At 48.0% G+C, this 68776-nt stretch overlaps 5 protein-coding genes across 19 annotated transcripts in view; 2 read left to right on the forward strand and 3 right to left on the reverse strand.

The window, feature by feature from the left end:
* Positions 1–10005: 10005 nt before the first annotated feature.
* Positions 10006–32437, reverse strand: NLGN3 (neuroligin 3). 3 transcript variants are annotated; one of them, XM_081278024.1, is made up of 8 exons: positions 32313–32437; positions 29135–29791; positions 28439–28498; positions 24531–24590; positions 22784–22933; positions 16221–16406; positions 13023–13812; positions 10006–12102 (listed from the first exon to the last, which is right to left on the reverse strand). In XM_081278024.1, exons 2-8 carry the CDS (start codon positions 29589–29591, stop codon positions 11259–11261), a joined length of 2547 nt encoding a protein of 848 aa, XP_081134150.1. In that variant the 5' UTR covers positions 29592–29791; positions 32313–32437; the 3' UTR covers positions 10006–11258. The 3 variants fall into 3 exon arrangements, with proteins under 3 accessions (XP_081134150.1, XP_081134151.1, XP_081134152.1); XM_081278025.1 differs by lacking the exon at positions 28439–28498 and having other exon boundaries at positions 10007–12102; XM_081278026.1 differs by lacking the exons at positions 24531–24590; positions 28439–28498 and having other exon boundaries at positions 10007–12102.
* Positions 32438–34305: 1868 nt separating this feature from the next.
* On the reverse strand, positions 34306–57571 carry MED12 (mediator complex subunit 12). 12 transcript variants are annotated; one of them, XM_081277342.1, is made up of 46 exons: positions 57297–57571; positions 56689–56793; positions 56293–56484; positions 56002–56158; positions 55013–55194; positions 54713–54823; positions 54336–54590; positions 53836–53982; positions 53588–53687; positions 53313–53449; positions 52017–52148; positions 51311–51437; positions 50792–51021; positions 50326–50406; positions 50032–50202; positions 49685–49829; positions 49468–49518; positions 49037–49155; positions 48704–48847; positions 48098–48261; positions 47740–47871; positions 47132–47401; positions 46813–46957; positions 46523–46643; positions 45951–46052; positions 45739–45864; positions 45318–45493; positions 44957–45136; positions 43677–43748; positions 43086–43219; positions 42755–42916; positions 42225–42336; positions 41970–42059; positions 40988–41097; positions 40606–40741; positions 40086–40247; positions 38734–39108; positions 38362–38512; positions 38018–38223; positions 37785–37862; positions 37641–37695; positions 37478–37565; positions 35587–35824; positions 35075–35224; positions 34789–34870; positions 34306–34578 (listed from the first exon to the last, which is right to left on the reverse strand). In XM_081277342.1, the coding sequence occupies exons 1-46, from the start codon at positions 57393–57395 to the stop codon at positions 34535–34537; spliced, it is 6546 nt and encodes a 2181-aa protein (XP_081133468.1). In that variant the 5' UTR covers positions 57396–57571; the 3' UTR covers positions 34306–34534. The 12 variants fall into 12 exon arrangements, with proteins under 12 accessions (XP_081133468.1, XP_081133472.1, XP_081133471.1 ...); XM_081277346.1 differs by having other exon boundaries at positions 37478–37695; positions 38027–38223; XM_081277345.1 differs by having other exon boundaries at positions 37478–37695; positions 37785–37859.
* A 4252-nt stretch (positions 57572–61823) lies between these two features.
* Positions 61824–65399, forward strand: IL2RG (interleukin 2 receptor subunit gamma). The gene is made up of 8 exons (XM_081277627.1): positions 61824–61989; positions 62186–62339; positions 62559–62743; positions 62958–63097; positions 63558–63720; positions 64197–64293; positions 64532–64601; positions 64952–65399. Exons 1-8 carry the CDS (start codon positions 61854–61856, stop codon positions 65144–65146), a joined length of 1140 nt encoding a protein of 379 aa, XP_081133753.1. The 5' UTR covers positions 61824–61853; the 3' UTR covers positions 65147–65399.
* Positions 65400–65967: 568 nt separating this feature from the next.
* Positions 65968–67884, forward strand: LOC308639642 (uncharacterized protein CXorf65 homolog; the record flags this gene model as incomplete). Its single annotated transcript, XM_081277917.1, has 6 exons — positions 65968–65992; positions 66107–66193; positions 66396–66530; positions 66875–66943; positions 67454–67560; positions 67780–67884. 6 exons carry the CDS (start codon positions 65968–65970, stop codon positions 67882–67884), a joined length of 528 nt encoding a protein of 175 aa, XP_081134043.1.
* Positions 67885–68358: 474 nt separating this feature from the next.
* The window catches only part of FOXO4 (forkhead box O4), a 7395-nt gene continuing 6977 nt past the window's right edge, over positions 68359–68776 (reverse strand). For both annotated transcript variants that reach the window (XM_081276590.1, XM_081276591.1), the window contains one exon: positions 68359–68776. This exon is cut by the window's right edge and continues 1109 nt beyond it. The gene's annotated coding sequence lies outside the window, so the exon portion shown is untranslated.

Here is a 68776-nt window from a genome sequence, read left to right on the forward strand (position 1 = left end):
CTACTATTTTTTAGTGCCTTCTTTATTTCCCCAAGCTGCATAACTACTCTCCTTTTCCAGAGACATAATCAATAACAAGGTGCAAAATTTTCCTCATAATAAATGCCTGAGTCTGAGAACACTCTGCAGATTGGTGACCCCTGACTGATATGGTGGCCTTTGATATGATACTCAGACTTGGAGAAATTTATTGAGCACCCTCTATGCACTAAAGCCATATACAAGGCAGTATTAAACCTAGGTCAAATTGGAAGCCTTCTATGACTTTCTTTAGCTGAGACATAAAAGACACAGGTTAGTGATGACTGTGTGAGCATAAAAGAACAACAGAGAGTACAAGAAGCAGGCCAAAGAGGGCAAATTTAGCCAACTCCTTGCTGATTTCCTATCATGAATCTTTTTGCTTTACTTGATCCAATCCAGAAAAACATGCTGTGAGGACATTCAAGAGGCTATGGTTCCTTGCCCAGGTGAAAGTTCATTCTTTCACCTATTTAAGTGGTCTGGATCAAAGACAGCTTCAAAGTTGTCTCAACTCTCCACTTTACTTGCACCCTTCCTCAGCCCCCAAATTAAGACTGAAGGCACTTTCCTCTTTAGAGCTGTAGTCTCCGGGCAAAACTGTGATATGTGTATGTGTGTATGAAGCAGATGCCCAAGAGACCCTGGGAAATGTTTGTAAACTTCCAACCCTAACTCTACCTCCCTGGGCTCCTCGCTCAGTGAGGCAGGCTGTTGCAGCAGAACAGCGTGACCTTTGCTAGGAACTCAGAGCTGCCTTCAGTTCAGAGTTGAACTGGAAACAAGAATCAGAAGTCCCGCTGCCGTTTTGGTCTCACCCACCCCCACCATGTGTAAGGGAAAGCTCAAACAGCGAGGGGTTAAGCTCCTTATAAGGAAAAGAACCTCCTCTTTCCTGTGCGGAAATTGTGCTTTTTTTTTTTTTCTTCTTCTTCTTCTGTACGTTTAAAGTACCTCGTAAAATCTATACCGGATAGGATTCACAAAAATACATTCCCCTAAGGCGGGGGCCGGGGGCAACTAGGAGCGCTGGGAAAAAGGACAGGCGGGGCGAGGCGGGGCGGGACTAAGAAAGGCGACCGTGTGAAGAATTTGAGGGATGAGTCATCAAAAAGAAGCTGGGAAAGGGAGCGGAACTAGTAATCTGAGCTGGGAAAGAGACGGGCATTCATTAGACACAGATCTTGTCAATCAACGTCTGCTCGGCAAATGACCTGAGAGCCTCCCAGACCTCTCAGACCGGAAAAAGGGTCTTGGGAGGCGGTCTAAAGTCTTTGAAATCGGAAAAGACAGAGCGCGAGCGAGCCGTCAGAGGAATCTGAGGCAGCTCAGGCAGGCCTGGGAGGAAGATGGCGTTTGCCATCAAGGTCACATGGCTACTTTAGGGGACTAAAACGAAATACTAGCTGAGAACAATAGGGATGGCCACAAGGAACCAGATTTTCAAAATCTTTGCTAGGAACACTCGCTGTCTCAATATCCAATTTTTATTTTTTTCTAATTAGACTCTAAGCACATTTGTGATTTGTCAGAATTCTTGTCCTACACACATGTCATCAGACTGTGGGAAGGGGTGGAGTTTCTCTGGAGCTCTGCTCCTTCAGGGAGCCTGAAAGGGGTGGGGGAAGCCCAGGGGCCAGGGTGACTGTAGAACCATAAAGCAGCAGGTGCCAGGAAAGAAATCACCCACTAGGGTCTCAGCACCCAAAAGCAACAAGGAAAGTTGATTTCTTCCAGGCATTGTGCATTTCAGAAGATCTGTCAGGCTCACTTCTGTTCAGGGTGGTCTAATGTTTGACCTCTCACCTGTTTGGAAAGTTTGATCCTGGCAAAAAAGGACATGATTAGGTGCCCTCTTACACTGTACCAGATAATCAACTTTGGTTGATTCAGGATAAGAAATGTGAGCTTCATAAACTCTTTTGTTCATATGTTATTTTGTTAATATTTTATCCATTGGTGTCCTTGCAAATGGTACTTTTGAAATAATTTCTTGTATTAACTAAAGGATGAAAAGGGATTTATTCACTCCTTGGCAGTACTGTTAGGGAACATCCACTCATGCAGCTGTGTATTATAGGGACCAGGGGCGAGCTGGGACTTATAAAAGTACTGATCCATGAACTGAAACAGCCTAATGTAGTTGATAATTTCTTTCTTTTGCACTTAGACCATTTTCATGCCCTCCCTTCCTGGTGCAAGCAGCACTCCAAACTGAGAGCTGTCTCAATTCACAAACACCCAGAAGAGCCTGAAAAGACTGACTGGGAGGATGGGGCACAATAGAAACTCAGACTTCAAGGGTACCTGGGAATGGAGGCAGTGGCAGAGAGATTAACCTTTTCACTAGCTCAATCTTGTCTTACTCAGCTCTGGCCATCCCAGTTTAAGCTGACTCCTCAATCTACTATGTAGTAATACCCCATTATGAAGCATCATCAGGCCACTGCAGTTTTAGTTTTGTTTTTTGTTTTTGTTTGTTTGTGTGTGTTTTGAGACAGGGACACTCGCTAAATTGCCCAGGCTGGTCTGGAATTTACAATCCTCCTGCCTTGGCTTCCTGGGTAGCCTGGGTTGTAGGCATACATCACTATGCCCAGCTTCTCTAGTTTTAGCTTTATTGATCATTTTGAATTGATTCAGGAATGGGGTTTGAAGGAAAAGGGGATGCCTATCTGTTCTATTCTCTGAGGCACACTACTATAGCCTCACAGGAATAGGCTTTTCATGGAGGAGTCACTCTAGCTCAGCCATTATTCTAGAACAGTGTGAACTCATGCAGGAGAAAATAATGCTAAACCTGAGCTCGTGGGGGAACCAGACCCTTTAACTATTAGTCCCTTGGCCACAATTTAGAGGCTCACAAATTCTCTGGTCAAATCTGAGAGAAAGATCTTGTATCATCTGTTACAGGTAGTCAAGCCATAGTAAGAGAGTATGTATGAGTGGAGAGTGGATGGAGGGAGGGGGATGTGACAACCCTAATCCTATAATACCTGGAGAAAAAAACACTTTCCCAGAGCGTACCCTGCAGAAAACGGAAAATTTAGCAACCCAGAAAAGGATGGCCTAGAGTCCTGGAGTAGCGCTTTTCTTTTCTCCCTTTTCGTTTCCATTACACAGAACCCAGAAGGTCTCTGAGTTACTGATTCTACCCTATTGGAAGGCAGCTACTCCCCTCCCTAAGTGCAGGGATGCAGTATGGTGTTCCAAATTTAGGAAGGATGGGAAGGAGGCTGCTATATTCTGTCGCGGTCACCAGGTGGCACCAAATCATAACCATAGCTCCAAAGAAGCCATCTAGAAATGGACCTTGAGAGCCCTTGAACTATTTTCCAACCCCTCCCTGCTCCCTGCACGGAACTGAAGAATAAGGAGCCTTTCAGATATGGTGGATAACCCTCCTTCAGTGAAAACGCTTGAATCTTTAAACTAGAGCCTCTTCCAGCTGAAGATTGCTAGGATTTAAATATGGCCTTCATCCCTGCCCTTCCCAGAGACCTATTTCTTAGCTTCAGATAAGAAAAAAGGTATTTTCCTGGAGTCTTTCCAGATGCCTTCACCCACCATAAGAGTTGTTTTCCTTCAAAGAGGTCAGTTGAATAAACCCAGATATGAGACCTAGGAGGTTCTGCCCAAATTCATAGGCATGCTAAGAATGACCTTGTCTAAAAGTGGTGTGGCTGACCAGCCTCATTGCCTCTTCCAGTCAAACATGACTGCTTCTGGTGGCTCAGACATGCTTCATAAATCCCCTTTGCTAGACTCTTCCACCTGGAATGCTATGTTCTCGCAGCCATTTCTTTCTTCAGATCTGTCCCATTTTGGGGGGGGGGCATAGATAAAATGCCGGGAAGCCATTTTTAGCATCCTCCAATCTGAGGAACCACCCTGCTCTTCTAAATGACCATTACAATGTGTGCCATTCATCCTGTTCTTCTACTTTATATTATGGTTATTTGTGAATCTATCTTCCCTACAAAAGTGTGAGCCCAAGGGAGGGCAAGGACTGTGCCTTATTTATCTTTTTATATCCTATTCAATGAACACAGTAGGTGCCCAATAAATCATCATCATAATACCTTACATTTGCATAGCACTTAATAATTTGCAAAGCACATTCTCATACTTTTTCTCATTTAATCCTCACAGCAACCCTATTAGCTGGGTTTTATATCTCTGTTTTACAGATGAACAGACTGACAAGTTAAGCAACTTGTCAGGCTCCTATAGCTAGGAAGAGGCAGAGAAGGATCCGAATGCAGGTTTTTCTGTCCCTAAATCCATTTCTTTCAACTTTCTGTACCTGAGCTGTTGTTTGGATGTTCCTTCTTGAAGATGCAAGCCAGGAAGGCTCATCCTGGTACTGGGAAGGAGGGAGGAGAAGATCTAAAGACCAAACTCCCCTCCTTTCATTCCTGTTCCCTTCTTCTCCTCACTGCTGTTTCCAAAGAGGATTTCAGAACACAATCTTATTTTTTTTTAAGTATGTCTGGTGTGAGATGTCCTTGTGGATAAGAGAAGAAAATATGGGGTAAAGACAGGACAGTGAGGTGTATTCACAGCTGGTAACTAATGGATCTTTGTCAGCCTGGAGGGTGGTCACTGGCCTGTCCAATAATGTAATTATTGACTTGGACTAGGACATTGATGGCATGCTGATCAAATTTGTAAAGGATATGAGCCTGGTCTCAGAAAGATCCCAAGAAGCCATAATGTACCAGGAAGATGAAATGTAAAGTTTCAGAGCCAAGTTCGTAGAAACCAAATGCTTAACTTCCTAACAATCTGTATGAAAAGGTTTCAGGTGTTTGAGGTGACTACGAGCTCATTAGTTTTGACAGCAGCTGCACCAAATGCTAATATGTTCGGGTCTAGAATGGAGGGAAATTACAGTTCTGCTTTATGCTCTGCTCATTAGACCACAGCAGAAGATTGTCTTTAGCCTTTGATACTAGACACAAACAGAGACATTAGCAGCCTGGAGCAAGTACTGAAGAGAGAGACCAGGAGTGTGACAGGACTTAAAAATTGTGAACGAACTCTTGGAGCTGTTTAACCTGGTGAAGGAATCACCAGGTTGATGGTGGTGGTTCAGGATTCAGTTTTCAGACATATAGAAGAGGGATTTCCTTTGTTTTGCTTTAGTGATTAGGTGCAAAGGGTGGGCGCTACGGGGAAATGGACTTTGACAGAACCTAAGGAAGAACTTCATAATAGTTTGAGATGATCCAGCATGGAATGGTCTACCCTGAAAAGATGAGAGTTTCCCGTCATTGGAGTTATTTAAGCAGAAACAAGATAACTACTTGGCAAAGAGGTTGCATAAGGCAATCAAGCTTTGGAACATAAGGGTAGGGAACTAGGCAACCAGTAAAGCTGCTTTGGATACCATAATTTTGAAATTCAGGTGGTAAGGGGCCTGGAGGTGAAATAGTTGGAGCCCTCAGAGCGGGTGCCTCTTAACTAGTTACTATCTCTACTTCCAATCTCCCCTCCTCCAGTCCTCCTTACACCTATGCCCCAGAAATATTTTCCTGAATACTTTACCATGAGACCTTCCAGCTCAAATGTCATAGAACCTCAGTAATCCTAAAGGTCATCTGGTTCAGTTTTTTATCGGACACTTCTATCACCTTTGCATCATCTACCTGGAGTGGTTGTCCAGTCACTGCTTGACTATCTCTGGTGATAGGCATCTGCTTACCATTTGGGTCATTTCACTCTAATTTCAAAGTACTACTAATCTTTAGAAAGTCCCTTCTAAACCCAACAAGTGGTTTTATGTTAGGGTTGGGGTAAGGACATTTTTGTTGTTTTCTGCAGTGCTGGGGATGGAACTCAGGGTCTCACACATTCCAGGCAAGCAAGCACTCCATCACTGAGCTGCACCCCGCCATAGGACATTTTTTCTTCTGCTTTTGAAACTGTTGGTAATAAATTTTAAAGGACTTCAAGAGGCTGGAATCATGAGTTGAAACTTTTATTACAATTTCTCATTATAAAAAAGAAAAGAAAAAAGAGCAACTTATGTTGATCCAAATCTGCTTTCCTATAACTTCCATCTATTAGATCTCAGAGCCTTTGGAGTCACACAGAACAAAACTACAGCTTCCTCTTCCCCATGAACCCAGAAATGATTTGCCAATAGTAGACAAATTTTCCCTGGGATTCTCCAGCCCCCTCACTATCATCACCACTATTCTGAGTATATTTTTGGTAATATCCCCCATGAAGTCTGGTGCTCATAACTGAATGAACAGGGGGCATCAGGGGTGGCCTGACCAGTACAGAGTAGCACAGGTGATCACCTCCTTTATCCTGACTTATTAATATAGTCCAAGGTCACAATACTTTTTGTAGCAACCAAACCATCCATTTGACTCAACTCATGATGAGCTTTCATTTTCTCTAAAAATCCTTTAGGCCACATCCTATACTCGTACTGTTACATTTTGAAATTCAAATAAGGGACTTTACCAGTTTTGTGTAATTTATAAGTCTGATCTGGTGACATTAAAACAGAACCTTTTGTTTCATTTTGTTTTGTGTGGTGCTGGGGATTGAACCCAGGGCCTTGTACATGCAAGGCAGGCACTCTACAAACTGAGCTATATCCCTAGCCCCAAACAGAATTCTTTTGCATGTAGTCACTTAACCAGTTAAAAGTCCACCAATTTTTACTTCTACCCACCCTGCATTTTGTCTATATTGTCCCAAGAGTATTGAGAGAATGTTTTGTTGAATTCCAAATACATTGTGGGTATAGCTTTCCACTCCTCTACCTGTCCAATCTCCCTATCAAAGGAAATGAATTGAGTGGGAATTTTTTCCCCTAAGTCCAGGAGCTGAGTGATCTTCACTTTCTTTTCTAAGTGCTCACCAACCTTCTTTTAATCATTTGTCTGAGAATCTTGCCCTTGATTAATATCACACTTACTGATCTATAAATTTGTGGAATTTACCTTTTCCTACCTGCAAAATGGTGGGGGCGATGTTTGCTCAACTCTAGGCAGTAGCATGCATCATTTCCATTCTCCCTGGGGTTTGTAAAGCCACCACCATTTGTCCTGCAGTTGAGCTGTGAGTCCTCAAAATGGTCAGGGCAGTTATTGACCTAGACTCTGAGCTGGAGTTTCTCAGGGCAGCTCATGGCACCCTGGGATGAGACTGTCTTCAGGAGCTTGTCTCTGGTGTTCATCTTGTCCTTTCTATTCTGAAAATCCTTCTCCTTGGAGAACAGAAAGAGCAAAGTGGGGCTGAGAAGGCTGTATTTTCTCATTAGCAAAAGCATCCAGTCAGGGCATCCCATTTTTTATTCAGTAACACCCAAACTCTCTTCTGTTATGAAGACTTCCACAACATGACTTGCCAATCTGATTCCTATCATTAAACTCAAACCCTCTGCTTTGGTCAGGCCAGTCCCCTCACTGTTCCTCAAGTATGCCCAGACCATCTCATCTCCATGCTCTGGTTGAGGTTTTATTTCTCAATTTGGAATGCCCGCTACTCTACCCACTTATATCCGACCATAGCATTTTGTACAATTTCTCCAGTCCTTTTAATCTTTACTGTACAATTGAAGTCACATACTAAATTATACATTTCATTCATTTTATCATGGCTCAGCTTTGTCTTCCTAATAGTATGCACCTCACAGTGGGTATCTTCCATGCCTCACAGTATATATAAACCAGTACAGGGCCAGGCCTACAGTCCTGGTTACCATACTTCTGTGGAGATTTCCACAGTGACCAACTTCTGATCCTTCACATACACCACTAATTCATATCCCAAGATAGCTGTGTCCAGTTCCCTAAAGGACTAAAATAGAAATCAGATAAACCTAGAGATGTGGGCTGGATCTAATCTAGGCACTAATGATCTTTGCAATGTGGAATAAAATCCAAGTATATCCTAATCTTCTCTTCAAAGATCTGTGTTTTTTTGGTTGGGCAATGCCGTTGGTCAGCAATGGGGCCAAGAATCTCAAGCTACATGAGCACAGAACTGACTGTCAATGAGCTTGAAATCTCCTGCCTGTCCTGAAGTTTACCTCCTTTATTCAGGCCTTTCAAAGGTGTGAAGACCAACTACAATCTCTTGCTGACAGGTCCCTAATAGAATTGGAGCTGGGTTTGCTATGGCACCTTGAGGTGGTGAGAAGAGAAGCAATGTCTAAATCACCCCAAAATATATAGCCTCCTACTTGGAGGCACTTGTGCACGTGCATGTGTGTGTGTGTGCGCACATGCGCGCGCACACACACACACACACCAAAATGGGAGGCCCTATTTGGAAGTATCTGAAATGGAGCAAAAAATAAATACTCTGAATTTATCTCAAAAGGTGATGTACTCCAGCCCTATGCTCTCAGAAAGATGAAGGATATCAGTACTTTCCTCAGTAGCCATTCATTCCATTTGTCAACTGTTATTGGGAATTTACTGGGTGCCCATAATTACTTCCTATGCATAGCAAAGTCTTTCCTTGGGTTTACTTAATCTAATTTTCTTCTCTATCACTCTCAGAAGAAATGGGGAACACAGGTCATGAGAGAACACATCTCTATCCTGTCATTGAAGATGACCATAGTACACGTGTCACTTAGTAGTCTAGTTGTGCTCGTTGGATGTTACCTTTCTTTTTTTTCTAGCTTAAAAAAGAAAAAAAAAAGTTCTTTGGCACATTGCTTTTGTTCTCCAAATCCTCTCTACTTTTCCACATATGTTAAAAATGTACTCACCAAGGGCAGATCCATTAATGCTTTGGAAGATATAACCAATGGCTGGTAGAAAGGAACAAGTGGAGCAGGACTGTAGGGAGGGTCATCTGTTATTGGGTTGCCTTCCAGCTCTGTTTCTACCACTAACTAAGATGGGTTTTTTGGGGACCCATTTGCCCAATTATAAAATAGGTGGATTGGACTAGATAACTCTGGGGTTACTTCTAGTTCTGACACACTTTGATTACCTTCCAGCTCCTTCATGCTCTATTTTTGTTACTATATACTAGTATTCCCCATTAGTTTTGGAAAAAAAGAAAGGAAAGAAGGGAGGGAAGAAGGGGTGAAAAAGGGAGAAAACCAGTTCTACAACTGTGGACTCATTCAACTTGTACACCCTCTTTCCCATTGTTCTTTTTTTAAAAACTATACATCTGTCAAGTTAATCATTGCCAATCTCTCTTGTACTATGTGCCATATTAGTATATTAGTTCTGGGTTTTGGTCTGTGTGCATGCTAACTTGTGTTCATCCCCTCTGAACATCATTCTGGCTGTGATGGTTCATCTCCCTCATTTTGTCAGGGTCAATTTTAAGAATTCTATTCCTGATTTCTGAGCTATTGGCAACCCTGCCCAATGTCAAACTTGATGAGCAGACTCCCCATTCAGTTCTTCAAGTCACTGAGAATCATGTGAAATCCCATAATGCTAACCCTGTGGCGCCTCACTGAATCTGTCCCCTGGAGTTGTCAGGGGGCTCACTGATCACAATCCTGTAGAGAAATCATTCTCAGGACCCCAGTAACTTCTCTAATTCTACTTCACAGAACAAGAAACAAGTATCCCTAGGGAAGGAGAAGGGACCTGCTCTGACGTCACCCAAGGCCAGGGAGTCCACATAGCTGATGCCGCACTGGATTTGGATACAAGAAAACTTTAGCATGTTAGAGGTCAAACCTCCTCCTAGCCCCCAGTCCAAGATGAGGGCAGGGTGGTAGCGTTGGTGGTGATGGCAGCAGAGAAGGAGGCGGAAGGAGAGGAGGAGGAGGCGGTGGTAGCAGCAGCAGCAGTGGTGGTAGCACAGAGAAGGAAGGAAGTATTATTTTTTGCTGTTTCATTAGGAGGCCGAAGGTGCTGAGAGGAGGCTTCAGCTGCAAGAACCCAGAGTGCTGGGGGGCAGGGGAATGGGGACAGCAACCTGATTAAGATCAGAGAGGTCTTTGTGCAGGGGGCCAGCAGAGTGCAGCCCAGACTTGTATCAGCTTAAGGTAGGGGAGGCTGATGGAGGCTGCCTAATTGCCTGATTTCTAGCCCGCAGGGGCACCCTGCTCCGAGGTCTGTTGGGGCAAGGCCTGTGCAAGGGAGGCAGGTTGGGAGTGCTAACTGGATTTTTTATTTTTATATCAAGACACTGTGTTTAAAATTTTTACAAAGGACAAACTCCATGGTTTTCCGTTAGTGTTTTAAGAACTTTTCTTTAAAAAAAAAAAGCCAACAACAACAAAAAACACCGCCTTTTTGAAAGAGAAATGACAGACACAAAAGACTGTAAAGAAAATGGGGTGAATTTCTGATAGCATTTCCCCAAGGGCAGAGGCAGAACCCAGATTATATACCCGGGGGGTGGGGTGGGGAGGGGGTAATAATGACATGGCCTCCACAGTACCTTGTTTGCCAAACCTAGGGTCCCCTGGTCTAGCCAGGTCAATGCTGTTTGCCTTCAGGGGAAACAGGTCACCCTGCAGGATCTGCATCCCTCCACAGGGACACAGAAAAGGTTGGAAATCTCTCTTCAATGGCCCTCCAGCCCCATCCATCATTAGCCCCTTCCTCCATTCACCCCATGGTTGTGCTCAAATCTGTTCCTTTCTTGGGAGTCCTGTTCCTTGGTCTGATTGTGTGAGCACTGGGGGTTCCAAAACCAGAAAGATCTGAGCCTGGAACCCTCCCTTCCAGAGCCTCTTAGCACTCATGGGTTGGAAAAGCATTTGTTCCAAAAATTTAAAAAAAATCAACAAAAACAAGACCCAGAAAAAAGACCAAGTCTGGGGAGGAAGAGCTACTCTGCTCTTTAAAGCTCCCAAGTCTGGAGTTGGTCGTTGGTGCAGTTCCAAGAGAGGCCAAAGGCGAGCACCAAGGGGGTGTCCAGCTGTTGCTTTCAGGCCCCCCAGGAGTGTCTGTGGTCAGGCTCAGGGAGCTGGCTTCAGCTGCTGTTTCATGGATCCTTGGTTTACCAAGGACTCATTTGTGTCCCCATTTGCAGGGTTTGTCCAGGTTTACTTCAGTATTTGTGTTTTTGTACATGCGGGTGCATGTCCACATCTGTCTATGTTTGTGCAGATGGGTCTGCTGTAGGGTGTGGGTGCGTGCGTATACATATGTATATATGTGTGTGTGTGTGTGTGTGTGTGTGTGTGTGTATGTGTGTGTGCGTGCGCACATGCACATGTGCATGTGTTTGTGGATCTGGAAGGGAGGGAGCTGGGAGATGAGCTGTGCTCTGGGTTGGAGCTATACCCGGGTAGTGGAATGTGAGTGGGGCAGCCCGGTACTGTTAAACCCTGCAGCAAAGGTGTTATAGGGGTGCAATGTCTGCAGCCCTACCAGGGAGTTGGGAATCATAGTGATGGTGTTGGGGGTCATGAGTGGGATGTCATCGGGGGAGCGCCGCAGGGTCAGGGTATAGTCGGGCAATGCAGTGAGGCGCAGTGTGTCATGGGGGGGACCAGCCTCACACTCATGGTGAGTGGGTCCGAGCTGTAATGCTGCCAGCTCCTCCTCAGGAGCAGCTCCCAATTCAGGGGCTCCAGCTCCCCTCTGGGGGCTAGGCTGCCTCAGAGGCTCCTGGCGCCGTTTGTCCTTCCGGTAGTAGAGGGCAGCAAAAGCCAAAACATTGAGGAACAGGAGGGAGGCCCCCACAGCGATGGTCACACTTAATTCAGTGGAGTAGTCTCGAGGGTTCTCCACCAGGAGAGGCCCGGCATCCTGGTCCCCGTTCCAGGACCCTTGGGCATTCTCATTGCTGTAGGCAGGAGAGATGGCTGGCCGCTTGGTGCTCCAGGTCTTGCCGTTGGGCCTGCGGGTGATGTGGGAGCTGTGGGTGGTATCCGGGGGCGGCACTTTGGTGGTTGTGGATGTATAGTGGAACATGTCATGCAGGTTGTACAGGTGGGGCACCAGGTGTTTCCAAAAGGCAACCTTAGTGGCTCGGTAATGATCACGGACCCTTGGTTTCAGCCCGATGTGAAGGTAGAGCTGGTCTCGGGGATTGTATTTGGACCAGGCCACTTCCTCAAATCGGTTGGCCTTGGTGTGAATGAACTTGGTGTCCTGGGGGACCGGCTTGTTGGGATCCCTGAAACACCACATGGAAATCTGGGGTCACCACTCTACCTGGATAAGGAAGGGTCCAGTTTCCTTCTTCTCACACCTACCCCTAAACCTCTTCCCCAGTCCAAAATTTATCACCATTTCCATCTTTTTCAGGGTCCCTCCCTCTGTCCACTCCCCCTTTGCCCCAGGGCTTGAACTCCTTGTGCCTAAAATGGGCTTCAGAGAAACTGTCTCACTCTTCCCTGTACTTATCTGCTAAGATCAGGCTGTAGATATTTTGTCTTCTCTCATACTATTGAGCATTTATTAATCTTTTCAGCTACCCACTTTTGTGAAGAGCCCTCTACAGGCTGTTAATTCTCTCTCGCATTCCCTCTCTCTCCCCTCCACGTCTCTCTTGAGACAGAGACTCACTAAGTTGCCAAGGCTGGCCTCAAACTTTGTGATTCTCCTGCTTCAGCCTCCTGAGTACCTGGGATTACTGGCACATGCCACTGTGCCTGGCTTTTACAGGTTCTTTATGAATGTATAAAAAGTAAAAAAAAAAAAAAATTATGGTCATTTCACACAGCCTCTGACTGGTTAACCTTGATTCCCACAATTCTGCCAGTAAGTTGCACTTCTGCTCAGTTGTGATGCTAACAGAGTTGTGAGTCTCAATACAATTTTTCCTTTATTGGTTCTGGGGATTGAACCCAGGGCCTTGGACATGTGAAGCTGGTGCTCTATCACTGAGCTACACCCCTGATCCCTTCAATAAAATTTTTGAAGGAAGGAAAATGGCTACAAAATCTCAAAAAGGGAGGAGGGAAGGGGAAGTGAAAGGGTTAACAAGCAAGACTTTGGGAATACTGAAGGAAGGGAGATGATGAAAGAAGTTAGATAGTGGAGCAGAAGGGAGTGCATGCTGAGATTCCAAAGGGAAAAAATTTTTCTCCTTACCCAGTCTTGGCAAAGTTGGTCCAATAGGTCATGACGACAGCACTGAGCATAACGTCATTCTTGGAGAAGTTGCAGGGGAAAAGGTCAGTGGGGCCTACCATAGGGACACCAAAAACGTAGGGTACTTCATCCCCATGTGCTGCATCTGACCAAGCAGGCTTCATGAGGCTCTGGCAGTGATGGTAGAAGGCGTAGAAATAGGTAGGTGAGCCATATCGGGCATGCAGATCAGCTGTCACCACAGAGGGCTCCACCCACTGGTGGTCAGTGAAGAGTGCCACCAGTGTTTTACGACGGGTCTCAGGGTTGTCACGGTCTGCCCAGTCTGTGTACATGAACTTGATGGTCTCCCGCAGGGTGTCCTTACCCTCAGGGTAACCATACAAATTGTCCACAAAGTTGGAGACAGAATAGTCAAAGTCAGTGCCAGAGACACCATCCTCAGGGTCCACCACCCCTTCTACAAACTTGAGACCCTCACCCTGATTGACACCTAGCATGATGTCATAGTTGAGGAACTCGCCCTGTTCCATGAGGATTTCAGGGTCATCAGGAATGACATCACCATCAATTACAGGGCCAAAGGCCACGTGGTAGCGGGCGGGCTGGATGTCCTGCTCTACCAGCTCCTTGGCGCTCTTTTGCCGAAGACAGTCCACCATATCCACAGTGTCCAGTACATTACAACCCACTTTGTCTGCCAGCAGGCTGGTATACTTCACTGGTTGGTAGTTCACAGCCCAGCTGGACAGAGCAGAGCCACTTTGGATGATGGCCCTCTGGAAAAGCCCTACAGAAGATAGGTGGCACTAGGTTAGATCTACAGTGTCACACATGGCCATGAAACACCTTATTCCTTTATCACTGAAGCCACCCTATGGTTTGCATGGGCTAGAAGGGGAATGACTCTCTTAGTAGGGGATAAAGCGTTAGAACCAGACAAGGGATTACTAAATCCCTTCCTTAATGGGTCCTGTCTAGTTCTTTCATTGCTTCCCGGCCCTGGTGAGATGTTGGTAATTTGGGGGTTAAGGAAATGCCAGGAAAAATTAACCCCTTGGATCCCAAGCATCAGTCTCCTTATGCTCCCTCTCTTTATTGCTCCTTGTCTCTCCCTCTTGCTTCCTGCCCAGCTGGGCCCAGCTCTGTGCCAGCGCACCACCAGGGAGCTGGCACTTGCACCACAAAGGGGTCTTTTTCAAGAGAGATGAGAAATGCAGGGAGGAGTGATCCCCACATTCTGGGGGTTTGGGGAAGGATCCCAAGGGCAAAGGCCTTGCTTGAGGTCTCAAAGTCTCCCAGGCATGCATTCTGCCAGTCTGTGGTATCCACAGAGACTTTCCTTTCACTGAAGCTACTGATGCTTCACCTCCAGATTTTCCCCAAGCTGAGAAGGAACCAGTCCCCCCAAACTCAAAAACAAGATAATTCTTTCCCCTCTAGGAAAAAAAAAAGTTATCATTCTCCCCTGTCCCCAACATTCCCAAGGGAGAATTTGGCTCTTGGGCACAAAATTCCATTGCTCTAAGAGAAAAGCAGTTTGCAAGGTCAGAAAAAAGAGGGAGAGAATATAAACTACCACTTAAAGAGAGAACCTCATTTTTCCAAGATTATTTCTCTTTCTTCTTCCCTCCCTTCCTCCCTCCCTTTCTTCCTTCCTTTGATGCTGAGGATGGAACCCAGGGTCTTGTATGCCAGGCAGGTGGTTTACAAAGGGGCTACATCCCTGTCCCCCATTCCCTGCCTTTAGAGATGCAGATTCTACTTTAGACTTCCCTTACCAGGTAGTCTCTGGAGGGACACAGACAGACTGTTCTAGGACAGAGAAGGTGATTCTTTTGTCTCAGAGACAGGCCTTCCTCAAAGACAGCCTGCAAATCTTCCTGTGAGAATACCACTAACTCATGGGGTCAATGAACAACAACAACAAAAGTGTCCCCTCTCACAGATTTCCCTGCTTCAGAGAAGAGAGAGAGAGAGAGAGAGAGAGAGAGAGAGAGAGAGAGAGAGAGAGAGAGAGAGAGAGAATGTGGTAGTGGGGATTGAGCCCAGGGATATCTACCACTGAGCTACATCCCCAGCCCTTTTTAATTAATTTTTTTTTTTTAAATTTTGAGACAGGGTCTTGCTAAACTGCTGATGCTGGCTTCCAACTTGTGATTCTTCTGCCTCAGCCTTCTAAGTAGATGGGATGACACCTCTCAGAGGCAGGATATTCTCTATAGTTTAATGGTGGAGAGAACGTTCCCTGCAGAGTGAAAAGGGGCCTATTCAATGCCTTGGAAGGGTTACTGGCAGAGGGACCCACCACCAGGACAGAGGATAAAAATGAATGTCTCTTTTAGGTGGGTTGTACAACCTAGGAGGAGGTCTACAGTCCAATTATATACTGTCTCCCCTCAGAAGAAGCCAATCTTGCAGGTCAGGGATGTTAATTTTGTTTGTTTATTTATTTTTGCATTTTTGTTTATTTTTATTTTGTTACTGTGGACTGAACCCCATTATTTTGTTTATTTTTATTTTGTTACTGTGGACTGAACCCCAGGGAGCTCTACCATGGAACTACAACCCTAGCCATTTTAATTTTTTATTTTGAGACAGGGTCTCTTTAATTTGCCCAAGCTGGTCTTGAACTTGTGATTTTCCTGCCTCAGGCCCCTGAATCTCTGGAATTACAGGCATGTGCCACAACACCCAGTGGGATTCTCACTTTGAACCCTCCTCCCCCTGCTCAAGAACATTTTCCCTCTTGTACAGACTTGTTCTTCAGAGGGAAAAACAGAAATGAGTGTTTCTTACACCTAGAAACTAATTTCCACCCTAGATCTTGATTCTGAAGTAATGTGTCTTTACCATACTGAAAAACTTCCCCTGCCCCAAAGAACTATTGTCCTTTCAGAGAGAGGTATTGTATCCCCACTTTCCCACATCAGAAGGAACATCTTGCTCACTCAGGGTGTAAATGGGATTCTCTCCTGCCCTCCCTCACATTAGGAGAAATACTTCTTCCCCTAGGGAAAGATTTTTCTCTCTTCCACATCTCCTCAAAGGGATCTGGAGCTTGTGGAAGAGGGCTGGCTTCTTCCTCTGAGTGCTTCTGGGGCATGGAGTTGGGCAATCTGAAGCCTGCAAAGCCTGGGACTCAGGATACTTAGCCAACATTTGGCTAGTCCATGTTTTGCCCCAAGAGCTACTTACCCTCAGAGTGATGTGACAGTGTGAGGAGGCTGACACAGGATGCACCGATGCCCGAGCCAAAGACGGTAATACGGCGGGGATCTCCTCCAAAGAAAGCAATATTCTCGCTCACCCAGCGGAGGGCCTGGATTTGGTCAAGGAGCCCATAGTTGCCCTTGGCAGCCTGATCTCCAGTGCTCAGGAAACCTAGATTCAACAAAGGGCATGAGGACAGTGAAGGCAGAGGGATGGAGAATTTGGATTATGGAAAGCAGAATTTAGACAAAAGATCAACCAGCAGCTACATAGCTCTTTCTACCTTGCTAACATAAACCATCACTCCTTTCTGCAAGGTCCAGCATCATCAATACAGGAAAGGTGGGCTCCCTGCTTCCTATCCATTATCCAGTGTGGAACAAAGGGTTGGGCCATTTAAAATGGCTGCCTCCTCTACTGCAGGAACTGTAAAAGGCCAGAATTCAGCATCCTCCACCAGATATACTATCTGGAGACATGATTCTAACATCTGTTAAGATATAGGGAGCTAGGCATGGTGGTGCAGGCCTGTAATCCCAGTGACTCCAGAGGCTGAAGCAGGAGGATCACAAGTTTCAGGCTAGCCTCAGCAACTTAGCAAGGCCCTCAGCAAGATAGTGAGACTCTGTCTCAAAATAAAAAAAAATAGGGCTGGGGTTGTGGCTCAGTGGTAGAGTGCTCACTTCGCACGTGTGAGACCCTGAGTTTGATACTCAGCACCACATAAAAATAAATAAATAATAAATAAATAAAAATAGAGCTGGCGATATTGCTCAGTGGTTAAGCAACCCTGGTTTAATCCTCGGTACCAGAAAAAAAAAGGAAATATAAAAATAAAAAGGACTGGGGATGTAGAAATATATACATCTGCAGTACTTTTTATTTTGAGACAGGGTCTTACTAATTTGAGGAGGCTGGGTTTTAAAGTCAGATAGTCCTTGGTTTGAATCCTGACTCTATCACATCCTAGCCATGTGGTCTTGGGCAAGTTACTTAAAATCTCTGGGCCATAGTTTTCCTTTCTGCAAAATGGGACTAAAATACCTTATGGGGCTATAACAATGATTAAAATGAGCATAAGCCCAGCACATGGTAGAGCTACAGTTATTTCTTTCTCCTTTCCGCTCTCTCTGAAGGAAGGGAAGATCCCAAAAGGCAACAATTTTAAGCTCTCCTTGCCCTTCCTATACAAATCAGTCCATTTCCACTTCTTTCCAGGGCCTTGGATGCCCCCCTTCCCCTTATTCTCAGGACACATCCTTATTTCCCTTCCTCTAAGATCTAGTGAATTAGAAACCTTGGAGGTGGGGCTCAGCTATCCGTGTTTATCTTTTCTTCTGCAGTACTGGGGATTGAATCTAGGGGTGGTAAACCACTGAACTACATCCCCAGCCTTTTTTATTTTGAGACAGGGGCTTACTAATTTGAGGAGGCTGGCCTTGAACTTGCCATCCTCCTGCCTCAGCCTCCTGAGTCACTGGAATTACACCCACCGCTCCTGGCCAGCAATCTGTGTTTTTAACTAGCTCCAGGTGATGCTAATGCCTTCTAAAGTTGCGAAGCCAGTGGCTTAGACCATCTTTTTCATCTAGTGGAGAAATGGGGAAGTCAGTGCTCTGCGTTACCACAGAAACAGGTCTTCCCGCCCACCCACTGGGATTTGCCGCTGAGGAGACATGTCACCATGGAGACTACCTTCCCACCCACCTGCTGGGATTTGCTGCCTCAGAGACTTGTTGCCATAGAGATTACCTTCCCGCCCACCTGCTGGCTATCCCACAGAGGATGTCCTATATTCCCCCCTCCATCCCTGCTTCCATTTTAGACTGATCCTGCTGCCTTGTTTCATCTCTTTTCCATGATTCCCAGGTCCCATGGAAGGTCCTAGCTTCTCCTGCCCTAGGCTTTTGGAAGGTTCCTTTCCAGGTGGGTAATTACAGTGCTCCTCCACATAGAAACCCATACTTGGATCAGTATTTTTTTTTTTTTTTTGACTCTGCAGTTAAAAGCTCATTCACAGCTCCTGGAATCAACCTGGTGTAAGGCCATATTGGAGAAGGCGTCCAGAGCTCTCAGAAAGCTCTCTGGAAGTCTGGCAGTCCACGGGAAGAGGCTAATTTCAAATGGACTCAAGCAGGCATAAGACCTCATCACTGTCTCTCTCAAATCCTTCTGTGCCTAACTTCTACGAAAGAGCTCATCTTACCCTCTTCAAGTGTGTTATTAATTTATATTTGGTACGATTAAGTACATAAAGCACTTAGTTATTCCTTCAAGGACCTAGTCACAAATCCTGTTTTCAGCCCCAGGGTTCAGATGAGGAAAGGAGAAGGAATTAGGGGAAGGTTGAACAAGGATGAACTTGAGGAGTCCTTGTTCCTCCAGACGAGGGAACCAGCTTCTCAGGCTGGCCCATGAAGAAACTGATGCTGCTCCTGCACCCCTTAAAATCTATGCTGACCAAGACCCAACTCAGGTGCCCAAGCCTTGAGACCCTTTGATGTGCTTCTGTTCATCCCCCTTTCCCCTTATCTCCCTCCCCCACATTCATTTTTCCTTTTCTCTCACTTAGGCAATAGCAGATTTGGCTTCAGCCCTCACCAAGCCATCATCTAACGAAATGTGTCAAGAATGTCTGTCCCAATCAGCAGGAAAAAGCCTGCCGTTGAATGTAGTAAATTTCTTTAATATGGACTGATTTTCTGGGTTAGGAACTAAGGTCTGAAAGCCTAGGTGGATGGTTTGACAACCCCTCTCTGCTCTCTTAAATCCCATGAGCCTCTGGATAAGGGGCATTGAAGTATGTGGATGGTGCCATACCAATGATCCTTACTACAAGAAGAATCCTGCTTCAGGTACCATATCCAACAGGCTCAGGCAGTTGATATGGTGAACACAAAACCTGGTGATCTGGAAGAGCAGTCACATGCTGCTACTTCTCCAGGATCTCTCCCATCTACAGAAACCAAGAGAATGGAGGCTGAAGCAGCCAACTCTATGCACTGTCAGAATAAATCTGAGCCAGTCTCCCTGGGCCCAAGTTGATACTGCAGTACATGGTAAGCTTATCAACAGAAGATGGGGGAATCTGGCAGACTGTGTCAAAGCTAGATATCTGTGTCACTCAAGGCTTGGTGTGTACTGGGTTCTCAGTTTGCCTGGAGGGTACCTGAGTAAGGAAATAGAATTAAATTAATTCTGGAACCCAGAATAAAACTTGGCAAGCCCCTATTTCCTCAACCCCAGGAGAATCCGCATCCTATAACCTGCTGGAGTCCTTTTGTTGGCCCCAAGCCCAGTTGGGGCTTCTCAAATAATAGCTACCCTTCTGTGCTGGAGGGAATCCAGGGACTAGACTGTGACATTGTCAACATACATGAATCAGCCAAGATGTCTAGAGAACCACCTTAGAGTGAACCGTCTGTTTGGGCTCAGTGATCAGGAGAAGCTGATGGGAGGGAGGGTGAATGAATGCATATAATTGGGGTCCAAAACTGGCCACCTGTTCTGTGGTGCTTTGGGAAACAAAGCAACAAAGCCTCAGCTACACAGCAAAATCCCCATGTGTCAGGGACAAACCCATGTACTACATCTGGTGCCAAGAGACAAAACATCTTGTATGTACCCAGAATGCAATCAGTGGCTTATTGATTATATTTGTGTTCCAGAACAGGAACTAAAGGGTACACAGGAAGTAGTGAGGGAACTTCTGACCAAATCTCAGTTTATAACTACTTATGAGTGTGGGGTAATATTATTTGGATCATCAACTGCTTAAGCCCAAGTAATAATATTCCTGCTCCCCCACATGTGCTGCTCTGATTATCCCAACGAGAGGAGGTTGTAAAGTAGGGGTTCTTAGCCTGAGTTTCACGGATGAGCTTTAAGGGGATCTGTGAAATTGTTTTTGTAAATGCGTGTGTTTCATTTTGGGGAGTCCATAGCTTTCATCAGAATCTCAGAAGAGCCCAAGACTCCCCAGAAGTTTAAGAACTTTTGATATAGAAGCTTAAGGATTAGAGCAGCTGAAGGGTGATGAAGTAATCAGCAAATCAGGACATCATACAGAGTGCTCACCAATGACAACCTTCTGTGCAGCCCACAGCTCCCAACTGACACCGTGGAGACCTCATATCCTATTAAAATTCTGTCTCTTCTTAAATCTTATGAGCCTCTCCTCTGCCTCTTCTTTGTGTTGTTTCCCCATGTCACCATCATTCTTTTTTGTCTCCCCAGTCTTCTTCTTCTCTACCTCACTTGTCCCTCTTTCCCTCTCTTCCACACTCTTTCCCTCCATTCCTCGTTGGCCTGATAATTTACAACTGAAGTATATTCTTAGTATTCTCAGTACATTCCAATAAATCTTATAGAATGTAGCTTTGTGTTTTATAATTTTTAAAAGCAGCTGAAATGAATATTTTCTATTACTCTAAGAAAAATTACTTTTAGCTATCAACTACCCTGTATGCATGTCTGTATATCTGCATGTGATTATGTTTGTGCATTCATTACACTTTAGGAACTGTGCAGTCCTAGTGTACAGTCACCTTTACAGTATTATGACATTCAGATCTCCTTTCTCTACAGGATAGAAGAACTTACAAGGGCCCTGCTATGGTGTCTGAGGCAATGCAGAAAGATAGAGGAGCATGAGCAGAACTATGAGATCCAAGTTCACCAGGCTGTGTGGAGACCAGGAGCATGCCCTGCATGCTCCACCTGGTCTCAGGAGCTGCTGAAGGGGAAACAGACTGCTTTTTTCAGAGAATATAATTTCTCCACTCTGAGCTGAAAATAGGTATCCTACTATCGCACACAGGTAAGTCAACAGGAGATTGCTTTTCTGTGCACACAACCACACAAAGAAGCGAAATGCAGCACCAGGACCTCTGGGGTTGGAACTGGCAAAGCAATATAGTCAAGAGCAAATTAAAATAAGGTCCTCTTCCCCAGCTGGCCATGGAATAAGCCAGGCCTAACTGGTGGTTCAGTCTCCATCAGCCTAGGCCCTAATGGAACTTCTGAAGACACAAATCCTCCAGGTAAGAAGTTGGCTTCTTCATGCCACTACAGGGACATGGGGCCTGGGTGAGCATCTTAAAGGGAGAAAGGCCCTGTGTGTATCATTGGCCTCTCTGAGGCACTTGTTTCCCTTAAGACCTTGGCCACAGGTAGGCATTGGTGATCACCAAGGGTGATGCTGGGTAGAGGGTAGAAGAAATGTATATGTGGGGCATGTAAGTGTAGGAGGAAGCATGAATGTGTTTGCAGGTAGACATGTGTGTGTGTGTGTGTGTGTGTGTGTGTGTGTGTAGATGCGGCTTTAGGTACATGGATGTATGTGGGGTGAAGGAATAAATACACATGCATATATTGGGTATATATATATGTAGGACATGTGTGGGAAGAGTATATATATATGTGTGTATGCATACGTATATGTGTGTGTATATATGTGTAGGGGTCTATGGGTGTGTGTATATATGGGGGAATATATGAATGTAGCTTATGGTGTGTGTGTAAGATGTGGGAAGAAGATATATATGGGGGCAGAGAGAGAGTGTGTGTAGTATTTGTGAATATGTGGGGTTGGGCAGTCTGGACATACAGGTAAGGATTATATATGCATATTGGGAGGGAGAATATTTGTTTTACATGGAGAAAGTGAGGGACAGATGTGTGTGTATGTGTAGTATGTGGGTGTGTGGAGTAGATAAAGTGGGATGTGTAGGAGGATATGAGTGTGTATGCATGTGTGTGGGTGGGTGGAAGGACTATTTATGAACATTTAATGTATGTGGGGTTTAGGTGTTGATAAAAATGTGCAGGTTGTAGGTCTTTGTGTAAATATGGGGGTAGAGGAAAGTGTGAGTGTGGATAGGTGTAGATATGATAAGATATAGGGAGAAGTATTAGGAGAATATGTGTGTTTGTGTGTGTATATGGAATGTGAGAGAAACCTGTGTGGGTGTGGAGCATATAGAATGTGTGGGTATGTGTATATGTATATGGAAGAGACTACACTTGGAGTATATATGTGGAGTGGCAGGAGAATATGTCGATAGGTGAGGGAGTCTATGATGTGGACATGGAGCTATATGCATGTGTGCTTTGTGGGTGAGAAATAACTATATGCATGGGGGTAGGTGGAGGGTGGACATACAATGGTATATGACTCTATGGACATGGGATAGAATAGAAGGAATATCTCTCTATATATAGGATCTTTAGGAACATAGGGCTGGGTGGGTAAGGAACAGGACACTAGCGAATAAATAGACCCTACAAAATAGCCAAGTAAAAGTCTGGAATCTAAGAGAAGGGATGAGTTTGAACTGCAATTTCAGTGGCTTCTTAATATTCCAAGAAAGGGCCTGGGGATATGTGGAAGCCCCCAGAACTTAGATAGGGGTTATGGGATAACAAATTTTGACTATGATCATTACGCCAGCTAGAGAATCAAGGCAGCCTGTTTTGAGTTCTCTGGTATTCTTCCCTCCCTCCCCGAGATGCCAGTCTTCCTTCTAGGCACCTGGCAGGGAACATACCTAGTACCCCAACTCGATAGTTGAGGGTGATGACGATGACGTTGCCATAACTGGCAAGGACGCTGCCATCAATCATGTTGCCAGTCCCTTCCATGTAAGAGCCTCCGTGGATGTAGACCATGACAGGCTTAGCACCACTGTCCCGAATATCTGCAAGGAGAAGGGGTGAGACACAGGCTGGGTAGGTTGCCCTTCCTCCCCCACCCCCGCCAGCCCTGGGGGGGTGCGGGCAGCAAAGCTATCCCAGGTGCCAGGACACCACTGCCATCCCTGAGGGCAGGACTCATGGGGGCTGCTCATCCCGGACCTCAAGAATTGGTCAGAGATATTTGAACTTCAGAGATGTTTTGAGAGACTTGGATTTCAAGTGCCTCCCAACTGAAGATAGCCAGATACTTCTAGGCCTAGGTCAGCCATGGCTGGGCTCTGGGGGTGGGGAGGCAGCAGGAAGAGGGAGGACTGGTCTCTTAGATGCATTAGCTGAGTCCCTGCCCTGGGCACCTGGGAGTCCTGGGACCTGACATGGCTCTAGAGAGCAGGGGCTGGGGAGCCCTGAAACCCCCAAGACTAGACCATTTACATGGAAAAACGGCCATTGGCAGCAGCTGGCCCCCCAGTGCAGACAGAGACAAGAGGGGTGGGAATAAGGGGTGGCACAGGGAGAGAACAAGGAAGGATGTGGGGAAAGGGGAGTGAATAGCAGAGATAGGGTTGGGGGAACCTTATTGACATGGTTTCTCAGCCACGTGCCCATTTACCCCATTCTTCCCAGGCAGACTTAACCAGAAATACTGGGGTTGGGGCAGAACTGAGAGAGCCTGCTCCCAGTCAGCAATAAGATGAAGATGAAGCCTCCCCAGAGGCCATTCAATGAGGGCCCAGCAAGTTTCTAGGCCTGATCACCTTTGTCTGAAACCTGTCAGTCGGTGAGCTGGACCAACACTCTGCCACGCAAACATAGCCCTACCCATCACCAGTGGGCCCCCCTGAGCTGTCTGGCCCCTCCAGGGGTGAAGGGGCAGGACGAGGGCATGGAGGTAGAGGGGAATGCTCTGCTGCAAAACGAACGAATCTGTTACCCCAAGGAGGCAGGCTGTGCCGATCATCAGCCAAGGAGCTTGTGCCATCTACTGACAGCTGTGGTGTCCTGGCCTCAGCCTGGCATGTTAGTCCACATCTTTTTTGTTCTGTCCTGAACCTACTGCAGCCCGTAACCCTGTGATCATCATCTCTCTCTTTCTGGGACAATACTGAGGAGGTTCTAGCCCGTTTGCTTGTCACTATCTTACTTCTCAGAGTGCTGACTAGCTGGGCCCCTGTCCCGGGACCCAGGCTCCCTCTAAGGTACAGGGGTCTCCTCCACGAAACATCAGTTCCTCAGCATTCATTTTCCTTGGTCCCCTCTCGCCACCCTCCCCAGGTCCCACTTGTTCTCCACTCTCCCTGCTGCTCAGTAGGGGCAGGTGCCCATGAACTATAGAAGATAGGGGAGGGTATGGGGCTGGGGTGAGGAAGATGCCCTCCCCATGGCTCTGCCTGTGGTCCCCTGCTCCTGCCAGCCATGTCCATCACCCCGGAACTCCCAGTGGCCCACAAGGCCAAAGATGGAGGAACAGCCTGACGGCCTCATACAGGAACAGAAACACACCAACAGACGGACAGACAGACAGACGGGGCTTCTCCCCATTGAGAAGGGGAGGGGCTCTGTGCCATGCACCAGCCGCCGCGCCCTGCAGCCCCCAAATACCTTCATCTTCATCCCCGTCATTATCCGCTAAGTCCTCGCCCTGTTTCTTAGCGCCGGATCCTGGGGACCAGACACGGGGAGACACAACAGCACAGAACAGAGAACAAAACAGAGAGAGAATTCAAAAACAGCATGACTGCAGTGTGGCCCAGCAAGCCAGCTCTGGGCCTGGGCCCAGGACAGGCAGGAGGGATGGCAAGAACTGAGGGAATGGGTGGGCTGAGGCCCAGACCTTTATTAGGATGATGGTGTTGCAGGCCTCTGCTGTGCTGGCCTCCCTGCACCTCCCTGCCCCACCTCCCTGTCCCCAACAGCCCCTCTCAACCAACCCCTTCCCAGTTTGGAAGGAGGTAGCAGCAGGTGGGCCAGGGCACAAAGCCAGAGACCCACTCAGGGGAAGGATTCATTCTGGGTGGAAGGGGCTGTGCATGTGTACACAGGCAGGTGGAGCTGGAGAGCAGGGGCAGGTATTGAAGATGAAGGGTGACACTGCCAGCACATGTGAATATCCATGGGAGGTATTTAGGGCAGAGACGTGTTCCAGGAACCCCAGGCCTGAGCTTCTGGGACCCAGTGGGCAGGCTCAAACTGGGCCTCAGCTGACCCTGATTCCCACAGGAGAAAATGGGAGATGGAACTTTCCCTCTGGCCTTGTTCATTGGGGCCTCCTGCTATGGTTAATGGCAAGTGGGGTGCCTGCCCACAGGAACCAGTCTTGAGAGCAGCAAGCATTGCTCTGAGATGTAGAGAGAGCCAGAGGGCAGGGAGGGAAGGAAGAAATGGGGAAAAGCAGAAAAAGATGATGAGAGAGAAGAGAAGAGAAACAAAGAGATAGGAATAATGGTAATTAGTTCCTACCATCTACTAAATATTTACCATGTGCCAGACACTCTACTTCTGCCATATTGTTTGATCCTTACTCCCCAATGAGGTAGGTACTATTCCTTATTCCTGTTTCACTGATGGGGAAACTGAGGTTCAGAGAGGTAAAGTGACTTGCTCAAGATCACACAGCTAGGAAGTGCTAGAGGTGAAATTCAAACCAAAGTCTGCTTGACTCCAAAGCCCATGGTCTTTCCACTGCACCATGCCACCTTTAGGGGATGGGGTAAAGTGAAGGGAAGAAACAGATGAGAAAAGAGGTGGAGCATAGAGGGAAGGGGAGAAGAAGGGAGAAAAGAAGAGACTAGAGGGCAGACATTTAGGACCTGGGTTAAGCTGGTACCAATTCTTCCTGTTCTAAGGAGACTAGAAGTGAATCTCAGAATGGCTGTGGAGAGAGCGATCTCCTGCCTGGATGCTGATCAGTGTGTGGAAATCGAGCTAATTCTGCTGGCATCCTAGGGTTTACCCTCTTGCATATCTTACAACAGATACTCTCAGCCTAGAGGAAGCGAATAGCCCTCTTTCTCAGCTGCTCTGGGCTCTGGTGACTGGATTTCCTTATAGCTATTAATCAAAACAGGAACTGCCCTCATACTACAAAATGGCTTTTCAACTAGGGCAAGAGCCCAGCCCTAGGGTAGAAACTGCCTCCAGCTTCCTAAACTTCCAATGGCACCTATGGTCTTATGTTAGCTCAGCACCTGCCAGTGCTGCCTCAGAAACATGATGGGACATGGTCATCAATCATCACCCACACAGAAGACAGCCCATCAAACTAAAAGGGATCACTTATCCCTAGACATCAATTCCCTGCGACTTGATGGAGTAGGTGAGTGGGGCATGTCTTCCCCAGGAAACCCTTCCCTTCTTATCCATTGTCCCTGGTTTAAAAGATGCTGTCCCTTCTGCACACTTCTGTGTTGCTGCATTGTCCCAGTATCCTTCACACAGACACTTTTGCTCCTTCAACTTGGCCCTTGCTGAACAATTCCTTGCTGCCACGGTCCTCGCCAGGCACCATCCCCAGATACTGTGCAGCTGCAGGATCCCACCCAGGCCGCTTCACCTAACCTAAGCACATCATGATGACCTCTGGGTATGGGTCTCCCCAAAGAGGCAAGGCTTGGAACTGTTCCAAATGGCCAACAGGCCCTGGAGAAGTCTCATTTGAACAGCTAAATGACCAAATTGCCCACTTCCCAGTCTAGCCTATGGGGCTTGGGGAAACCCGCTGAGTTTTCTATATCAGGCTAGGAACTTCTTCAGGGCAGTAATTAGGTCTTTAGTCTTCAAAATCTCTCCTCTACCTCACATCACTCCATACCCTAACAGCACGTAGCACATGGCCTTGCCTCTCATCCACAATGGCCACTGGTAAATGTATTGAGTGGGGATTTCCAGTCAGCTCTCTGGCCAGTCTCAGGGCTAGACTGAAAAAACCCTGGGTGCTTACTGGAGTCCTGGAGAGATCATTCTTCCTAAGAAATGGTCCATGTTACTGTCATCTCTTCTCCTCACCAGATCCCACCATGTAATTTATAGGAGCAGGTTCAAGAGACCCTCTTCCTGAATTCATTTAGAGACTAATGGAATGTTAAGGTCAGAATGGTCTCCTTTCACCTTCAGCTGTGGTTCTGAAGAACAGAGGTTCTTAGAGGAAAAGACTTGCCTGTGGTCTTACTGTGAGTTGGCAGCAGAGCTGGGACTCAGTCAGGTTTTGTGCTTCCCAGACCTTTTCTATAGCACCATAATGCTTCTGCATTTGTGTAAAAAATACTGATGTATTACCTACTATGTGTAAGGTCCTGGGTTAGATGTGGAGAGGTGGGAAAACACTATCCTTTAGGTATTGTGTCTCACTCCATGCTCCAGTGTGCATCAGAAGCACTCAGGGCACATGTTCAACGTGTAGATTCCCAGAAATTCTTATGCAGTAGGGGACATCCCACCCAGAAATCTTGATGATTTCATTCTGAGAAACCCTGCTCTATGTTATCAAAAGGAAATGAACTCCAAGCTTGCCAAAGGGATATAGGGATGAGTTGCGATTGTCCTCCTGTTCCTTTGGCTTTACTGTTTCTGAATTGGCCCAAATCAGGCCACATCTCTTTCTTTTTTTCAGAGTTGGGGAGGTGGGAAGGACCAGATGCGAGTTGCCTCCTTGAACTACAGTGGAAAGAACACGCCCTGAGGGTCAGAGACCCAAGTTTTGGTCCCAGCTCTGCCACAGACCAGCAACGGGGGCCTCCAGCAGAAGCAAGTCACTCCCCTGGGCCTGTTTCCTCATCTGGAAAATTGGATACTAATTCCTGCCTTCTTTGCTTCCTAATTATGTAGGGAGAATTTTATGAGATTAAATATGCAAGCACTTTGTGGAAAACATAAAATGGTATTTGAATAGGCAGAGAGAAATTTCTCTGAGCAAGAGGGTAAATTTACAGTCTGCCTCCCTTACAATCCATAGTGCCCAGACACCCCCCCAAGTTCTGCCACCACAGCAGCCTGGGTCTCTCAACTAGGTTCTGACCGGAGTGGTAAGGCAGGAGCCTGGGGTGTGTGTGGAAGGAATAACTAAATCTACGTATGCATGTTTGGTCTAAGCTTCAGGTGGGAAGAGTTGAGCCCAGACTTTCAACCCAGAACAAAGCACTGGAGGGATATTCTTGTGGCTCCACTCCCTGAGGATGGGGAATCCTCTGGCTCCATCTTGGCTGCCTAGAGTTTCTCTTGAGGTGTCACCAAGAGAGCCACTAGCTCTGTCTTTGGCACATACTTTATACTGGAATTTGGAGCTGGGAAGACTGGAAGCAATGGGGTCGCTTCTTCTGCTCTGAACCTGTCTAAGGCCACCAAATCCTCCCTGCAAAGCAGCCAGGACCCTTGGATGAGGTGGACCTTATGCCTGCTCACCACTCCCTGAGCCTGGGCTACTTGAAAGAAGGCAGGGTCCTCAGGGGCAAGGGCAGGTGGGCAGGCAGCCCTCCCTCTCTCTCTCTCTCCCTCCCCGCCGGCTCGCTACCTACCTCCTTTCCTACATATTTTCTTGTTGGGCTTTCGGGCGCATTCCTTGGAAATCCGCTTTACTGTAAAATGAATAAAAAACTAAAAAATAACAGGAGGCCTCTGCCCAGGGGCATGCACCCCCCACCCCCCAGACCCCAAGAGCTGAGCTGCTCTGCAGGCGGCACATGGCAGAGAGCCTGTCCCACCATCTCCTTGTTTTCTGTCACTTACCTTAGTGTGACCCCCGCGGGAGGAGGCATCAGCTAGTGAAAGAGGAGGCACCTAAGCATTGCCCACCAGGCTTGCCCCCCCGCCCCCCACACGCACCCAGCTCCCTTGGCCACACACACCTACCACCTTTAGAAGCAGGTGGAATGGCAGCAGGGGGGCCTGGTGGAGCCAGCATCCTCCCGCGGGCAGCTGCCAGCAGTGACCCATACTCCCCCAGGGAACCCCCATCCAGCACTGGACCTAGACCTGTCAAAGCTCTCAGGCCTGGCCAGGCCCCTCCTGGCAACAGTGTCACTCACACATGGGAGCTCAGACAATGCTGGGGAGGGAAGAACAGGGAGGGGGAAGGGGGAGGCCAAGCAGAATGATGGTTAGAAGCATTTTCACAGACAGACAGACGCATGCTGCAGGGCACACAATCACATGCAAGCCACAAACACAATAGGGGAGGCAGGGAGGGCACAGTGCCTGGCCACAGCACTCACCATCCTCCGTGGGCACATAGACATTCAGATATAGGCAGTCTTCGTTGGGCTCCTGGATGTAAGTAGCAACGATATCCAAGTTGGCAGTGAACCAGACGGGCAGCATGACTTCGGGCACAGCTGTATGGATGTTCTGGGGGCACACTGGGGGAAAGTGTGTGGCGTTCCGGATGCCCGACCAGGACGGGGGTGGTTCAGGGGGCAGGAAACGTTTCTCGCCGATCGGGGGAGCTGCGTAGGGCACCCCCAGGTATTGGTCCACAGGACCCAGGATCTCACTGGGCAATGGCACCCGGGCACCCCTTAGCTTCCCAAAGTGAGTATTGACTGTGGGTGCTGGGGCCTGGGTACTGGCCTTCAGCACCAAACTGAGGAACCACAGGGTGAGGCACAGGCTCCGGCCAACTGCGGGCGTGGGGCTCAGGGGCAGCGAGGGCAGGCCAAGCCGCAGCCACATGTTCCGGGCAGGGGGACTGGCAGGAGAGGCAGACTCCAGGGTCACAGCATCAGCCCAATAGGCAGCCCCTTCATGGCCACACTGACTTGAACCTCAAAACTGTGCTCTCGAGGGACACCTACAGGTGCCCGGCAACGTGGAGAGCTGGTCGTCCAAGCACCACCGCTTCAGAAAGGGGACTCCCTCAGGGCCAGACAGGCCTGTGGAAAGAGGGAAGCACATGTCATCCAAGATGCCTGGGAGGGCTACCGAGGGGTCCTGCTGGGCTTGGTCTATTCTCCTACAGTTAAGAGGGGTTTCACATGCCCAGGTTTCCAGGAACTCAGGTTTCCAGTGGATCAGTGATCCATTGCCGGTCAAAACCATTCTATGTGCCGGGCCATGATTGGGAAATCCAAAGGGTGACAATTGTTGTCAGAGTGACAATTGTTGCCACTATAAGTTCATAGTCCCCAACTTCAATTCCACAGCCAATGGAGTCAAAGTAGCAGGTGGTGGCAGGGGGTGGGAAGAGCTGGAAATAGATCTTGGATCTCTGGGCATGCTGTGTGAATATGGAGCTGTCTAGCCCCTGGGACCCAGTAATCCCACACAGGGACCTCCCCATTAGGACAGGGTAGGATTGTTCATCTCACTCCAGGTCAATAAGGCAGAAAACTGAAAAGCAGAAGATAGGCAGAGTCCCACAGAGAGATCCCCAAACCCTCAGGCAGGGCAGAGGACACTGATGGCCATTCACCTGGGTCCCCAGACCCTACCATACCCATCACTGCTCCCAAATCCTTAAGCCTTGGTCTTTTCTGCTGGCTCTTTCTTAATTCACACTGAATGCCAGAACCCAGGGCAGGAACCTGTCTGCCTAGCATGCTAGGCATTGTCAATACGAGTCCAGTGTAAAATAAACAACAGAGTGTGGGGACACACACTCAGAGATTCATAGAAACAGACCCACAAAGACTCAAAGAGGGAGTAAGAGAAGCCAAGCCAGGATCACACTGTGATATTCACTCACAGAGACATACATTCCAAAGCCCACAGAGATCCCCTCATATAGTCCCACATTCCGAGACAGTTGTGCCTCACACAGCCAAAGCCTCACATAGTGATACATTCAGAGACACACACAGAGACCTACTGAAATATAATCACACATACCCGCATAGGTAAATATCCAGACACATGCAGCATAATGGTGACACATAGGTGGAGACAGAAACAGAAATAGCAACCCGCTCAGACACAGGCCTTCTGACACAGTTACACAGTCAACACATATACACAGGCACACACAGATGCTCCAGCATGGGCACCCACGCACCCACGCACATGCTCATGCACGCACACACACCACAGGCACATTTAGTTTTTCCCCATTCTCCCGCCTTCCGAGATTGCAGGCCTGCTCCTTTAAGAAGTGGCTGAAGGGGTGGGGGAGGGAGATTGGGAACGCCCGGCAATCGGCTGCCACCACGAGAGGGGAATGAGAATGTGTGTGTGTGTGTGTGTGTGTGTGTGTGTGTGTGTGTGTGTGTGTGAGAGAGAGAGAGAGAGAGAGAGAGAGAGAGAGAGGAAAAAGGAGGAGGGAGGGCGGGTAAAGTGACTGAAGGGTGGGGGCTCAGAGGAAATGGGGAGCAAAGTATGGGGGGGAAATCCCAGACACTGCCCAGAATGCACCCTGGTGGAGAGGAGGAGGGGAAGGGGAAGGAAGGGGTAGGAGTAGGGAGGTGGGGCAGGAGGGAGTGGGTGGGTGTGTATATGGGGGGGGAATAGTCCGCAGCTGAGTTCACACAATCCCCCCATTCACCATCTCCATGGCAACTCTGGGGCACAGACCGCTCATTCACACGGCTTCCCCGCCAGCAACCCCCCCCATTAACCCCCTCGGTGCTGCCCCCACCTCATGAAATCCATTAACCCTTTCAGGATGCCTCCCTCTCCAGTAACCCTTCGGCGCCAAATGCCAAATTCCCCTTTGAGTCAATTTCCTGCAGCCCCTCCCCCCGTGAACACCTAGACAAACCAACCGACCCCCAAATGCCCTCTGTACCCTAGGACCCACTGTGAGTTCCCAAGGCCAAGATCTCCATCCTGGTCCAACTTGCAATTTGGGAAAAGGGAAGGGGAGGCAGCAATGCCAGGGATGAGAATGGCATCTGGGGGCACTTTGGGGGCTGGAGCGGTATTGGGCGAGGGGCATTGTGCAGGAATGGACCAGTATTGAGAACTGCAGTATTGGGGGCTACGCGGCTTTGGAATGGTATTGGGGGATGGAGTTGCACTGGAATGGGGAGGATAGAATAAAGGCCTCCATTGGGTGGGGGGGCTGCAGAGAGTGGGGGAGGGAGGCTGGCTATGAGATGCTATGATGGAAGGGGGATGGGGCTGCACTGCAGGGGAGGGGGGAACTGGCAATGTGCAATACAGGAATGGGGCTGGGGGCCCTGGATAGGGGTATTTTGGTGAGCATGCGGATTGGGCTGTGGAAATAGAGGGACCATGGGCGGGAGGATGATAGGGATGCGGGATTTAGGGAGGAGGTGGAGGAGAGAAGTGAAGTGGGGGAGGATTGGGGGGTCAGGGGTGCCGATGAAGAACATGGGGTTGAGAGGGATGGGGCCATTGGCTGGGGAGTGGAGGAACCCGAGATTGGGAGGGGATAGGATGGGAGCAAGATATGGGCAGCTAGAGGATGAGATGAGAGACCGGGGCAGGCGGCCTCACCTGTTCCCCCGGCTGCTGCGAGCGACTGAACCGGGCCACGGACCACCCATATCGCCTCCAGGCCAAGGGCTCGGCACCCGAATCCCCGAGATCAGCTCTCCGGCAGCCTGGCTGCTGTGCCCGCGCACCGAGGGGGCGCGCTGCGCGTGCCCGGACACGGGGGGGCGCGGTCCCTGCCATTAACTCCTTTTGTGCCAGAGATGGCTCAAGTCCTGGGGCATGGCCCAATTCCCCCCACCCCCATGCTCAGGCATGTTCTGCTCACACACTCTCTCCTTTTCTCACACACACACCTCAAATCACAAGCTGACAGGTGATCTCTAGGGGCAGCTATTCCAAACTTTACCTGCAAAGCTTGAAACCTTGGAACAAAGGGAGAAACTGAGGCACTGCACGCAGGAGGCTCCAGTCATATTCCACAAAGATATGCTGCCACCTCATTCAGCATCCCTCACCTCTCCTCAGCACCAGCAGCAACCACCAGTGGGACCACTTTGCTCTCATCCTGTCACTCTCCCAAAGGTCAACACTGTTCCCTTTTGCTGCTTTAGTTGGGGCAGGTTTGATTCTGTCAGCATACCAATTGTCTGTTTCAGCCTCTACCCACCGCCCCAGATATGGTGTGCTTCTGTATGTAGTGCACCTGTCCAGTGGGCCTGACACACCCAGGCCCCTCTGAAGGCTCCTTATCCCAGCCAAGCTTCTGCCAACACCTGGGGCTCCAGTGTGTTTATGTCAGGATAGAAGTCAGAGAGAGCTTCAGTCATGTTTGTCTTTATCCTGCAGGGAGTTCCATTCCTTACACTCACCGACTCTCAAACTTTGTAAATCCCATATGCATAAGGGCTTTGTGGATGGACCTCAAAGAGGGATTTTATTTTTTATGACTTGGGTATTGATTGGTACTCCCAGTATTACCAACATACTTGACATTTCCCAGTGATAAGGTGCAACTACGGCTTCAACGAATATGGAACATTGCCCTTAAGTTGTCAAATCTTCCTGTAGCACCCACCCACCAGGCTGGAACTGGTCCTCTTCCAGCCCTGGCTAGGCACACCAGAAGACTTCATTGTTGTAAGGCAGTTGGCTCTTCTGCACAGCCTTGGATCTAGGGCCCAAAGCAGAAAGCAAGGGGGCCGAGAATGGCCCAGCCACAGCTCCAAATGTGACTTCTGAGTAAGTTCTGAGTTTTCTCTACTGTAAAATGGGAGTGAGCATCAGTCATTCTGGGTAACTGCCAAGGTGGGTCATGTGAAAACAAGCAGTTCCAGAAGCAGGGCAGCGAGAAATGTGTGCTATTTCTTACTGGCCTCTCTTCCTCCTTAGAGCCACACTATCCTTCTGCCACCTATTCTATGATGGCTCTTGCCAATGGAAGGCAGTTTTTCATCTCAAAAATGTGACTCTGAGAGAAGATTTTTAGCCTATGAAAAGAATGTCACTTGGTGCATGATGGGGACCACGAGATGGCAAAAAGGGTAGGCAATGTCCATCATCTTGACCCCTCCCACCCGCTTGTTTGAGGTCCAGTTTCTAGGATGCTGTAGAAGGAGAATCCAGTTCCAATGATTTTTTTCCCCTGATGTAACTGTCCTCCCCAATCCCAGAGGCATGGCCTCCATGAAGGAAAGCTGTAAAGAAGCTACCCCTTTTAAGAGACTGGGGGCCTGTACCTCAATATGTTGCCTTGGAGCAGGGAAGAGAGAGTAATACTCCAATCAGAATCAAGAAATGTACGGAGAGAATCAGACTGATCAGATTATGCTATGTGCATGTATGAATATGTCATAATGAATCCCACTATCATGTATAATTATAATGTACCAATAAAAAATATTCCCTGCTCAGAAAAAAAGGAACAGGGAGTTGAAGGTAAAGGGGGGCGATGATCTGAATGGCATGAAGGCTTCTGACTTGTTTGTCCAACCCCCAGCACTCTCCCAAGAGACCACCCTTCCCCGACACACAGAACTCACACACTCCCTTTGCAAAGAAGCTCTGTGTATTGGGTGCAACAGCTCTGGGGTCTCTCTATATAAATAATATACAAAACCCAACAGCTCAATGCTTCACATTAACAAAAATACTAAAAACTCATTAAAAATGGAGCCTGAGGGAAGGGCCCCAACCACTACTGGTGCTAGCCCAGGAAGGGGGGCTAGGAATTAAGAGGAAAGTGTGGGGCCACATCCAGGGCACAAGCAGTTCCTCCACGTGGCTCAGTAGCGTCCGAATATGTTGGTACTGGGTTGTGGCTGGGTATCTGTGAAAAACCAGAGATTGTCAGGGATGGGAGACCCAGAAAGGTTATGGGTATGTAGGAAGAAAGCTAGTCAGGGAAGGGAAGGGAAAGGGAAAGGCATAGAAAGGTAGGGAAGGAAACCTGGGCCCAAAGCAATCACCTAGCTATATTTGCCCACCCTGTCCCCCACTTATTCCAAGGGGTTCTCCTCAGGAAGGCAGGCAAGCTTACTGGAGAGCTGTTGTTGGAGTTGCCGGACCAAAGCTGCTGTCTGTTGCTGCTGTTGTGTCTGTTGAAGCCCCTGGCGCTGGAACTGAGGTGGGAGGGGAAATCGGAAAATAGAACTCTAACCCCCTGGGCCTCCTTCTTCAGCCTCATTTCTCAATCCCTTTGTAGAGTGCCATGTCTTGACCTCCCACTGCTACCCCAACTACACACCATTCCCAACCCAGATCACTGGCTATGTGCCCAACCTGGGCAGCTGTCCCTGAGCCTGGGGTTGGAGTCCAGCAGCTACCTGGGGCTGGGACTGGGGCTGGGGTTGGGGAGGAGCTGCCTGTTGCTGCTGCTGCTGGTGTTGTTGTTGTTGTTGTTGCTGCTGCTGCTGTTGTTGCTGCTGCTGTTGTTGCTGCTGCTGCTGCTGCTGCTGTTGTTGCTGCTGCTGCTGCTGTGAAGACACAAGATATTTCTGAGGCCATCAAGGCAGCTACAACTTAGTATTCGAGGGATGGGTGCAGGGAGAGCATTGGGTCTACTCTTCCTTTCTCAGACCAATGCATAAATGAAACCAAACTTGGAGGACCCATCAGTCAGTATCCAACTCTGTCCCACTATGATCCTCAATAGGCAAAAAAAGGGGAGGGGAGACAACCAACCTAAACCCCAGGGCAGCCAGTTGATCTGCTGGGTGCTTAGCACACCACCCCATTTAATCTTGGTGATAGTGCGGGAGAACTTGAGCTTCTCTTCCCTTCTAGGGCTCTCAAGTGCTGGATGGAATCCCAGGGCCTTACCCTCTCAGGGCCTTACCCGCAGGATCTGTTGCTGCTGTTGCTGCCGGATGTGGTACTGCTGCTGCTGCTGCTGCTGCTGTTGTTGTTGCTGCTGTTGCTGCTGCTGCTGCTGCTGCTGTTGCTGTTGCTGTTGTTGTTGCTGCTGCTGCTCAGGTAGGATGGAAGTTGAGCGGACGCCTGCCTGGACGCCCTGGGTATTCAGTGGAGTCATGGTACCTAGCATGGTGGTCTGCTGCAGTGTCTGGTGTGAAAACCTCCAAAGACAAGTAGATCAGAGGTCAAGGCATGGGGTTGGGACAGAGTGGCATTTTAAACCCTGGGTCCCTGACCTGCAAGAAATTTTAACAGGTCATTGCATTCATTCCTCTTGGCACTAACCAAAGGAGCCCTTTTGAATTCTGACAGACTTTTTGGTCAGAGAATAAGGTGTAAAGACAATGCTCCATTTTATTGTCTCATAGCCTTAGTGGTTAGGAATTTTTCAGTTGTTTTATTTTTTTCATATGAAAATGAAAAATAGTCTTATAACACGACAGGTATTCTATAAGCACTTACTGAGGTTTTTTGTGGTTGCTGTTTTTGTGCCTGTGTAACACTTCAAGTTGTTCTACTGCTCTTTATGCCCTCTCTATCTGAATTGCACATCCAGGAGACAGTCTGTGGCTGGGATCCCTGTCTTATCTTCTCCTGCCTTCAATTCACTCATTCCACACTCTCAACCTGCTCAACTCCTCCCATCACTTTCCTGATCAAAAGAACCCTTTCTGCGATTGTGTCTCAATGCTGCAGCTCAGCATTCAAGGACATCTATCAACCTTTCCCCAGCAAAATTGTACACTCCATCCTAACTCTGCTTCTGTCATCAAGACACCTTATTCACTCCAACCCTATGTCTTTGTTCATGCTATAATCTCTACCTAGAATGCCCTTTCTTCTCCTCTTCTCCATAAACCCCAATCCTAACTAATTCAAAGGCCTAACCTCCTTCATGAAAATTCTCTGATGGCTCAGGTCCACACTGATAGTATCCCACTTCTTGTGAATCCTTATTTTACTTCATAGCACCCAAATGCACACCTGATTCTATTTTTACTCACGGTAGTCTTCATATAGTTTTCGATGTAATTTTTTTGGGGGGGGTATTGATATTGAACTCAGGGGCACTCAACCACTGAGCCACATCCCCAGCCCTATTTTTTGTATTTTATTTATAGACAGGGTCTCATTGAGTTGCTTATTAGCACCTTGCCATTGCTGAGGCTGGCTTTGAACTCACAATCCTCCTGTCTCGGCCTCCTGAAACACTGGGATTATAGGTGTGTGCCACTGCACATGGCTCTATGTAATAGTTTTGCTCCTCAGCTAGAGTAAAAATTCTAAGTGGTAAAGGACTATGTATTTTGGCAAGGGGGCTATCTTTCTTCATCTCACTCAGTCCTAGCATAGTGTGGGTCATACAGCCACAGTTCATAAGTCCTCCAACTCAGTGCTTTAAACCTAAGCTGCAGAGCCTCATGACACGATTACCAGGTCTTAACTACAACTTGAATAACATTAACTCAGGTATTCACTTTTTAGTCCATCCTGAAGTTCAACTGTTCAACACAGGATTTATGACTCCTTACCCTATACTATGTCTACAAACCCCAGAACTTTCCTTATCAGAGTCAGGTAAATGGTTTTTCCTCTCAGAGCCTCTAAGAAATTCTGAAAGTTGATGTAAGACTACAGGTCTCCATATTCCCTTCCTACTTCAGTCTTCTGTGGTTATGAGCTACATGACCAGGTAAATGTTCCCAATGTCTCCAGAAGTTCAGACCAGTCCCATTACCTTCAGGCACTGGTTTTCCCAAATCAAATGCTCCCTCATACCTCAGTGCCCCTTCCCTTCTCACTACTTTGGGTACCTTTGAGTGGAGGTCAGTCCATGTCCATAGGTTGGGGCCTGCTGGTGTACATAGCCACTGGGCCGCTGTTGCAGGTGACGGGTAGGATCTACAAGAGTAGGATTGGTAGAGGGGTGGGTGCTCTGATAAGGCTGGCTGGAGTAGCTGGGGGGCACCATGGTACCTGCAGGGCCTGTGTGTTGCTGCAATCCCACATGAGAAACATAAGGAGTATAGCCCTGCAGAGGAGGAGAGAGGGAGTCAGGGCCAAGAGTGAGTGCAGCAGTTTACCTTCCTCTCCCCGATGCTCCCAATCCCAAGACCTTACCTGGGAAGTCTGCAAGCCGTAGGAAGAGCTGGGAGTCATCTGATGGACAGACGACTGTCCCAACATCCCCTGACTCTGCTAAAGGGTAAAAGGAGAAAAACTCAAACTCAGGAAATGTTTTCTATTACATCCTCTTTTGTATATCCCACCCTGTGAAGATGCCAAACGTCTCCTCAGTCCTGTGACCCACAAAAGCCCCTCTCCCTGACAGCCCTCCCTACTGCCCCTCTCACTATCTTTGCCTGGAGCTGTTGGCGAAGGCGCTGTCCCTGGGGCACTGCAGGTTGCTGCTGTCGGTACACGGAAGTCTTGTAAGATGAAGGTTCTAGGCCCATAACACCAGTCACAGTTGTGGGTAGCACTCCAGGGTAAGCTGGTCGGGTTGGCAGCTTCTGCATTGGTAACCTCACAGGGCGATATGGGTCCACACGAGGGCCACCTGGAAAAAAGAGTGGACTGACCTCTCTAGGCTCCTCATCCCTCCAGCCCTTGCTCAGAGTCCTAGTCATCCATAGCGCTCCAGGGGAGTGGAATCAAAGTCCAGGGGATCTCACCATTCCCAGTGGCTGGCCCTCACCTGCAGGTAGTGGCTGGTTCTGGGTATACAGGCCTATGGGGCCCTGCCTGTAGCTCAGGTGAGATATGGATCCGGGGTTGGGGTGGTGCAGGAGGTCTGGAGGCACTGTCACACCATAGGGACCACTTCGGCCTGGGCCCATGCCATAGTCCTGTGTGGGTAGCAGAGGAAGGTGAGTGGGTTGTAGCGGAATGTAGGGAGATTAGGTGAGGGAAGATGGGGTAAAGAAAAGCTGCATTTATATGGCTAATTTTTATTTCAATTCTAACAGCATCTTTTCCCATGTGCCACATCCCCATAAACCATAAACTCAATTGTACACAAAGTCATGAAGATGGGCTGGGGGAGAACTGCAGCAGGGGAGGCACTGGCCTCTGTCTTGGTGGCTGGCTGGCTGCGTTTCTTGCCCTTGGTGGACTTCTTCTTGCGTTCCTCAGTGCTGGGTGGAGCAGCCCCCGGTTTGTCAGTTTTGGGGGGCTCAGGAGCCTTTTTCTCAGGTTCTATCAGGGTGGGAGCTGGTGGCTCCTCATCTTCTGGAGGCAGTGGCAGTGGCTCTAGGTAATAGGCACGGGGCCGGGGCCTCAGGTGTGTGTGGTAGAGTAGCAAGCGCTGCTGCTCCTCCCCTCGAGCCACTCGCCGGTCAACTCGGACTGTCCCAAACCAGCCCCAGGAGAGTGGTGCAGAGAGCTTCAAGCCCTCGAAGAGATCCCAGGGAGATATCTTCTGTTTTGTGGAAACCTGTAGACCCTGCTCCAGAAAATGAGACACAATGAGCTGTTGAGACATGGAAAACAGAAGCTAGAACTTGGAGAAAGGGGTAAAATATCTGTTGGCATTAAAAAAAAAAAGTTGTGCTTAGATTTGGTAGAGATGGTGAGAGGAGGAAAAACAGACTTGGATACATAGGAACACACACACACCCATGTGGAAGAGTCATGAAGGGAGAGAGGGATGGGTGGCAGGGAGAGGCGTAAAGGCAAAGGATGAAGTCATGAAAGATGCAGCGGAGGCAGAGCTGGGGCAAGAAGCAGACACAGAGGCAGGGAGACAGAGAAGTGGGTGAGGAGAGAGAAAAAAAGTGGGGAAGGAAGGAGAACAACATTCAGAGGAAGACAGAGAAAGAAACAGAAAAGCGGGGGGGGGGCAGGTGGCGAGAGACAGAAAAAAGCAAAGAGAAAGGCAGAAAGAGAAAAAGAGAGAAAAAGAGATGGATGAGAAATTAAGATAATGTATATATGAAAGGATTTGAATTTTAAAGTCAGCATCCTCTTTTCCCTCTCACTGTCTACTATACACCACAATTATGATTATTGAACAAATACTGCAACTGACATAGAGGGAAGAGAGAAAACTGTGCCCAGATGGGTGGGTAGGGGAGAGAAATGCAGGGATAAGAGATATAGAGCTATCAACCAGATAGATGGGTGGGGCCATAGAGGAGGCAGGTGGGGCAAAGGAAATAGGAGGGTGCGGTGCTGAGAAAGGGGTGGTATGTGACAAGGTGGGTGGAGGTGGAGGGAGAGACCAAGAAAATAGGGCAGGACTCCAAAGAAGGAGAGATGAAATGTAAGGAAAGCTAAGTGATTCACTCAGAACCCCAGAGATGGTTTTTATAGGCAGAGCCTGACAAACTCTTGGATCTGAGTCTTCTGGGGCTTCCAGGTTAATGTAGGGAAGGCTCTTCCCCAAAGGGGCAGCGGGTATGGGGAGACAGTGGAACATGCCTCCTTCTTGAAGATGGAATCGAAGCCAGCAATCTTGTTGCCTTTGGTGTCAATGAGGGAGCCCTGTGGTTCACACGTGATGACATCTCTAGTCTGCTTGGGCAGTGGTAGCAACTGGCGAACCTTTTCCAGACTGTCTGATTGATGCTCTCCCAATTCCTTCTGCAGGCACAGGAAGATGGGACAAGAGTTCAAAGACACTGAAAAAGAGCGATGGGAAGTCTTGGGGTAGCCCAGAACCTGATATAAAGATGACACTCAGAAAATCCTCCTTGCATGAATAACAAAGTAAAAACAGATGTGAAAGTGGAGGGGAGAGGAGCTGGGGATATAGCTTAGTTGGTAGTGCTTGCCTCATATGCACAATGCCCTGGGTTCAATCCCCAGCACCACCAAAAAAAGAAAAAGTGAAGGGCAGAGGGCTCAGGCCAGAACAAAGTCCCTGAAGCTGGCTGGACAACAAACTCGGTCAGGGTGAACGAAACTGAGGTCCTAGTACCCAGGCACCTCCTCTGCTCACCTGCAGCTTTTTCACTAGGTTCATATATGCACGTTTGTTTTCCTCCATGCTGCCTTGCGAGATGCTAGACATGTCTGCAGCCAAGGTTCCATTGATGAGTACACTCAGCATGTCCAACACAGTAGTAAAGAGCTCACTGTGGCAGGTGCGAAGGGAGAAAACCATAGAACAAAGAGGTTAAGAAAGAAAAAGGCCTGAGGGAAGAATTGGAGCAGGGAGAGGTGTTTGATATGTCATGTCAAGGGCAATGAGACAGTGGAAAATCCAGGGCCATGGAGTCCACAGTTACATCCACACTGATCAGAGTAGGTAGGGTAGCTGGCACAAGGGTAGGGGGCTCCGTTGCAATACAGAACAGCAGGGAGGGGACAGGGATGCTTACTTGTTGGACTGCATGTCGACAGTGCCACTGATGATGATTTCCAGGAGGAGCATGGCCCACTCTGTGGTCTGCTGGGTGCTGCGTTGCACTGTGTCAAACATGCCCCCCACCTGCCACGGCCACAAGTCAGATGGCTCTCAGGGGTGCAGGGGTGATGACCAGCATTTAAAGAAAGTTTAGTAAGGAAACAGGTTGGGTGGGAGTTAGGACCCCTGAGGTCGTGTTCCATTTGTCTGTGATTTGCTATAGGATTTTGGGCCGATGACTGAATTCTTGATATCTCTCAGCTTCTGTTTCATTACTTATAAAATTATAAGAGTTGGACTAAATGATTGCCAGGATTCCAATCAACATTCTACAATGGGTTTCTAGTATTTCTCAGGTCCAGCTAGAATCTAGGATACAGAGGCAGAGTCCCTACAAGGATCTGGGTTATGCAACCTACTGGACCCTGACTGCAGTGATCCAGTTCCTTTAACCATTTCAGACCCTGCATCCTTTAGGAGCCCCCAAAACCTGTGGTCTCCATCCTCATCCTTATTCTCCCAACAACCTGGGGCTTCTCTTTTTATTGGGGGGGAGGGTACCGGGAATTGAACTCAGGGGCACTCAACCACTAAGCCACATCCCCAGCTCTATTTAATATTTTATTTAGATCAGGGTGTCACTGAGTTCCTTAGCACCTTACCATTGCTGAGGCTGGCTTTTGAACTTGTGATATTCCTGTCTCGGCCTTCTGAGCTGCAGGGATCACAGGCATGTGCCACCATGCCCAGGGGGCTTCTACTTTTGTTTGTTTGAGACAGGGCCTTGCTATGTTGCCCAGGCAGGTCTCAAACTCATGGACTCAAGTGATCCTCCCACCTCAGCCTCCCAAGTGTTGGGACTACAGACACGTGCCATCATGCCTGGCTGGGCTGGGACTTCTTTACTGCATTTCCAGCCCCACACCCTTCCTTCTTTTCCCCAGCTCCCCCCTCACCAGGTTGAGCCGCAGTTTGAGTGCCTCATGCATTAGCTGCTTTGGTTTGCAATCATCTAAGTACTGGTCCTCTCGCCAATTATTCACAATCTAGGATAAAACAAGTTTAACATGCAGCTCAGGGATCTTCTTGTTTCTATTCCAAAGCACCCAATCTGTTTATCCAAAAGCAACGAAGGTTCCAAGTCCATGGTGGCCTCTTAGGTATATCCTTTACTACCCTCCTGCCCACCTCCATAGCTCAGAGACCTGTACCTGGTTCACTTGGTTGTAGAGGGAGGTAAGGAGTCCCTCACGTTGCTCATCCTGCCCTTTCAGACATGTCAGCACCAGGGATAAGAAGGGCTGCTGGCTCAACAGGGACATGCTAGAGACAGAAGGGAAATAAAAGGAAAAAGAGACAAGATGAGAAAGCCATGGGCTGGGGATAAGGCAACTTCTAACCTTATTCCTCCAAATCCCAGACTTTGCTTTCTCAAGATCTAGCCTCTTGGCCTAGGGTTGTGGCTTAGCAGTAGAGTGCTCGCCTAGCACGTGTGAGGCCCTGGGTTCTATCCTCAGTACCACATAAAAATAAATAAATAAAGGTGTTGTGTACAACTAAAAAAAAAATAAATATTAAAAAAAAAAGATCTAGCCTCTTGCTCAGCCATACCACTTTTATCCCCTGATGGGCCACTTCCCTGTGATGTTTGTTCTCAGCCCTCAGCCCCAATTTTTATTCCCTGGGCCTGTCTCGTCTCCCTACTTCCCCTCAATACTGGCCCCCTGCACAGCCCCTTTACCTCTTCTGCTTTTGTCGATCACGTTCTTTGCGAGAAGAAGAGCCCAGGTGCTGACCCTTCTCCAGTTCCTCTCCAGCAGCCTTTAATACATGCCCTTGGACTGAGGTGGGCAGCTTGGCAATGAGGGGGGCCACCAGCCATACACCAGAGCGCTCTAGAGAGCTGGAAGACAGAAGAGAGGACATGGGATTACAGAGGAGCAGGGCAAGGTTGCCAATCCATCCTCTCCTTTCCCTGGACATGGATGGTATCTCCATGCAGCAGCCATCACTCATGCTACCAGTAGAGAGGAACTTGTAAGGGGACGAGTCCTGACATGGTTCTACCCAACCTGAGCACAGGTTTGGTCTTGCTGCTGCTGGGCATGTTGTTCGCAGTGCTTCCTGAAGATGACCCTGTCTCTGCTGACTGTTGGAAGACCTCGATTGTGGCCTTGGCGATGTTCTCCAAGAGGGAGTTCATCTCCTGTGAAAGGTGAAAGGCATAAAGGTGCAAAACCAGGTTGATAGGAGTAAAGAGAAAAGATGATAGTAGAAATGAGAGATGAGGTAAAGGAGAGCATATGTGGAGACTGACAGGAAGGTAGGGACAAAACTCTGTTGGGAGTTGTAACCTCCAGCACCTCCATGTTTCTCCAATTCTCACTGTCTTTTCCTTTGAACACCTCTTTACATCTGTGGCCACAGAAACAGGTTCCACTGCCAGTGCTGCCAAGCTTCCCCACCACTCAGTGCTCTAATACTCTGAACTCATTTTCCTTATCATCAGCTTCACACGTCTGCTATTTTCCCATACCCTCTTATCTCTCTCAGTTCAAGAGCCCAAGGGTAGGACCTAGGTTCTTCTATAGTGGCTCACCTCCTTGACATGTGGAGCTAGAAGTGGTCATGGGAAAGGGAGGGCCTGGGTGGGCACTACTCACATTGTTAGGGGTCTGCTTGATCATGAGCTGCAGCTCCAAGGAAGACTGGCGCATGGTCCACTGGTCCAAGTTCTGCAGTAGAGGCCCCACCCCCAAGCTAGTCATCATTGTTGTCACACTCCCACCATTCTGTGGCCAATTCCTGATCTCCCATACCTCGAATCACAGACTAATAGAGGTCCTTTCAGACCTCTAGTCCCTCTCTTTAGGAAAGATTAAATTTTAAAAATCCAAAATGGTTGAAAATCTATCCTATTTTAAATGTAGTTCAGGAAAGAAGTCTTTCTCCAGATTCCTGTTCCAGAACCTCATATCATTTTCATCAAAAAGTCCTGCTTAATGCTTAACTTTTATTTATTTATTTTTAATATTTTTGTGGTTGTAGATAGACAGACTGCCTTTATTTTTATTTGTATGCAGTGCTGAGAAATGAACCCAGTGCCTCGCACATGCTAGGCAAGTGCCCTGCCACTGAGCTACAACCTCAGCCCAATGCTTAATTTTTAAATCCTTGATGTTAAAGTTGAAGTCTGCCTCTGCTGTTTTAGATCAGCTGCTCAATGTCCCTGACAGGACCTTTACAGGACAATCTCTCAAAGTCCTATAGAGACTGGGAGGCCACTGTTAGCTAATTTCCCTTTGGCATTATCTCCTCTGAACTGAAGAGACCTCATTCCTTTAGTTTGTCCTCCACGGCCTTATTTTTCCATCCTTCAGTCCCCTAAACATCTGAAGCAGTGGAAAGGGCACAAGCCTACCTAGGCTCACATAGTGACTCCAAGCTTGCTAGTTGTGTGACTTTGGAGAAATTACTTAACCTCTTCAAGCCTCAGTTTCCTCATTGGTTAAACAAGGATACTCATGCCCACCTCACAGGATTGCAAAGATTAAGGGAGAAAATATTTGCACAATGCTACACACAGTGCCGTGTATAATACCTGGGCATAAAGTATGTACTCAATAAAGAATAGCTATTACTATTCAGTTACTGAATCACAACCAATGTGCCAAATATATAAAGCCAAAAACCAGGCCTCCAAGATGCTATGCCTCCCACTGATGAACCATCCTCACTCCAGACAGCTGTGCATGCACCTAACAGTCTTACTTTCAAGTCTAGTCCATACTGGATTTACTCCTAAACCCACGCTGGTGCTGTTTCTCTCACCCCCTTTCTCCTACATCCCTGTTCATCTTCTTGTTCTTTTTCTTGGTTCCCACTGTTTCTCCTTAGGTTGGGTCCCACTGCTTCCTCCAAGACCCCCATCACCCTGGCCTACCTGGAGAATACGCTTAATGCGCTGCCTCTGGGGGTTTTCCCCATCTTCATTGTCCAGAAGTCGATGTGGGTAGCAGATGAGCTGCATGAGGCGCTGGGCCTGGGCACTACTCAACACTGGGTCCTGTAGGTCATTGCTGTCCTCACATAGCGACTTAAGGCAACGTTCTCCTACCCATTCCTGAGGAAGCTAATAATCAGGGGACTGGGGGCAACCAGTGACGGGGTTACGAATAGGGGCGATGTGCTGGGGATAGGTAAGGGACCCGACGTATAGTAAGGAGGTAGTGGGATCACAAGCTGGAAACAGGACTATATTATACAGTGGCATTTAGGAGGTGTGGGGGGAAGGTGAGACTGACCTGTTGGCAGATGCTGCGCAGCACGTACTTGGCATAGACATCCAGACTGGCTGTCTCCACAGAGATGTTGCGGCCACCCTGCCTCCGACCGCCACTGCCACCTCCTCCCTCCTCTTCTGGAAGTTCTTCTGTTCCTCCTGTCACAGTGAAGCCTGAACCCTTCAGTTCCGCATCCCCTGTGGTTCACGGGTGGGAGATAGGGAGGGCAGAGAAAGATCAGAACACTGTGTGGAGACCCGCCCCAGGCCCACAGAGGCAGAAACTCCCCTAATGTTGTCCTATGGGACAGAAATATACTTCTCTCCCTCCTCTCCTCAGGTCAGAGAGACCACCTTCAGGAGGGAGAAAGACTGTCTCTTGTAGTTTAGCTGGCACTCCACCCTATACACACTTCTGGCACCACTCCCTTCCTACCCCGTACCAAGTACAAACACAGCCTTGAGAACAGCAAACACAGCTCCATCCACGATGCGGTTCTGGGAGGCAGCCAGCAGGTGGCGGTCACAGGAGGAGCGGATTCCGACTGTAGGCTTGTCTGGGGAGGGAGCTGAAGTCAGGGGAAGCAAGAGTAGAGACCACAGGGGTTGAGGGGGCACTTTCTACTGCTGCCTGACTCTGATCAGGGTCACTTACTTCCATCAGACTGGCAAGGATTGAGTTGTGGTGTCTTGAAAAGGTGGAGAAGGATGCGGCAAGTAAGCCGGGCCCCAGGCTCTGAGTCCTGCTCACTACAAGCTAAGAGGAAAACAAAGTAGATCTAGAAAAGATTGAAGCTGAACTGTGGTTGGGGGGTAAAGGGGAGAATGAATAGAGAAAAATAACACTGAAGGGAAGGTAGAGCAGAGAACTATTATGCAGTTGAATGGTCAAAAAATGGAAAGGTTGTTGGGCTGGGGTTGTAGCTCAGCATCAGAGCACATGTTTAGTATGCGTAAGGCCCTAGGTTTGATTCCCAACACTGTGTGCTCACACACACACACACACACACACACACACACACACACACACACACAAATGGAAAAGTACAAATCCAGGTTTAGAAAACAGGCTGCTTCTAGCCTGGGGTGCACAAAAGCTCTGGCCTTGGGGTGAGGACCTGGGAACCAAAGCAGGGTGTCCCACACTGAACGATGGGAGGATGGCCATCAAATGTGTATTGAAATGTGGGGTACAGAAATTCTAAAAATTATGGATTGGTAGTTCACCAGCATTCAGGAGTGACGGGATGGCAGCACAGCGGATCAGATCTTCTAGGAGCAAACACTGGCGAGCAATGAGGATAGCAACAAAAGTAGCCAAGGAGTCATGAAAGGACAGGTCACTGACCTAGAGGAAAAAGCAGACATGATGGGTCAGGGTGGAGAGGAGGCACCCAAGGAAAGCCGTGTGCTTCCCTTCTACAGAACTCTGACCCACTAAGACCTTGATAATCGTGCCTAGTCCCCTGCCCCACTAACTTCCCCATTCTCCACCAAGAAGCTACCCCAAGTCTTACATCTACATTGCAGAGGAGATCATTGAAACCGCAAGTGCCATTGTTAGAGGAGCAGCACAAGGCCTTAAGTACTCCTAGCCACTCAGCACTTAGTGACTTGCAGTAGCCGGTCAGCTCTGCACACAGGATTGCAATGTCATTCACCCTAGGGAAAAGTACAGATGCCCTCAGGAAAAGCCTTGCTACACAAAACCTCAGATTCTTTAACTTTTCATCTCTACCCCAGTAATAATCAGGGTGTAGAACCTCCCAGGTATGTCACCCCTCCCAATATCAGGTAGGGGTGTAATGTCCATTCCTCATTCAGTACGCCCCATACCTATCGGGATCATGGTGCCCTACACAGACGTGCATAAGGGCATTGCAGACAAAGCTGTAGCGGTTAGCAGGGTTCTCACTAAGACTCTTGCCTAGCCCTGTGTAGGTGAAGGTATGAGCAGCAGGGTTCTCCAGGGTGTCGATCATAAACTCGGGTGCCCAGCGCATATTAGATTCTGATGGCTCCACATTACAGTAGATGGTATTCTTCACCTTTGAGCAAAAGTCGCTGCAGGGGTCGGGGAAAGGAGATAGCTGTGTTGAAGAAGGTCTGGTGGAGGTGTGGTACAGGGATGGTCAGGAGAGGGGAGAAAAGGAAAAAAAAAGGAGGGAGTGAGGGACAAGGGAACTTGGGACAAGAAAAAAGGAATGGGGTCTGGCAGACTGGGCAGGAAAGGAACCACATGAGAATAAGAAACAGGGGCCTCTGGAGGCAGAGAAGAAGAAGGCCCACTCTTGGTAATGCAACAACACATGGAGGACACAGTCCATAGTGACCCTCTGTAGACAGCAGGGCCCTGGGCTGTGCTCTGCTCCTGAGGTGGGTGCTAATGGGAAGGAGATGAGACTAGGTCCCACTCTCTACCCTTTACCTCCCACCTCTCTTACCTGAAGAGCTCCCCAAATTTGCTCTTTAAATGGCTACAGGAGGTGTACAGATCATAGAGATAAGCAAGGATACAGCGTTCTGCAGAGGAGCCATCTGATCGGTTCATCCCATGCTTCACTACACCACACAGCCTGTCATAAGAGGCAGGGTTGGGAGGATCAGCAGGAGGTGTACAGGGCCTGGGGCACAAATGCCCCTTGAAACAGATTCAAGCCTCCTGGTAACATCATTCCTTATCCATCTGAATTGTAGGCCCCTCCCTACAGTGTGAGCTCACATGTTCTTCCCAGGCCACTTTCACTGGCATCCGCCAGAGCCCTGTGTGTTTCAAGTTTTTTGGAAGCAAGCCCTGCTTACCCCTCAAAGACCTGCGCCATCTGGTCCTGGTTGAGGATGAGACAGGCATGGTAGTGCCGCAGGACAGCCACAATGCACAGGCACAGGCTGGTAGTGTAGCTGCCCACCAGATCCGAGGATTTGAGAAGCAGCTCGGCTTCAACCACACTCAGTTCATTCAGCAGCTAGCAGAGAGAACGAAGGTTAGAGGTGAGAAAGGGCCCCTCGTGTCATTCATAACCCTGCTTCCTGTGAGGAAGCTGATATGCCAGGCTGGAGCCCCTTCATGCTGGAGCCGCCTCAGCATAGAAAGGTCCTGTTACCATGTGCCAGACTGTCCTTTACTCCATAAATGACACCTCTCACCAGTCTCCAGGACACACTTCTATGAATTCCACAGTGGCAGGACAGTCTGTGCCCAATGCTCTAATCTGTCTCCTGGGCCTCCCAGGGGAGCACTTAAGTCTCTATTCCTGCAGTCTTAGCTCATGTTCCACTCCCCCCTGTGCTAGTCTTCCTGCCCCATCCAAATAGCCTGCAAAACTGGCTGACGCTTCTATCCCTGCCTTCATGACCCTATATAGCACGAATTCTTTCCTCCACCCTTATCTTCCTTATGTTCCCCACCTGAATGGCAAAGTCGATGAGGCCACTGATGCTGAGTGAATATTCCATGAGGTCGAAGATGAACTGCACATGCTGCACCAGAGGCAAGTGGTATGACATGCCAAGGGCAAAGCTCGTGATCTGCTCCAGAACATTCCGGGAGACCTGATAAGGGCAGTGAGTGAGAAGGGAGTGGAGAGAGGGAAGAAGACCCAGGGAATCAGGAAAGGATGATGGTGGAAGGGGATGAGACCAACAGGCTTAGCCTGCTTAGGAAGGGGAAAAAGATAAAAGGGAAGGGGAAACAGGACAGGAGGCCAGAATGTGGGAAGGGGGCTGGGCTTAGGCCCACACCTGAGCAGTGACCTGGTGTTGGTCATAATGTGAAAGATGTTGGAACTTAGCAAAGATATCTTCAGCAGTGGGGAAGGCTTCAGGTCGGTTGCGGCGCCGCTTCTGCCCATCCTCCCCACCTGAAGGGACAGTTGAAAGGGATGAGTCAGGACAGACAAAACAACTAGTTGACTGGGGAGGGGAGAGGGATATGGAGAGGAGGCTATGGAAGGGAGAGGTGGAAGGGAGGGTGGGAAGGAAAGGGAAAAAGGGAAGGGAGGGTTCAAGGAAGGGCATGGGGGGGATGAAGGGAAGGATGAATGGGACTGTGAAACAAAGGTTTAGAGGACCACAGACTATGTGGACCTTAGAGGAATATGTACAGGGAGGTGCTAGGTTGAGGGAGGGAAGGAGGAGGGAGGGAGGGCAGTATGGGGCTTACTGTGAGGTACCTAAGAATGTCAGGTCTCCAGGATTCAGAGGCACAATAGGAGCAAGCTGGTCTGCAGAGGGGGGGAATGAGGGGGGAAGTTTCAAAAGGACTAGAGCTCTCAGAGACTCCAAGAGACAGGACATTGGGACATGACTGGGGAGTTCCCTATGCTGGGGATGGGAAGACTGACTAGGGCATTCTTTGGGGGAGATCTGTTTAAGAAGCCTCAAACCCACCAGTTTCTGCTGTCCCCTTGCGGTTCAGAACCTTCAGGATATCCTTGGTGATTTTCTTGATGGCATGGCGGGCATCATCTCGCTGCTTTCCCACCCCAAATAGTACAACCAACCGCTGGTTGCACTCATGGCTGCATGACTCCTCCTGCATCCCAGCAGCACCATCAGACTTCAGCATGGATCTCCTTCCCTCCTCTTAGTTGCATGCTCTGTACCCATCAGCTCCCCCATGCTTGAATCCCTTCCCAGAACACCCAAGCCCTCAGGAACAGCTCCATCCCCTCGGCAAATTCCTTGGATAGAAATCTGGGCAAAACAGATCACTGCAAGGTGTTGGGGAACAGTACCTGGGGGATAGGAAAGTGTGTGGCGTACTGCACATGTCGTGGCTGGTCATAAAGAACCCCAAGGGTTCCTTCAATCTTCTCCTTGGGTGGTGGCTTCACCTCCTTCTCTACATCTGGTTTCTCAGGAGATGGGCTGCCCTTCCCCTCACAGGGCATAGTAGGGGAAAACAACTAAGAAAAGTAAAAGGGTGGAACATTGAAGAGAAAAGGGGATGAGGGAGTATAAAGAAATTCCAAGAAGAGGCAAAATGGAACTAAGAAGCTAGATTTTACCATGCTCAGGATCACACTTACTGAGAAGTCAGGCTTCTCCATATCCTCAAACAACACACTGGAACTAGGGTCAATGTCCATAGATTCTGAGAGTGCTGGATCCTGAGGGCACAGAACATAAGCAAAGCTGCTTTAGCCCTAGGGAAAAGCTCCCCACTGCCTAGAAGATTTCATGTGAGAACTAGAGAAAAAAGACCATATTGGGGAAAGCACAGGTTCCAGATTCAAGCCCTGTCCAGTCACTAAGTATGGGCTTCAGTTTCCATGAGCTTTAAATGGGAGATAAATGTACCTCCCAGGGCTGTTGTGAAGACCAAATTTAAAAACAAAAACAAAAACAAAAAACAACAAACTGACATGAGAGTGCTTTGTAAATCCTAAAGTACTAAGAAAATACTACCCTTCTTAGACAAATGAGGCCTCAGAACTGTGCAAAGTCGATGGGAATGTCAGAGGAAACAATTGAGGGTAAAGAAAAGCCACTCACCTCCAGCTTGCTACTGCTGCTGCCTTCAGCCTCCTTGCGCTCTGGGTCATCGACAGGATCATCAAAGGGAGAGGGAGGCCGCGGACCAGGGGCTCCAAAGGCAAGGTCCCCTCGGGAGATTAGAGTGCAAGTATACATGTTGTGGGAGAAAACATCATGTCGAATCAGTTCACAGAAAAGCAGTACCAAGTTAAAGAATTCCACCCGCTCGCTCTCACTTCGGGGATCCGCTGGAAGGAGGGAATGAGAAGAGATGAGTTAGCAGAGCACAGAAGAAGGGGTCAGAAAGAGAAGGAGGCACCTAAGGCAGAAGTAGGTCAGAGAGGAATACCCCTGATGCAATCATAGGAATGAAGCCCTCCCATCCAAAAACTGTTGAAGGACACAAAGTATTATGTCTAAAAGTAATTCTGTACAGAACCCAAGACAAATATAGACCAGAAGGCCCTTATTATGCTTTCTGGTAACAGTAATGGCTAACTGAGTCTAGAACAACCAGAGGGTGGCAGGGGTCCATACTCAGCATGGGAGCCTGTGTATCCAGAAACTGCAGGAGGACATCCTGGAAAATGGGAGCACTAGGAGCAGAAAGGGAACCAGAAGCAATGGAACCCTTCTCATCTGCTGCTTCGGATTCTCCACAACGCTGCAAGATGAGAGAACAAACTGAGGGTTGACTTTTCCCTGTTTCTTCACTTTTTGCCACCTCCCAGCTACAGCCTTGATCTCTTCTCTAACCAGTTATCAAATGCTCCTTTCTACTCATGCTCCATGTCCTTAACATTCCCTATAGGATCTCTACTGGAGATTAAACCCAGGGATGCTTTACCACTGAACATCACCCTAAGTCCCTTTTATTTTTTGAGACAGGGTCTTGCTAAGTGGCTGAGGGTCTCTCTAAATTGCTAAGGCTGGCTTTGAACTTGCAATCTCTTGTCTTGGCCTCCTGAGTCAACTGGAATACAAGCATGTGCCACCACACCTGACTCTACCTTTTTTTTTTAATATTTATTTTTAAATTATAGATGGACACAATAACTTTATTTTATTTTATGTGGTGCTGAGGATCAAACCCAGTGCCTCACGCATGCCAGGCAAGTGCTCTGCCTCTGAGCCCCAGCCCCAGCCCTCCTTTCTTTATTATGTTTTCACACCTTCAACTTTGGTCCCACCTTGCACTCTCTAGGATCTCCAACCCTGGTGAAATTCCCTCCCATTGGCCAACCTCAGCCTCAATCTCTGCCTGTCTCTTCTCCAGAAGCTTGGCTACCACCATGGCACGATGACGACCAGAACGCTTGCAGCTGACAGCCCATTCACATAATAATGAAACCACAGCATCATCATCAGAAGAGATCTGGAAATCAAAGGAAGATAAGGGTGAGTAAGGTAGGCTGGGGACAAAGAACTGAATTCTAATTTTTTTCTTTTTTTTAAATTTACACAGCATTTGTTAATTATTTATTTACCAAGAGAAACTATTCCTTAGCCCACACATTCATGTTTAACAGTTCAGGAACACAAGTCAACAACAAACTTCTATGGAACTCAATCCAAAGAGATTCTTTTTTAAAAAAATATTTTTTTTATTTGTAGTTAGAAACAATACCTTTATTTTATTTACTTATTTTTATGTGGTGTTGAGGATCGAACCCAGGACCTCTTGTATAGTAGCCAAGTGCTCTACCACTGGGCCACAACCCCAGCCCAAAGAGATTCTTGATATTCCAAAATCACTTTGCACTCTGAAAGTTACCAGCCCTCTTCATCTCCTCAAAATCTTTTGTCAAATCATAATTTGGGTAGGAATCTGGGTATGCTTCTGGGCATGGTGGCACATGCCTGTAATTCGGCACCTCTGGAAGCTTAGACAGCAGTATTACAAATTTGAGGCCATCCTCACCAATTCAGTGAGGCCCTAAGCAACTTAGTCAGACCCTGTCTCAAAATAAAAAAGAATGCAGATGTAGCTCAGTATTAAAGTGCTCCTGGGTGCAATTCCCAGTTATAGAAAAAAGAAAGAAAGAAAGAAACAAGAAATCTGGGTATGATGAGTTGAATTTTTTAAAAGACTAGACCCCATCTGAAAATATCCTGAGCCCAGAGCAGTGGTACATGCCTATAATCCCAGCTGCTAGGAGGCTGAGGCAGGAGGTTTGTAAATTCAAAGCCAACCTCAGCAACTTAGCGAGCGAGGCACTAAGCAACTTAGCAAGGCCCTGTCTCAAAATATAAAATAAAAATGGCTGGGGATGTTGCTTAATGGTTAAGCACCCCTGGATTCAATCTTTGGCATAAAAACAAAATGAAGCCAAAATGGGCCCAGGAAGATGCCTCACCCTGCCATCCTTGAACATACATCTACTTTTACAATATTATTTGCTCTTTCTATCCCCCGCTCTTTTTTTTTTTTTTTTTTTTTGTGGTGCTGGGGATTGAACCCAGGGCCTTGTGCAAGCAAGGCAAGCATTCTACCGACTGAGCTATATCCCCTTGTCCCTCTATTCCCCTTCTTGCTCACCTCGTGCCCATCCTTGCTAGGCCCCAATCCAAAGATTCGGTTACAAAGAGAGTCAAGAGAGTTGCTGAAGTCGGAGCGCTCAAAACTATGACTGTCCAGAACTTCCAAAGTATGGAGCACCCGTCCAATGGTAAAGCCTAAGGAAGACAAGCAGTATAGGGGACTTAACCAGAGGTCCAAAGCATTCTGACTCTCAGATCTCTACGATCTCTACATCCTTACCACACCATCCTTTCCTCAAAGATACTTCCTACTATTTGTCCTCTGACACCCACCTGCAGTGGCTTCCTGGCACTTATCAAAAGACCAGCGAACCTCAACTGCCTGTCCTCGCTCCTTGATCTGCTGCTCAATCTCCCGCAACTTTGCACGGACCTGCAATATCAAAAAGGAAGGCTTTAAGGATGTACTCAGGCATACAAAAGGCTAAAAGAATAGTACCAGACTCCAAATTACTATTTCTAGAAGAGTAATTCAGACTCATATTCCAATCTGGGAGTACCAGGCTAGTGGTCAGACTTACTTGCTGAGTGAAGGCACTGTTGCCTTCTGGCATGGGCAGGTTGGAAGGGGCAATAGGCAGGTGGTCAAGTGGTGAACCCGTCTTAATTCGGCTATCAGTCAGTGAATAATGCCAAACCAGGGCACTAGGACAACACAGGAGGATGGTCTGCCAGACAGAAACAGCTAAGTCAAACTCAGTTACCATGACTATATGGAATTCCATTGTAAGACCCAACCCTAAGTTACACAATGTTACTCTGAGTCCCAGAGGTAGGCACCAATCCATCTTTGATCCCCTCCCTTCACCCACCTTCTGGAAAGCTTTTTAGCCCTGGGAGAGGCTGGACAAAACACCCAAAGGGAAACTAACACCCCATTACCGAGAAGCAACAATCTCCTAAGAAAGTACTCAGTGCCTACTCCCACCTCCAATTTGGAATCACCCCTGTTCTCCAGCATGGGCTCCCAGTTCTTCTCAAGCTATATCTTAATACTTCCTTGGGCCCACCTAGTACCTACCTGTAGTATACAGCTGAGACCAAAAACCAGGGGCCGGTGCTGAGGGCACATAAGCAGGTCACTAAAGGGAGTGGAGGGTGTGCTGCTAGTTGGGGGCTGAGGGGCAGGAGTGGTAGGCAGTGTGCTTGTCGACTGAGCAGATATAACATGAGATGAGTGGCTACTCATGCCATCCAGTTGCAGGGCCAGTCTCCGGGTACAAAAGTAGGCAAGGCGGCGGGACAGGTATGCAGACTGAACGAATTCCCCAGAGTACTGTGAAAACAAGATCATCAGGGTCCCTGATTCTCTCCAAGGGACACTGTTGTAATGTCTTAGTCTTAGTCTTACCCAAATCCTCCCTAGACCACCCTCGCCCCCCAGACGCTAGGCCTTACTCGAAGCAGTAGGGGCAGCAGCAGTTTAAGCAATTCATCCTCTCCAGGGCGGATTTTCTCAAAACATTCTAGAACCCAGGTCAGGAAATCATGTCTGTCCAGCATTCCATCCTATGGGTTACAGGGATGGGAAGCGTATTAGTTCAATCCAGGGACTATTAAAGATCAGGCAGATAAAGTAAATGAAAGGATAAGGAGAACCATAAACAGGGCAAAGTGAGAGGCACATTCTGTTCTATAGTGGCAGAGTCCAAAGTTAGGCTCAATTCAATGCTCCACACAACATGGCCTCCTCCGTACCTGAAACATGAACATGGCTAGCTTCTCATTGTAGTCCCACTGCCTGATTGCCACCTCCACATCATGGGGCAAGGGCCCTATTGTAGAACCACAGCCCCCACTTCCTGCAGGCCCTGGCCGGTAGTATTCAGCCATCTTCTGTAGCTGCTCCCATAAGTACTTGGTGATGATCTGAGTCCATTCTAGAGGCAAGATGGAAAAGGGACAATTTGACACTATCCTTCTGCTTAGAATATCTTCTGTTCCCTTCCCACCCCCAATCACCATAATTTTAAATTATACTCTTCCTCTTAGCCTCTAGTCAAATTCCACCTTCCCAAAGCTTCCTAACTATCCCCCAAAGAAAGTAATCTTTCTGTCTGCTGAAGTTGCAGAGGACCATCTGTGTTCTGTGTCCTCTTTTTTTGGTACTGGGAATTGAACCCAGGGGTGCTTTGTCACTGAGCTACATCCCCAGAACTTTTTCTAATTTTTAAATTTTGAAACAGGGTCTCACTAAAGTTGCTCAGGCTGGCCTTGAAATTGCCATCCTTCTTTCTCAGCTTCTCAAAAGTCGCTGGGATTACAGGCATGTAACCACCATGTCTGACCTGTCTCCTCTTTTGACATTCACCACATTCTATATTTATGCTATTTAAACATAAATATAGGGCTGGGGATATAGCTCAGTTGGTAGAGCACTTGCCTTGCATCTACAAGGCCTTGAGTTCAATCCCTAGCACCACACACACAAAAAAAGAAAACATAAATATAAATTGCCTAAGCATCCTTAATAGACTGTAAGTATCCTAAGGACAGAGATAATCTACTGGTCATCTTTTCAGCCCAAAACACAAAAACAGGTAATCAAATTACTTGATGTTTACTAATTAAATGGATGTAATATATAAGTAGAAGCAAGGAATATAGATTAGGAAGAATGATTCCAAGGGTTTCTCTATCACTCCTTGAAGCCATCAATAGTATGCCTGGTGTTAGGAATTACTCACCAATGAAGGGGTCAACATGTCTCTTCTTAACCTTGGTTTCAGTGATTGCTGCATAGTAGGCAGAGGTCATCTTAATGAGCCAGGCGGCCCTCATCACAGGCACTGTGTATTTGGCTAAGTATCCAAACACTTCTTCCTTCTTACTGAAAATGGGGACCTGGATGGACATCACAATTAGTGAGGTCTCTATTCCCCATGAGCTGACACCCAAGCAGCTTAATATAGGAAATCGGAGAGCACTTGGTACCCACACTCCCCTCTTAGTTTGAAAAATAGGAAACAGTGCCTCACCTTTTTGGCTAATTGTGTGAGCGGTTTAGTGCCAGCCAGATCAGTGAACCAGGTGTTAATGGCATTCTGGGATCGCCCAGTCACCAGCCAGAAGTTGTCCTTCTGGTTCACTTGAGGCTTCCTGCGACCAGTGTCAGGTAGGGTGTTACAACGTAACTTCTCTGCAATAATGCTGCTGAAGTTGGAACTGATCTGAAGAAAGAAAACTAAACCTCAGGGTGGGAAGAAGGGGAAGACAGGTGGTAGTGCCTTTAATGGGAAAATGCCAATGTGGTAGCATTGGATAATGAAGGCAAACTCAGCCACTTAGATTGTCCCTTTACATCTTCCCAACCCAGGGCCTTTGATCCTCAGATTCTTCCAGCATTTTCCTTCAGCCTGGCAGTGTTGTCTCACCTTGGCAGGATTAAAGTTGACGTTCTTGGCACTGCCATGTTCATCCCCAGATACAGCAGGCTGGTTATTGAAACCTTGTTTTACATTCAAGGCCGTCAGTTCATCCTGAGACAGGAAAAAGCATTTTAGCATTTTTTTCCTTGGGAGGTGATTGTGGGAGAGAAAGGCAGAAATGAAAGGAACAAGGGAGAAAGGGATGAGGATTGGTTCTGAATAGAACATATTGTTATTTAAAGCTAGGCCTTTACCTTCGTTTGGACCCCACCCTCACCCATAGGACAACTAAGATTCCCAACCACCAGGAGCTCCCTCAACATCACTCTTCCCTGGAGAGTAGCCTCATCAAGCTACCTCAGACAACTTTCTGAGATGTGTGCGTGTAGAGAGGGGTGACTGTGGCGCGGCGGCCCCTACATCATTTCCAATTCATGCCTTGGAACCTCACAGCTCAGTCCCTGCTCTCTGACACCGGCCCACTTTACTCTTCCCCCTTTCGGGACTTTTGCTCCCACCTAATCGCCCCGCCCCCCCTTCCCTAAACTGTCAATGCCGCCTCTTATTCTAATCATCTGCCCAAGACCCTAGGGAGCTCGGATTTTTTAACTCACCTCCTTCTGTTTGGGATCTTGAGGGTACACATCCGGAGGCCCCAGGCGCGGCCGCTTCAGGGGCCGGTGTTCGTAGCTCAAGATCCCGAAGGCCGCCATCTTGCCCAGCCCGTAGCGCCAGAGGCGCCAGCAGGGCCGGGCCGGGAGGCGGGAGGAGGGAGGGAGTCGAAAAGGGGGGCGGCGGTTGAGAGGACGGCGGCCGAGAGACAACAAGGGGGCACGTTAGAAACTCTCGATTATTGCCGGAAACTACCGAGGGTAGCCGAGGGACGCCGAGAACCATCGGACAATACCGACCGCAGAGGGGCGGGGCCTGTCCCGGCACGGGGCGGAGCTCCGCGCCCCGCGAGCTTTTTGGCCTGAGAGGCAGAAAGTCAATTTCACTAGGCAAAATATCTGCGAAACGTTTAGCTGTGTATCTTGTTGAAAGTGCAGATCTGCGAAGCTCTTGACATATGTGGTACCGAGCTCTGACTGGGAATTAGGTTCCTATCGCCTATCTCTGCTTTTGTCCTGGAATGGTTTTTCAATAGTGTTTGCATTGGTTAGAACTCTTTCACAAACCACTTAAAATTCCTGCATCTGGACAATGGGTATGCTAATACTTCCTTCAGAGGACTCTTGTTCAGGTTAGAAACTAACTATGTATGCACACAAGAAAACACCAGAAGGTTCCCAACCTTTTTTGGTTCACTAACCTTATAAAATAAGAATGAGGGGCTGGGGATGTGGCTCAAGCGGTAGCGCGCTCGCCTGGCATGCGTGTGGCCCGGGTTCGATCCTCAGCACCACATACAGACAAAGATGTTGTGTCCACTGAGAACTAAAAAATAAATATTAAAAATTCTCTCTCTCTCTCTCTCCCCCCTCTCTCACTCTCTCTTTAAAAAAAAAAAAAGAATGAAAGCTGTAAACTTCCCAGAAAAATTTAAATACAGAATATTACATACTGGGGCTGGGGCTATAGCTCAGAGGTAGAATGCATAGAGGTATTATGTCCAACTACAACTAAAAACAATAAATACTTTTTAAAAATGTTAGACACAGGGTAGTCTTAGACCCTGAAGTGCATCCTTGTATCCTCAATGTGTCGGTGAACACCAGGTTAAGAACCCTTGCTTGAGTTAAAAAGGCACCTGTGTGGCATGCTTTTCACACTTTATCACCTTTAATTCACAAATAGCCCTATGATCTAGAGATTGTTATTGTCTCCATTTTGTGGATAAGGAAGCTGATTTTTTTCTTTTTTGGAGGGGGGAGGCACCCATAGGTGCATAACCACTGAGCTACATTCTGCAGCCCCTTTAATTTTTTTTGTTGTTGTTTTACACAGGATCTCCCCAAGTTGCTGAGGATGGCTTTGAATTTGCAATTCTCCTGCCTCAGCCTCCTGCCACAGCTTCAGCCTCTGCCTCCCAGCTACTGGGATTACAGGCAGGAAAGTTGATTTAAAAAAATTTTTTTTAGTTGTCAATGGACCTTTATTTTATTTATTTATATGCGTGGCTGAGAATCTAACCCAGTGCCTTACACGTGCTAGGCAAGTGCTCTGCCACTGAGCCACAACACAGCCCTAGGAAGCTGATTTTCAGAGTGAAATTTTTCTTGTCCAATGCTTCACTTCACATCTATTAAGTAACAGAGTTGAAGCTAGGATCTTTTCTTGATTCCGGAGACAATATTCTTTCTAGTAGGGCAGATTGAACTCAGGGACACTCAACCACTGAGTCACATCCCCAGACCTATTTTGTATCTTATTTAGAGACAGGGTCTCACTGAGTCGCTTAGTGTCTTGCTGTTGCTGAGGCTGACTTTGAACTTGCTAGCCTCCTGCCTCAGCCTTCCCAGCTGCTGGGATTATAGGTGTGCACCGCCCCAACCAGTGATGGCATTATCTTTTACAGAAAAGACAGCTAGAGTACCATAGTAAAAGTAAAAAATAGCAATAACAAAATGCTATTGAATCACAGTGGGGAGAAATGTTAATCTGACTGGGAAGAGGAAAATATATTGGAGGTGGTAACATTTGACCTAACTCTGAAGGATTTAAAAAAAAGAATTAATTTAGACCAGTTTTAGGTTCACAGCAATATTGAGCAGAAGTACAGAGAATTCCCGTACACCTCCCCCTACACGCATAATCTCCCCCATTATCAACATCCCTGCCCTAGAGTGGTGCATGTGGTGCATTTGTAACAAGTGATGAACTTACATTGACACAGCATTATCACCAAAAGCCTGGATTTTTTTTTTTTTTTGTCTGCTTGGGATGAATCCAGAGTCTTTCCATTTCCATTTCCATAGCAATGAATGAGAGTTCCTGTTGCTCCACATCCTTGCTAGCTTTGGTGTTGCCAGTATTCTGGATTTTTACCATTCTAATAGGTATGCAGGATTTTTAACTCACAGAAACTTAGGAGGTTAAACCTAGTCAGACCCAGACAGAGAGTAAACGCATAATGAGGTATATCCAGTGTGACTGGAGGTGATAGCAGCTTGCACTTTATCCTGAAGGCCATGAGTAATTTTTTATTTGTTTGTTTATTTTTTGCAGTACTGGGGACTGAATCTTGTGTATGCTAGGCAAGAACTCTACTGCTGAGCTACATACCCAGTCCTGTTTTACTTTTGAAACAGGGTGTCGCTTAGTTGTTGAGGCTGGGCTTGAACTTGTGATCCTTCTGCCTCAGCCTCCCAAGTAGCTGGGATTATAGGAGTGCACCACCATGCCCAGCCATAAGTAGCTATTGAAGTCTTTTGAGCTGGATAATGCCCTCTGTAGTGGGTTGAATGGCAACCTCCGAAAAGTTATTGTCCACTCAGAACCTGTGAATGTGACCTTCTTTGGCAAAAGGTAATTATGGTAAGGATCCAGATGAGAACATCCTGGATTAAGGTGGACCCTAAATCCAAAGACAAGTATCCTTAAAAGAGAAGAGAAGGGTAAAGGGGATATAGGGGAGAAGAGGTTATGTGAAGACAAAGGAGGAGGTTTGAGTAATGTGTCTACAAACCAAACAATGCTAAAATTTGCCAGCAACCACCAGAAGCTAAAAGAGGGGCATGAAACCTATTCTTCCTCAGAGCCTCCAGAAGGAACAAATTCTCAAAATGCCTTGATTTTAGACTTCTGTATCCCCGAATGTGAGAAAATAAATTCCAATTGTTTTAAGCTACCCAGTTTGGGGTAATTTGCTATGGAAGCCTTAGTGAACTAATATATCCTGGACCATATAATCCACTTTTCTTGAGACACCCAGTCAAGTGCTCTTTTCTTCCACCTGATGTCCTACCCCCTTTTCTGTCTGGTAAAATCACACTCATTCTTTCAGGTTCTGCTCAAAGAACACCTCTTGAGCAGAGCTTTCCTGAATTCCCCCTCCCCCTCCATCTTGGTAAATTTAGTTACTTCCTCTTCTGTGCTCACATACTTTGGAGTAAATGCACATCTATGTTATTGAACTTATTATGCCATATTGTGTTGTTTATGTCCTTTCTGCTTATCTATGTGCTTCTAGGATGATGAGGATGTTTTTTTTGTCCGTATATTCTCAGAATATAAGCACTGTGCCTGGCACGTATTAAAGACTCAATAAATGGTTGCCGGATAAACAATTTCTGTAAATAGCTTCTCCACTCAGCTCTGTTTGTGAGGAAGGTAAATCTGGCCACAGAATGGAGAATGGATTAGAAAGCAGAGAGCCTTTAGAAAGGAAGACCAGCTAGTGGGTTCCAGTAATAATCATGACTAGAGGTAATGAAAGGCTGATTTAGCACAGTGGCTGTGGTAATGGAAAGGAGGAAACTGCTGGGAGAAACACCACAGAAGCAGGGCTGATTGGATTCTCAGGGTCGGGTGGGGGGAGTTGAAGAGGATCCTGAGGTTTTAAGTCTGGGTGACTGAGAGGGTGATGGTATTGTTAACTCAGAGGGAAGACAGGAAGAGAAGCAGATTTGGAGGAAGATGAGGAGTCTGAAGCTAGTGTTGTTGATTCTCTATTTCTAAAGTCAGACCTGCTCACCAGTCTCCACAGGGACCCAGCTCAGGCAGCAGCTAAGGGTGGGTATTCTGGTTCAGATTAGGTCAGAGGAAAGACAGCTATATATGTGCCCGCGGGAGCCAAGACAGTATTTTCCATCCTCACAAGACAGTAGAGCTTTGATAGAGATTTAGGGGCAACTAAACCAAGGAAGGACTGTAGCATATGATGGTGGGGGGTGGTTCAGACCCTCCACTATAAAAGAAAATTAGAAGAAAGGTGGCTGGGAACAGTGGCAGTGGGGTGAACAGATCCTTCCCAGGATCTAGATGATCTGAGAATACTGAGTCTGTGACACCCAGCCTTAGTCACCACCTTTTATAGCAGCACCTGACTTCCCAGAAGACTTAGCTTGTCACTGAACACATTTGCCACACCCTCTGAAAAGCCCTGGTTTCTAAGGTTCTTTCCACCGGAAGCCATGATAGAAGGAAATGTGTGGGTGGGGAGGGGTAGAGCGGGTGAAGGGCCCAGGTTCCCGACACAGACTACACCCGGGAAACGAAGAGCAAGCACCATGTTGAAGCCATCATTGCCACTCAGATCCTTCTTATTCCTGCAGCTGCTTCTGCTGGGGGTGGGGCTGAACCCGGTTCTCACACCCAGTGGGAATGAAGACACCACAGCTGGTGGGAAATCTGGGACTAGAGGAGGTTGGTGGAGAAGGGGGTTATGGGAAGGGGCCATACAGAAATCTGGAACCTGACCAGTGGCTTTTACAACAATGTGGGCAGCATTGAAGAGTGGAGTGGGGAGGGCAAGGGAAGGGTACTCCACCTCACACTACTCCTTCTTCTAACTATCATTTCTTCTCTTTCCCTCCCCTACTCCCTTTTCTCCCCCACCTAGATCTCTTCCTGGCCTCTGTGAACCCCAGGTCCCTTAATGTTACCTCCCTGCCCTTACCAGAGATTCAGTGCTTTGTGTTTAATGTCGAGTACATGAATTGCACTTGGAACAGCAGCTCTGAGCCCTGGCCTACTAACCTGACTCTGCACTATTGGTATGAGAAGGGAAGAGGGGGTTTAACAGGGGAGAAAGAGGAGGCGGGTTGGATGAGAAGGACTGCATGGGGACCTAGAAAGAGGGTAGCCAGTCTCCCAGACAGCCCACTATTTTCTCATGGAATTTAAGTCAGTTCAGACTAGGCGAGGCTAGGCTGTAGTTAACTGCAGCACCTAGATTTGCCCCACCATTCCTCTTCCTTCCAACCTTTCTCTAGGTACAAGAACTCTGATAATAATAAAGTCCAGGAGTGTGGTCACTATATATTCTCAGAAGAGATCACTTCAGGCTGTTGGTTTCAAAAAGAGGAGATCTATCTCTATCAAACATTTGTTGTCCAGCTTCAGGACCCCAGGGAACCCAAGAGGCAGACTGAGTGGAAGCTAAAACTACAGAATCTGGGTAATTTGGAAAGAAGTGGTCAAGGGGCCATGAGTACTATTGGACATTGGAGTATGTGGAGTGGTGTTCTTTCCCCCATTGTTGTACATGGGCAGGAAGGAAGAGATACGGAGGGAATAGGGATAGGGCTAGGAGGAGGGATAAGGGGTACTATCTTCAAGATCCTGACTTGTCTAGGCCAGGGGAATGACCACACATACACACATATCTCCAGTGATCCCCTGGGCTCCAGAGAATCTAACACTTCAGAACCTGAGTGAATCCCAGCTAGAATTGAACTGGAACAGCAGCTACTTGAACCACTGTTTGGAGCATTTGGTGCAGTACCGAAGTAACCGGGATCGCAGCTGGACTGTGAGTGACTGGGGACATGAATGCAACAGCTAAGGTCAAGCAAGTATGGGATTAAGGATTCAATCAGCCAAATAGGAGCCCCTAATATCAAGCTCCTGTTCTTTGCCTCCCAGCTTCTCTGCCTACCACCCCCTTGGACTGCTTTCCCTATCATCACCAGTGAGTTTTCATTTAGGTTCTACTACCTGTAGGCTTCCTGATACTGGATAGACAAGTAAACAAAAGGAAGCCATTCAGGGGATCTGGAGGGGAGGCATTAGATTTAGGTCAGTAAAGGAAGCAAAGGAGCTTGAATAGTCAAGAGAGGAGGAAAGAAGTAGAATTGGGAAGAACCAGAACAGGGTTTCTTTAGAACGGGGAAGAACCAGAACTTGGAAGAACCAGAAGATGACACTGGATTGTAGGTAGAACTTTATTTTGATTCTCACTTCACCTTTCCCTCACTCTCTTTCTTTCCAAGGAACAACCAGTATATCACAGAAACAGCTTCTCCCTGCCTAGTGTGGATGGGCAGAAACTGTACACATTCCGGGTTCGAAGCCGCTTTAACCCACTCTGTGGAAGTGCTCAGCAATGGAGTGAATGGAGCCATCCAATCCACTGGGGGAGCAATACTTCAAAGGGTAAAATGGGCCCAATACATGACCTCAATACATGAGCCTGGCACCCTAGTCTTTCTAGCACGACTGTCTTATGCTTCTTATTCCTAAGCCCCCAAACTTGATGCCCCTCCTCCCCTCACTGTTCAACCTCAACCCCTAGGAAGCAAGTTTTTTTTTTCTGTGTAGGGTTGGGTCAATGTATCACCAGAGTAGGGGAGTGGATTGAGAAGGAGGCCAAAGGGTGCTCAAGGGGGACATGGAATGTGTAGGATTTCCCTACAGCATTCCAGAGAGCCTGCATGGTGAAGATGGCCTTGGAACCAGACTGACCCCTTTGATTCTGTTTCCTCATCTGTAAAATACAGATAGCGATTGTTTCTCCCTCTTAGGGGCTGTTGTGAGATTAAGTTCAGGGAGTGTGTTTAGCACAGTGCCTGGCACCCACATCATCGAGGTGCCACAAATGTAAGGTCCATTTTCCTTTCCTTTTTTCTTAGGGAATCCTTCGTCGTTTGCATTGGAGGCTGTGCTTATCCCCATTGGCTCCATGGGGTTGATTATTAGCCTCCTCTGTGTGTATTGCTGGCTGGAACGGTGAGATTTCAGGAAGATGCGGATAACTGGGAGTAGTAGAAAAGGTTATTTCAGGGTCTTCAGGAGTACAGAACAGGATAGTAAGGAATGAGAGATCACCCAAGAGGGCCTGGTGATGGGAGGAAGCTACAGGCACAGAAAACATGAAATCCCTTCCATCCATATAGGACAACTGGGAAAAGGGTAATGAAAGAGATTTAACCTATGCGTTCTTATTCTGGCTTGCTCCCCCACTCAGGACAATGCCTCGAATCCCCACCCTTAAGAACCTAGAGGATCTGGTCACTGAGTACCACGGGAACTTCTCGGTGAGAATGCTGTCATAAACATACTATAGTCTGTCAACTGCCAACTGCCTGCCAGCAAGATGGGTGGTGGGGGGGTTGGACAGAGTGAAGGGGGAGGGGAACCTGCACTAACTGTCAGGATGTGGCCGACCAAATGGGGGATGGGCTAAACAGAGAGAGACACACTGAAGAATAGATTATGGTGTGTGCGAGACAGATGGAAACAGTGGTATTGGGGGCTCAGGAGTCTGGGTGCCCCTTCTTTAAATCATAGTGATTTCAGACATCATGAGAGCTCCTTTTGGCACAGAGCCTGGGTCTTTTGCTTCCTGACCCTAACTGACCTCTGACCTGGAAATATTTGTCTCTAGGCCTGGAGTGGTGTGTCTAAGGGACTGGCTGAGAGTCTGCAGCCAGATTACAGTGAACGACTCTGCCTCGTCAGTGAGATTCCCCCAAAAGGAGGGGCCTTAGGAGAGGGACCTGGGGGCTCCCCAGCCAGCCAGCATAGCCCTTATTGGGCACCCCCATGTTATACCCTGAAGCCTGAAGCCCCAATGCCCTGACAGAACCCCAAGGTCCTGTAGCCTCAAATGATACTAACAATGTTCACTACCACTTCCTGTGGCTAATTTTGAATTCTGTTCCTCATGTAACTTAACTGTCCCTTCACTCAGTATCCCCTACTTTTGAATTGCCCCCTTATTATGTAAGTGTTTCTTATCTCCCCCAATCTGGCCCTTCCTTTTTATAGGACACTTTCTCCCTCTCTCCATCCCTTTGTCCATTCCCTCCCCTTTTCCACCTACCCTTCTATTGTTTCTGAATCAATGAGAAATAAAGTTTCTGTTGACAATCATCAAGAAGTCTGTCGTGGGGGTGGGGAGCAGGGGAAACATGGGATACAAGGAATGTGGGAGGCATGGTGCCGGATTAGGAAAAAGGAATAGTTGAGTCAAGTTGGGCAAGTGGTAGTGCTACAAATTTACTAAAAAGGAGTGCTGTTCTGAACACTTATTTTTCTCCATTTAGTTTTGGCACTCATTCCAGAGTCCAGTTTAGAGTTAGATTTGTCATGTTGCTCCCATTCCCCACAAATCTTTTATAGACCCACCTAAGTTCTCTCTTCACACCTACTGTACCTTCTGTTTCTGACCTCATAATCCCTCAACTACAGCCTCAGGCCCCACCCGTGGGGATACTGACTTCTGCCAATAGTTCTCTCTCCAGAGTCTGCCCAGCCTGGGCCTCCTCAGCCTATGAGGTCCATCTGTCCCTCTGGTCCCCCAACCCTATGGGCCCACTTGGCCCCCCAGGGCCTCTAGAACACTCTCGTTCTGCATGACTCATCAGGGTATTCTCTGAAGAGTGAGATGACCTTGAAAGCATGTTCATCTTCATCAAACATGGAGGTGAGGGGTCACACAAAGCTGTGGGTAGGGCGTGGGTAGGGTTGAAAGCAGTGGAGATCACAGAGATTGCATAACTAAAGAAGAGCCCGCATGCCCCATCCCATTTCTTCTCAGATAATCAGCAGTTTCTGGTCAATACCAATTGCTCTGTTTTCCCGTTGCTACATTACACTCGCAGTAAAGTGGGGTTGCGTAAAACAGGTGAGGAGATTTGGGAGGGGACTAAGGGCCAAGGGTCAGAAGCAGTAGGAGTATCTGTAGCCCCTAAATCCTCATTCTGATAAGAAGGGGTTTCCTCATATCCCTACAGCTTCCTCCAACTCATTCTGTGTAGGATCACTGGCCCCTTTTGCTTCTGCCTTCTGTCCTTAGCTGTCCCAATTACTCTGTGGCCTCCCTCCAGACACCATCGATTTGTGTGATGAATCGGGGACAATGAAGTTGCTTTTCCTGATGAAGACCCCTGGAGAATATGCCAGCAAATTCCTTACAGCTCGGGACACCTATTATGTTTGTAAGGTGGAGCGTGGGGCACCAGGTAGAGGCTTGGGAATATTACCCAGAGATAGAGCAAGACCTTCAAGATGGATCATGAATCTTGTCCTTAAAGTAGGGCACCTTCAATCAGACCTCAATTGACGATATCTAGTTTAGCCTAAGAAAAGGCACTGCCTCTATGACAATAGGTTATGTTCACAAATACTATGTCTCCCCACCTCAGCCTAGAGTCCATAACTTTCCCTTAGGTCCATACCTAAGGGGAGAAAATAAGGACACCAACTCAAGGTAGTGTTTAGTGTTAGAGTCCTAAAAGCTTGGGCTTCAGAGGGGTGGAAACTGGGTGACAAGGGCTAGGGATATAGCAGAAGGCTATGTTTACAGGAACCAAACTTGAGAATGCCTACAGAGCTTTTGTGCCCATTCTGAAGAATCCAGAACCTGAGCTACTTGGTAAGAAGTGTGATGGGGGAGGGAAGAATGTGGGGAATACTGTACATAGCTGTGTGATGGAGAATATAGGGTGGGACTAGTGTATGATGGAAAGTGAGTTCATAGGAGCCTAGGAAAAAGGGGCAAGGCCAGGTGTGGTGATGCACATCTATATTCCAAGCTACTCAGTTCCATAGCAGCCTGGGCAACTTAGTGAGTCCCTGTCTCAAAATAAAAAGGGCTGGGGATGTAGCTCAGTGCTTGCCTAGCATGCATAAGTCCCTGAATTCAATCCCCTAGTACCTCAAAAAAGGGGGTGGGGACAGGGTCTAGGTCCACTTTAGGAAATTTAAACCAGGTGGATATGTCACTTCCTCCTCCCCCCATGTCTCTGCCATCTTCTCTGTATATCTCCATATCACTACACCATCATTTCCATCTTAGGCCAGTTTACTCCAGCTGACCATTTGAAAGATGGGATGATGAGGTCTCTATTCCTCAGAGGCATGATTGTCTTTTCCTGTTTCCTAGATGCGCTGCGCACACAATGTGACTTCATGGAGAGGAGCCGAGTGAAAATGCTTAGAACCCTGGAAGCCAAGAAGGTCGCTCCAATTGAATCCACTGTGAATCTTCCAGTAAGACTCCCCAAACATGGCCCGCTCCAGCACTCCCCTCTCCCCACCAGACCGCTGAAGTTTTCTCCATCTTGGCCCCCTGGAATGGATTTCCTTTTCAAATCCTACACCTATGACCAAGACCTGACCCCCAACTTCTATTGTCTTCCCTTTGGCCCCAGTTTGTAGAAACCTCCCCTGCGGGGCCTCTTTGTTTATCTACTGACTTTCCCTTTCCAGTCCAAATCAGGAAGATCAGAAGAAGATGGGCCCCCTCCCACTCGTAGGGGCCCTCCCTTTAAGACCAGAGCAGACAATCTCGGTAGGAGGGATAAACATCGCTAACTCAATAAAGTGACCAAGTGAGAGCAGTAATTCTGGGTATGAAATTCCTGGAATTTAATGTGAAGTTCCTTTTTCAAGACAGACTCTTTCTCCCAATATCTGCACTAAGGCTTAAGTAGGCCCCAGGCCCCGGGGAGGGTGGACGGGATCGGCAGGAGAGGGCTGTTGCGAGCACATGGGTGGGGGTGAGGAAAGACCGAAGTCTGGTACAATGAGCCTTTGAGGGACGGAGTAGGGGGTGGGGTCTTCTCAAACCAGGCTACCTCCCCTTGGGAGGCCTATCTCGCAGCCCGCCTACTCCTGCTGGGGTTAGGTGTCCCTCCCCCACCATTCTCCACTACCTCCCAGGCTGAAATTCCCCCACCCCCACCTATCTGCCTCTGGGCAGTCCTTCCCGCCGCCCTTCGACTTACTTGCCCTTCGCCTTTCCCCCTCCCTCCCCCTTATCCAGGGGAGCAGCAAAGCAGCAGAAACCAGAGCTGTTTATAGGCATTTATTGAATTTATTCATTTATTGATTTGACACACTTCCCCACTCCAATCTAGCACATGATACAATCTGGGTAGGCCAGGCGCTGACACAGGAAATGATGGGAACCCACAGCAGGGGTGGGGGAGGGGACAATGCAAAGGGCACTGGGGGAGGGGCTGCTTTGGGGGCTGGGGTGGAGAAGGAGCCCCAGATGGCCTCCCTGGCAGGTGCTAGTAAACCTGATCCACATTCCCCCCATCCCTGCTCATTTCCCAGACCCTCAGCCAAGCTCCCCAGCTCCCCCTTCCCAGTTCCTCCCCTCCCCCCTGCCTGCTACCACACACACTTCCACATAACCCCTGTAGTCAGGGAAGGGGAAGAAGGGCAGGGACAGCTGTCAGGGGCCTTAAACAGGGAGGTC

Source organism: Spermophilus citellus, assembly GCF_964194105.1.
Source record: "Spermophilus citellus genome assembly, chromosome: X".
Taxonomy (NCBI): domain Eukaryota; kingdom Metazoa; phylum Chordata; class Mammalia; order Rodentia; family Sciuridae; genus Spermophilus; species Spermophilus citellus.

Excerpts from the sequence above, each read along its gene's own strand:
- NLGN3 (XM_081278024.1), bottom strand. The coding sequence starts at position 29,591 with ATGTGGCTGCGGCTTGGCCTGCCCTCGCTGCCCCTGAGCCCCACGCCC. Across the intron at positions 24,591-28,438 it reads GAAAATATGTAGGAAAGGAG|GATCCGGCGCTAAGAAACAG; the intron begins GTAGGTAGCGAG and ends TCTGGTCCCCAG. Across the intron at positions 16,407-22,783 it reads CTATCGAGTTGGGGTACTAG|GTTTCCTGAGCACTGGAGAT; the intron begins GTATGTTCCCTG and ends TGTTGAATCTAG.
- MED12 (XM_081277340.1), bottom strand. The coding sequence starts at position 57,395 with ATGGCGGCCTTCGGGATCTTGAGCTACGAACACCGGCCCCTGAAGCGG. Across the intron at positions 56,485-56,688 it reads TCAACTTTAATCCTGCCAAG|ATCAGTTCCAACTTCAGCAG; the intron begins GTGAGACAACAC and ends TTCTTTCTTCAG. Across the intron at positions 53,688-53,835 it reads ACAGTGCCTTCACTCAGCAA|GTCCGTGCAAAGTTGCGGGA; the intron begins GTAAGTCTGACC and ends TTGATATTGCAG.
- IL2RG (XM_081277627.1), top strand. The coding sequence starts at position 61,854 with ATGTTGAAGCCATCATTGCCACTCAGATCCTTCTTATTCCTGCAGCTG. Across the intron at positions 61,990-62,185 it reads GAAATCTGGGACTAGAGGAG|ATCTCTTCCTGGCCTCTGTG; the intron begins GTTGGTGGAGAA and ends TCCCCCACCTAG. Across the intron at positions 62,744-62,957 it reads GCTAAAACTACAGAATCTGG|TGATCCCCTGGGCTCCAGAG; the intron begins GTAATTTGGAAA and ends ACATATCTCCAG.